Below are 60,948 nucleotides of genomic sequence, written 5' to 3'. Positions count from 1 at the left end.
AACATCTATATAAATTACAAAGCAAGCTATTTGGCAGTTAAATATGTAAGTGTGACAGACGACTTTTTAAAAATCTATCATGATAGATTCTCCTCTTGTTGTTTACCTGAAATGTATTTACTATTTCACCGGCGCTTCGGCAAAGACCAGTAAATCTTTTAACACAATTACTAGCATCATGTTGAAGTTGCTAAACACAGAACAAATAAATTTACCGATTGCAAACACTGCAAGACAGTAGGCGTTTTTTATTTCAATTAATATAATAGTATTTTGAAATGACCTCTGTCCGTAAATAATCTAAATTTCAGATCATGATACCCCGGTTGAATGCGCGACATGGTGTGTTTGAGGTCGTAGTCTTCGCCGGCGAGGACGGTGTCGTGATTGAGTGGTCGGGACGGAAACTAAGAAATGTATAGTGAAATGTATAGAAACATAGATAGGCAAACCAGTAATCTTCCTCTATGACGCGAAATATTTATGAAAGTGTAAAATAAAAATGAAGAATATATTAGAATCTTAAAATAAAACCATTAGCATTTTCATCTATCCTCTGCTGTTTAATAATCAATGCTTGTTACTATTAAGAGCTGTCTAAAATATAAGACCACTAGCAGACCCGGCCACGCATTGCTGTGTTCCTGAATAAAATAATATTGAGACAATAAATTGAGTTGAGATGTAAGCTATCCTATTTTTCAAGTTGGATCAAATTGCACACAATGTGCAAATCTAATTGGCAGTCGTTTCAGTAGTTTAGGAGTTCATCGCTGACAAACACCATGACACGTATTTTTACATATAAAGAAAGATAATAACTGATTAAAAATATGACTAGGTAATTTTCCAATGAGTGAATCGTGCTTACCGGTATAGTTTTTCTAACACGTAACTCAATCGACATAGATAATAAAGTGAAAAACAGGTTGATGTTATGATTTAGTAAATGGCGTGCAGTATAAGTAATTGTGAATTTGTTGTGTTACCGCACTTACTAGTATGTTTAAATAGCCCATTTTGTTTACTTTCGTATACTATATATAATTATGTCTTAAAAACTATATTGATTGTTCACATTATAATAATGTCTTCTTAACGTATTCCTTAACCAATATTTCAGCTATGTTGAAAAGTATATTATGTATATAAAAGTATAAAAGCAACGATGAATTCATACTCACTAATAGATAGAGGAGGGTATATGATGGATAATCATATCTTGTAAGGTCAACATTTAAAAATATGGGGAATGAACCATGGAAGGCAATATAGGCAATCTAATATATCTATTTTGAAATAAAATAATATCAAGCCGCTTGTTCAGTTATTCTTTCTCATGTGAGACATAACTCATATTAGTACCATAATAATAATAAACCAGTAGCGGGGCTAGAATTAATTATATTGGTTCTTTTAATATAAGTTGTTTTCAACATAATGTATATATTGTACATCAAGAAACGCATCCTATTTATTAATCCAAAACACTTAATTAATTAAATATGTGAAATTTTACTACATTTTTGTAGGCTATTTTTAGCACCTATGGTTTTCTTTTAAATTCAGAAGTCTTTTGATGACATAGTCTCAATATTAGATGAAGATCATAATAAGACGTGTGGTGGTATAAGAAGTATTCCGGATTTGGATATGTAAGCACCTGGACCCAACACCTGGAAAAATTAAACTGATTTAAAATTAGAACTATTTTCATAGAGTTAACGAGTTCACTCGATTATACTGGTATGTTTTCTGTGACTAGTCATCATATTTTATGTATGAGCAAAGCAACATAACATTAAATCGGGTCGAGCCGAGTCCGGTGCTGCTGTTTGTTAAGTTTACTTATACAAACATGAGTCATATAACTTAAAGAAAGTTGAATAAAACCCTTAAAGAGGACAATGATTATCTTTGTGAAAATATTCAATATATACCCTACAATTTAATTACTTAATTCAGTCATGTAGATGGCGTTATATAGATAGATTATTTATTGTTGTCGTATGATCACTACCAATAGTTGGCGATCTACAAATATAGGTAGGTAACACGTTTATGAAGTGACATGCATCACTAATGTTAAATACATATTTAAAAAATACTTATTGGGACCTCACCTCTCTACCTGTACATCTAAATATGCCAGTTGGTGCATTAGGTAAAAGTTCAAAGTTTGGCATCACATTGTTGTTAGGTAAGCAGTATCCATATTTGCGCATCTAGAATGTAAAATAAAATATTCAGGTATTAAATATAGTATGTTATGTAACTACAGTATAATGAGATAATTAGTCTTACATACTTAGTGTTATTGTGAAGGTTATTAAACACTGACCCACTTTTGTTCGTGGTATATTATGTTAATAACTGGGGGTTAATTTCAACAGACTCCTAAAAGAAGGAGGCTCTGCTACATATATTTTTATGTAATTTTAAAGGTAAACAAGTTGATTAGTCATCTGATGTTATGTGGTAACCGACGCGTATGTACATGAACAGCACTACAGACATCACGTTACATGTGATACCACTAAAGAAATTTGTGCTATTCCAGAGGAGTAAAATGTCATGCTCTTATCCTGCACTTTCACACAAACATGAAACACATTTTAGGAAGCAAGTAGCTTGTCTGCTGAAATGGACGAGACTATAGTACCCACGCAGGCGCCTTTTTATAAATTCTACCTCATTCTAAATATTTTATCATTGTGAATGTGATAATATCAATATCACATTCACAATGATAAAATATTTACTTGACTGATTTAATCATATTGTATTTTTATATTTGAGCCTAAATAAATTAGTGCTGGTTGGTAGTTTGTATTCACACGTTTCGACTTGTAAAATGTGAACTTACAAGGATCACGAGATTCTTGCTCATTCTTCTTGTGATGAGACAACTTTCCGAATGAGCGGTAAGTTTAAAAAAAGGAATTGTTATGACTATTCAAAAGTGCTTAAATTAAGTTTATTTGAATAAATGATTTTCTATTCTATTGTATTCATCACCTGACTTCCAATATTCACCACATCTCCTGATTTCCAATGTTCATGGGTAATTGATACCTCGCATTTTGTTCGATGGCTACTAGATATATGATGTTATATGATTTATGCGGGAAAAAATATAGATTCATATATATTTCACAGGATTTTTAATGTATTTCAAAGTTTTCGTTCTTTATATAAGAAACTGATAATACCGTAAAATTTTAATTGATTTTGAAGTACGAAATCTATATAAATATCATCTCTGTTAAAAGTACTTCGAAATCTATGTGTGATGACTTACATCATACGTTGTAGTGCTAGAATGATTAGTACCATTTGTATTCTGACAACAGATACATGATAGCTTTCCTCCTTCAGTATCTGATGAATTTGAGCATTTCATATCACCAGAACTTCTACAATCACCAGTAGAAGCACTAAAAATACAATAAATGGCAGTACGGATTCGATTCGTACGCAAATTTAAGTGTAACACGGCATGAACAGATTTCCTTATGGAACACATTGCTTGATTATAAAAATAGGCGTATTCAGACAATATTAGATTGGTAAATTCTAACAAGAAATTTAGTTACGTTTGTTATAAGACTATTTAAAACTTCACAGAATGTACATGTATATAAAATTATATTAATGTTACATTGTCTGATTGTTTTATTGCTGTTTAATATCTAATTTGAGATCTTTATCCTGACGTGACATGGAAAATTTATGATAAAGCAACATTGTTCTGTAATCATTGAGGCGTACGGGTATTTTTTCATCTATGGATTTAAATTCCGATCAAAAAGTAGTTTACTAAAATGCCTCATGATATGCATCATGTAATTTACTGCCTTGCTTGTTATTTTAATCGAAATTTAACTAAAACATTACAAGGATATTGGCGGCTGGAATATGTAGGATGAGGTAACCTCGTAGACTATGAATAATTTTAGAAAAGTAGCACTATTGATTTACCTAATTGGTACGTAATAACAAGATTACACATGTAATAATCCCTTAATAATACTACTTTTACATACCTAAATATTTGATATCACGATCCATCTTACACAACTTATTTGCTGTTATATCCAAAGTTGAACTGCGTGGGTATTTTAGACACTAAGTAGCTATATTTTCTTTAAGCTTGTTTGCCATTACAATTTTATATAATAAGGAAGTATTATAAAAAATTAAAGTTAGAAGCAAGCTTACAGAAAAAAATATTTTGTGAAATCGTAATTTCGAAATATTTATTATTCACAAATGAAATATAGGAAGCAAAAAAAGTTTATTAGCTTTCATATTTGCACTTTTTCTTAAAACTTTCTGAAAATCAGTTTCTTCATTCACAGAGCTTCATTACGAGTACTGGTAAGCCCGCTGCCGCTCCACCGGCGTTGGTCGCCGCTCCACCAGAAGGCGCGGAGCAACCTGTACAATATTCAGGCATCAATAACTTCATTTTCTCTAGGCTGATAGCTCATTGACTTGCTACCATAACAAAACAAACTACCATCAAAACAAAATCTACCATCTGTAAGTGGGTTACGAGCTGGTTGAACACCAGGCAGAGATTCAAAGCAGTCTGCTTTACAAGGAGCATTCCATTCAAGGTGGTGGGGGTTTGGAATGGATACAACCTGGTCTCGTGCACGTTTCTTCCTTATTAGTTATTTTGGCTATTTTACGCATTTGATCTGGTCCTCTTAAAACATGATTTAGCACCTCTTTTTTATCGAACCGATATAGGATTTCTGCAACTGTCTTTTCGTCAAATATTAAAATTGATTGATTATTAGCTGGATCTAAAGTGTTTGGACACTTCGATTGACTAGTAGTAATATTAATTGAACTCTGCTTAATATCATTAGTACAGATACACGCTTTGCCACCCGAATTAGTACCACTACCACCACTAAATTTATCAACTTGAATTGCAAGAGATCTAAGACACTTACAGCATTTTCCTCCACTTTGAGCTGCTGAAACATCTGGTATGATACCCTTCAGCTCACATACAATGAACCTTTTGCCATTTCCAGATCCTTTCACGGCGCCGCCGGTTCTACCTTCGTCTTGAGCACGCATGTGGCCTACCAGGGGTCCAGGATCAGCGAGGCCACGAGCTCGTGCTAGTTGACTGGGTGCACATAACGGATCTGGTAACACCAAGCATGCCGGTTCACCTCCGCATCCCGTCCTGCGACAGTCATGTTGTAGCCCATTACGCTTTATACAGTGACAACTGTAGTACATAATGCCTCCTCGCAACTCACGACTCTTCGTTCTTTTTAACTGATTTTCTTTTTCATCCTTTTTGTCCGTGCCACCACCCTCCTCCAGACGTGAGCTTCCGTCGGAGTATTTTCCTTTCTGTAATAAAATATAGTTTTACATTATGTTTAGTTCATTGCCCATAGCCCGCCATGTTGTCAATAAAAATTGTATTACCGAGAAACGAAATGGTTAGCGTGCTAGAGAGCAGAGGCTACCACTGAGATATCAGATCGAAGTCGCTGAACCGCGTAACGTAGGTCTTGCCAGGTGGTGGGCGACGAACACAAGGCGGACAGGGCGGAGGGCAGGGCCGAGGCCCTGAACAGCAAGAACCCGCTCGGCATAGATATCGGATTGAACCTTGCTGGAAATACTGGCAATCTTGTAATCCATTGCGCTTGAATGCAGAGCGTGGTAGGCACTGCAGCTAAAATTATTTTATCTCTTAATTAGTTAATCCTATATTTGTATAAATTATCAATAAATGATGGTATATTAAATAACTAACCGGCGGACCACAGTCTTCGTATTTGTAACATACCATAGGGCCACAAGGGCTGCACCTGAAATATTTTAGAGTATTATAATTTTTATACATATCACGAAATATATTATGTAGACGAATTTAGTTTCATGGAATTAGTTCTCCCATATATATATATAGAAGCAGATTATAAATTTGAGTCACGAAATGTAGAAAAATGTAGTGTAAATTTTTATTTTTTTTTAATTGAAAACTATGGGGAAAATTAACTATTACACAACAGGTGCATATAAGAGACATCTGGTTAAAATGACATTACAATAGTATGATTTTATGGATTTAAAGATTTAGACATTATTAAATCAAAGTATGACGAAATGTTTAATTAAAGTGGACTTCGAATAGGGGTATTAAGACTTTGTACTAAATTATAGAAGCATGTTTAAACGGTTAATTAAAGTATCGTCAGTTCCAAGCGGGGGAATAAACAGTACTATAAAAAATATACTCGTGTATCATAGCATACTTTGTATGAAAACCTGGTATACTATAACACTGAAAAACTACACTGCTTAGGGCTACATCATTTAACTTTTATCCATCCCAACACAAACTACGCCTAAATAATACTCACATTATATAAGGTTAAATTAATACCGATCCAAGCCCAAGATATAAAATGAGGAGGTGGTGGAATTTAAAATTGTGTATTTTAATAGTGTTCAAAATTTACATAAATATATGGAAATTTATTTAAAAACACTTGGATAATTTAGAATTTAGAAACATTGCAATTTTTTTATATTATTATTATTATTATTATTATTAATTATTAATAAAACCACATGTAAATAAGTCGGAATGACAAAATCTTGTGTCAATATATATTTCTTTTGTTACTTTTCATATTTATTGTCTTCTCAATTCAAAAAATTATCTATCCGGTTGGCCAGTTCCGTATATATATTTTTTTAAATCGCCAATACGAAAATCCAGTACGAACTTGGTCTTGAAATTTAATTTATAACATTTTTATTTTGATATAATTTTTAATTTGTTTTTAATATCTTCTCATGTTACAAATAGTAGATAATGGTTCTGCATAAGGATTACAACAATGCTTTTCGCATGCCACTCGAGCTGGTTCACAAAGCGGAGCAGGCAAAGCTTGACATAGAGGAGAAGTCTGGCAACCGGTCCTACGACAGTCGTATTGCAAGCCATTTCGCCTTATACAGTAACAGTCTTTGTATAAAATACCTCCTCTGAGCTCTCGACTCTTGCAAGTCCGCAGAGGATTGCAGGATACGATTTTTTTTCCCATGACCATAATGTCACAGTCTAAAATTTGATAATATTATGTGAATAGTATGTAAATGGTAAGGTACTTGTTCATTATAAAATAATGTAATAGAACTTACCAATAATATTTATTAATTTTCTTTATATTAAAAAAATCATCACTGATAATTTGGAAACATATTGAACTAAATGATGTTTGATACGTGATTTACAACTAGATTTAAAAAAAAAAATTATTAAAACAGGATGGCCGTGACCATATTAATCGTGAATATTATTCCTAACATAGTACAATACTATAAGCTCGGCTTAATATGACAATCGTAATCGTAATGGAAAAGTATCAAAGAAAGAACAAATAATTTTATTTACGTACTGTACTTTCTGTAAAACGTATTTTATTATAATGAAATATTCATAACGATAAAATACGTTTTACAGAAATAACATGTTATCTTAACTATTTATTGTCCAAATGTACTTTGAACTGAGCTGATTTTCAGTAGTATGAATTACAAACGGAACAGAAAAGACCTATTGACTGATTATTTGATTATTATTAATTAAACAAAATATAAAAATTTATATAGGCTGATATGAGAATTAATAATGGCGGTTACCAGAACGCGTAGAAGCTTCATATAATTTCCAAAATCTGCAGAAAAAATTACCTCTGATGAAAAATTGCAGTACTAAATACTGGCTGGTTATTGGTACTGAGTCTCTTTGTTACTGGCTTTATGAATCTGGATAATTAAAAAGTATAAAAAACTAAATTGAATCATCTTTCTTTATTTAAAACCAGACGAAGTTAATCTGTAGAAGTACATCTGCAACAATATTCAGTACAATCAAATCCTTTGCGTGATACACATAAAAAATCTCTAAAAAAATTAATTGAAAAAAATCTTTGAAAAATAATCTTTTCCCAAAATTATACACGGCACTTTTTGGGTTACTCTTCGGATATTACTATTTGCTCTTCGGACAACCTATTTCTTCTCTCCTTAGTACTCTTCACAAGCCTATAGCCGAAAAGAATGTAAGTACTTTTGAAATTTCACGTTCACTCTTCTAATCGGTGGGGTTGATGCAAATTATGAAGGGTAAAATAAGCTATTGGTGCAAAATAAGTCTTCCTATTCCTTTCTCGGCATCGTAACCTAATAAACTTTTTTTCCTTAGGTGTTGCGGACCGTGCGGAGGAGGTTGCTGCGGTGGTAGCTGCTGTGGTGGCTGCTGCTGCCCATGCATCACTATATACACGTGCTGTACCAAAATTTGCTAGTGCTAGTGTTAATAGCCACGAAGTCATCGCAGACTGACCATGGTATCTGCAGCGAGTTCAATGTGGGAGTACGGACTACGTAGTTTTTGCAGTCGACTGGTGTTCGTTTTTGTGGAAATAAATTATTGAATTAAGCGTACTCTTAAGTTTCATTTGATTCAAAAAGGTGTCATTCGATCTTGGGAAATGGGCGCTAGGTTATAGGGGAAAGTGTAGTTATTGCTGCGGTGGTAGCTGCTGTGGTGGCTACTGCTGCCCACGCATCACTATACATACGTGCTGTACCAAGAATTGCTAGTACTAGTATCACCGCAGACGATCGTGGTATCTGCAGCGATTTTAATGAGGGAGTACGGACTACGTAGTTGCAATCCGTAGTTGCAGTCGACTATGTTATTTTTGTGGAAATATTGAAATGTTTCATTTGATTCATAAAGGTGATCAATACGATCTAGGGAAACGGGCGCTAGGTTTATAGAAGAAACGTAACGTGTAGTTATGGCGTAAAGGATTGTTACTCTCCGATGTCACCATATACTGCGATATAGCAGTGTTGGCTACTCTAAATGAAGAGCTTAGGTAATGTGGGATCCACTTCGAATTACCACAGGTGTAGCCGCTCACGATCACTACGAAACCGAATCTCTTAAAAACTAAGCTATAGAGCAATATTAGTGCTTAATGTTCAATAGAGATGTAGTGTGCTTATTGCTGGACTAGATTTGGGCTATTGTCTAACTACAGGCGACAAAAAATATGGTTAAAGGCGAGCAGCAATTTTATATCGGTAACTTTAATCGACACCGTTAAAATTAAACTTCATGGTAGACAAATCATTGGTACTTTATTAACAAACTTCATAATTGATATCAGTCCAGGCAAAGAACTATTACGAGCACTTGTACATTTTGTTTAACATGTCTTGATACTTGTTGGACTGTGGTGACCGACTGCTATTACAGCTTTATCAAACGCTGCAATTGGGCGTGGTGGCTGCCCAACAGCGAGTACCGCGTCTGTTGAAATAATAATAAAATAGTCGATATAGACGTGATATTTTCGCGCATTCTTTTTTTTTCAATCAATAAATATACCTATATATCTAATACTATAGTCAAATGGCACAAGTTAACAAGCCGACGATAACAGGTAACCGTCGCCTATATAGACAATAAATGTCAACTTAACAGAACCTGGCATAGCTCTACTCATGTGTTTTTCTTATGATATGATATGATATGATCTTCTTTCTTATAATACTAATTATCATGTAGCACGCGCCTTCTCTAACGGTTTACGCTGTAGGAGCACCCAACACACAGTGGAGGATGATAGGATGAGTATGAGGTCAGGTCAGTTAGTCCATCGTGGTAAATTCACCATCCCAATCCCACTCATGGGTTTCTATTACATAGTACTAACATCTCATGTCTCCATACCCTGTAGTTACTATAGCGGTAACTTCGGCGTCGTAACGGAAAATGGAGCAGACTAACAGCAGTCTGCCCTACACCAAATATTGATGTGAACACTAAACAATTTCAATGAGAATCTTATTACAGAGACATTGTCTACTAAGCAATGTAATCATATGTTTCGCGGAAGCGCAGTACAGCTTCACTGGATATGTGCTACTTGACTGTAAACTGTGACGAGAGACCCAGCCCCGCAGCACGGAGGCGGACGGCAAGGTTGACAGCATTTTGGTTGGCAGCCATCACCACTGTAATTAAATTTATGTAACTTTAATTTAATGCTTAAAAACACTACTTAAATTAACCAAAAAAAAAAGATATGTTATTACAAGGGACAGTAAAAGTACGGAGTCACTGCAGTGTGGTCCTACTGAATGACAACGAATCAGAGGTACTAAGAGCGTCACATTATGACGTGATGTCCTTTTCATGTATACACAAAGAAAAAGGTTGTTATTATTACAAGTAAGAAAGAACAATGTTATCTATTTGCATTCCGTGAGGTATGCAAATAAACAACAGTGAGGAGGTATTTGAAACAGAGAAACACAAATTATTGTATTTTTTTTAATTTTATGAGTATAAAATTAGATGATTTTATCCTAATTTTACTGCTTACCGAATTGTTGACATTATGGTTTGTAATTGACCAATTACGTTCATACGGTTACACATTATATTTTTTTCTGAAAACGATAAAGAAAACTAAACCGGAATAAAAAAAAACTAATAATTTTATTTCACGACTATATTGTTAGGCTATTGTGTCGTAATTGATATCTGACTTTGGTTTTTTCTGTGTATTGACGTAATGTCACATAAATCATGCTTTAGCAAAAAGTATATTCAAAATTAATAACGTAGTAAACATTAAAGGATTTTTCTAATTTTCTATGGTAATTAATATTTATTACCATCCAAAAATATATGTCAATTTAATAATATTTAAACGTTATTAATAGAATGTAATTTAAAATATCAGCAGTATAAAATACATAGGAAATTCACAAATGCTTTCTAGTAGATGTTCATATGCATTTAAATGAAATTGTATTTTATTGCGAGTTTCTAGACACAGTGGTTTAGAATGTGCATTAATAGCTGTCTATAGATTAAAGTTAGAACTTTTACATGTTATCGGGTATAATATAACTTGTACATATATACTAGGTCTTATTTGTAAAAAAAAACAATGAGAAGCCTCTTTATAAATATTTGTGTATAATTGGGTACATATATTACAAACAAGATATTAATTGTAAGACTGCAGTATTACGAAATACAGAATCTAATAGTACATATACACCACATTCTATTGATTTACTATAAATATTTTTTCTGATAACTATACAATTTTTGCAGTATCAGTTGTAAGAAGGAGCACACGACGGATAGTGTGGTTTCACCTAAAACAACAATAAAGTAAAATATATAAGTCCTTTTTTATAAATAATCAAACTATCAAAGAATAATAAATATACAGGTTTCTCGCAGGATTACTCATCACGTTACGTACAATGTTATTTAATGTAATATTAGAGTTAATTCAAGTCAATTAATAAACAAAAAAAAATATGAGACACCAGAAGAGCATGATCAATTAAAAATAAATTCAGGTCATTTAGTTCATTGTAGCCAATTCATCATGATTATTTCTAGGTAAATCGCGTGAAGTCAACCTGGCAATGGGTTAATAGTCCTTGCCAATCCGTCCCCGCGCTTTATAGAGATTGAGATAGGTGAGACCATGAGACTCACGCAAAGGGCTTCGTACAAAGTCCATGTTGGTAAAATAATTTCATTATTTGATATTAAGCTTTCTTAGGGGCCGGCAATGCGCATGTGACATTCCTGGTGTCTCAGGCGTTCATAGGCCACGGCAACCATTTACCATCAGATGGACCATTTGGTTATTGGTCACCATCGTAGTATATAAAAAAACATACCGGCCGTTCGTAATTAATGAGTTGATAGCGGACTTTCTTGTCTTGATTATTAAGCAGCATGCCTGGCCAACTAGTAGGCCGGTAGTCGAAGGTACTGTCTCCGACTATCAAGGGCCGGAGCGTCACTGGATCTATGCCGCATGGTAAACATCCTGGACCCTAATAGTAAAAAAAATATTTTTGATTAAACTAAAATTTGAATAAGAGTTTTAGCTAGCTGTAATTGCTACCTATTTATCTATATATATATATATATATATATACTTATGTGAGATAATTAGATGATATCATAGGTAATAAAATCCAAAACACAATTTTAGGTCGTTGTCTATTTATCTATTTATTTGTCGGTTATCAGTTATCACTATCGTATCGTAATAAGTTTCTAATAAAATTTTTCTTAATTGCAACGCTAAGAATAATCTATTATTACCCCGAATATGCTGTACTTAATAAAAGGATATTATATAGACGATTTTAGCGTAATTAAATGATTAGTGAAAGAAGTGACGATATCCTTGTATTTATGGGTATTTTGATTACAAAAGTACTTAGCTTACTTAGCCGAAACTTACTTGTGTCGAATTTGTCTGGTGACTTGTTCAGACAACAAGACTATATGCACACCGAAGAAAAACTCTTTCATGCCTGCTATTGTAACACTATAACAATTCACGCAGCGCTATCTATAGTCACCAGTAAAGCAGATCTTTTGTTATGGGTAATAGACAACTAATACACATACATTTCTTTTTTTTGTAAATATATAAATAAAATATATTATTACATGACTGCGAACAGGGAAGAATGGAAAAGAAAAACATATTACGCTGACCCCAAACAAATGGTATAAGGAAGAAGCAGATGATTATATAGAAAACAAACATCCAATGTTTGTATTGTGCGAGGGATCGAAATCATGACTATTGGAAGTATACTAAAGCCCTACAACACCTTGGCCGTTAGTGTTAGTGTTAGGTACTAACATACCCATTTACGAGCTTGACATTATATCTACATATTAAATACTAGGTATAGAGATTTACCTGTACTGGATAGCAGGGTATACATTCTGGAGCTTCTTTGTAACTGGGCAAATGAAGTATTGGACTACACATTTTAATTTACTTGTAATAGAAATTGCATCCAAAAATACGTATTATAAATTTTTGTTATAATTTGACAGAATAATTTTTGACACATGTATTTATTTTTTAATTTTATATTAGGTCTATAAGGTTAAGTTTGTATAGTTCCTGCTTATTATATTGCTTGTTTTCTTCCAATAAGCACCTAATTTATTTTTTGTACATTCAACTTAAAAGTAGAGACTGTTTATTTCTTGCACCGTTTTTCCTCACCTTTTTAACTACAGAAAGAATAGTATATAATATATACCTACATAATGAATTTACACGCGCCGAAAAATTTACAGTTGCATCCACGAAAACGATAAATGAAAATCTGTTGTATTATTAAAACTATATATATATATATATTTTAATTTTAATGTTGTGAATAATTTTTGATATCTAATACGAGAACTTTAAATTTGAAAAAAGAATAATATATGAAATTTCAAACGAAATAATAAACGTGATAATTTGGGTCTTGTTCCATTTTCAAATTGAATAAACGCGCTCTAGATCACTAAACATTTTTGAAATGACAGTAACAGCTAGTTGACGTTAATAGTAATATTCACTACTAACGTCATTTTCTTCACTTCTAAAAATTGTGTCGTGGAATAAACTTATGAACTAGAAAAAAAACTATAAATAAAAAATAAAATTTATTATAAAAATACTTCGAATTTATCGTATTTCAAATCACCAGCCGATAAAAATGTAAGTACCTATATTTGCTTTTATTTATATTTTAGAAGAAGGTTTTGAAAGACATTAGATGTTTTCAAAGCAAAAAAATTACATAATAAATGGGGGATCATTTGTATGTTTATCAGCTTTTCCTGTAAAAGAACGATTTCCATTAGTCATTTATTCCCATTATTATTTTATTATTCAAATCAATTACAAGATTTTCTGTTTGATTTGCTTTCTTTTTAGAAATGTTTTGAATAATTTAGATACGTTGCAATAAAATAACTAATTTCATTAGTCATTTATTCTCAATGTTTTTTTATTCTGATCAAATCCAAGATTTTCTGTTCTTGATTTGTTTTATATTTTGAATAATATTTTGATGCAGGTGCTGCGGATGTGGTTGCCCCAAAATCACCATCTACACGTGCTGCACGAAAATATGTTAATATATACATTACTACAATCGGTCCATTTATCAAAGCATGAATCCAAACTGCGTAAAATGTTATAGTTTAACTGGTATCATTAAAACAATTTGAATTGCTATCCATTTTCATTTCAATCTACCAACAACAAACCTTCCACCAAATGGGTTGCTTTGTGAACTGTTTTGATTGTAGGGTGTAGATTACAGTGAAGTTTCTGAATAAGACTGATGACATTAGTCTACTAGAAGTGATATTACGTGGTAACCTTAATGCTGTTCATATATATGGACTACAGTTACCGCTTACCATCAGTCAAGATGGTAAAGAAACTCATCATTATGAGTTTCTTTACCATTCTAATTACGAAGAAAAGTAAATTTGTACCTGATTTGTAAAGTTTTAACTTTCCATGTAAAAATTCAATTTTTTGTGTAACTGGTATGGGAATTCAATTTTTTGTGTAACAGGACAGCCGTTGACAGCTGTCAACGGCTGTCCTGAATGCAACTGTTGCATGCCTACAGGAGCTGCTTGTGATAGATAGGTATTACTAGTAGTCGATGATGTGTATGGTGCCGTTAATGTATTTTGTATAGGCGATGGTTACCACTTACCATCAGGTCAGCCATCAACTATGCTAATAACTATATTTGAACCTGAACATATTACAAAGCAACTTACTTGGCGGTTGAAAAAGTGAAACGGTTACATATGCTGATGACTTCGTCCAAAGTAATCTCGTGTCTGTAGCCTATTCACACCTCGTTTTCAATCAAGTTTAGTTTGCAAATCTATGATTTCACAAATTTCAACATTGAATTCTGTTAAGAACCAAACATGTTTATAAACCTTCTGAAGATATCCGTAGAATGTTTAAATGTTTTTTGTCTTATTTGACTTGTTTCAATTAATGATCAATTTCAATCGCATTATTTACAATAAAACAACGTAACCCTATAGATTATACGTACCTATAAACTACCTACTAGATTATTTGTAAACATCTCGTAGGCCTATCGGTAGTTATAAATAGCCCTAAGACTGATAACAGCTCACATATCGTACATATTTCCCACGAAAAATTTATTGTCTAATTCTGGCAAAAACTTCAAAAATTTCAAGTGCATTTTAATATAATACAATAAAATGGGAGGTTGCAATGTGCCTTGTGTGCCTGCGATGTGTGCTCCAGCTGCAAATATTTGTGGAGCACAGGCACCATTTATATGCCAGAACAAAATCCCGGAAACCCAACGGTGTTACCCTGTGAATCCCTGCATTAACATCTACAGCTGTCATACGCAAATCATGTAAACGCTGCCAAGAAGATGAAAACGTGGCAAATAACAGCTATCAACATTTCAGTCTATATGTTAAGATTAATTACATGTGAGAAAATATTTCAATATATTATTTTAGTAAACCAGATACATTTCATTTCATTAAAGTTAATAAATATAAACCTTATAAATACAATAATAGATTTGTTTCAGCGAGGTCATGACATTTCCTAGGTTAATTGTTTACTTAGTTGATTATCAGAATATCTTATAGGACACAACAAATAACAACTTATGTTCAACGAGTATAACTAATCTTACTAATATTATAAACGCGAAAAAATGTGAGTTAGGTGCTATCCATCTATACTCAAAATTTCGCGTTTATAATATTTATAAAATTAGTAAGAGATATCTATATCCAAGAATCCAATTTGGATCTATGTCCAGGATGAATTCCTGGATATAGATCCAGATCGCGTTTATAATATCCAGGATGGATGTTTGTTCTTCTTATTAATCTGGACATGGATCTCTCTCAGAGCAAAAACTCTGAATATCTGTATTCTCGGATAATTGTCGTTCCTCCTTATAGATCTACTTTACTATTTATGAGTATACAACAATGTGAGCTGAATAAAACCCAGACAGTAACTTTATAATTTACTACCAACACTGACATCATTGGTCTGGACATTCACATAATCAAATTAATTGAACCACAGAACAGAGGAATAGGAATTGAACGATATATTCATTATCGTAATGGAACATCTACAGCGTATAGGCATCCAGATTGGGGTCCCTGTAAACAAGTTATAAATGGTTAGACAGTCACTCCAAGACTACTTTTACTATATTATCGGTATATTATTTGCGTTGAGACTGAGATATTAGTTACCTATTTTATTAATTATTATTAATTATTTTATTAATTATTATTACTAATAATGGCTGTAGTAGACCCTACACAGTCCAATTTACCAGAACTATAAAATAGCATTACATTGTTGAAGCTAGAACCCAATAATATTTATATGATTTTTTTATGTAAACAAGCTGATGACAAACTTGTTGGTAAATAGCAACAATCTATGACGCCTATAATATCCCTCATGCTATGCTATTCCTGAGGACAAATATATTATGCTTCCATGCCTTATTTTCTTTTTGTACATCGTCATTATTAAACCGTAACATAGCTCACAAAGCAAGCTGCTTGGCGGCTGACATAGGTGACACAGAGATATCTACGCAGACGACTAAATACATTAGTAATTTCTACATGATGTAAAGTAATAGAAATTACGTAAAACTTTTATACAATTTTATACAATTTTCCAAGAAAAGAATAAATTTAACGTATATGATGTCATAATGTGTAGGAAGAAATTGTCCAACAGTGTACGTTAAATTAATAATAATGATCAATAATATAATATGTATACCTATAAATAAATACTGACCTGTCTCACATAATTATTTACTGAATACCGCACATTAGGGTTGCTTCTTGTGAAACATTCTTCAGGCCGACCAGAGGGTCTGTTTTGGAATACACCGTCATGCACTATCAATGGCCTCCGGCGTGTGACAGGGTCTAATTCACAGTCGGGACAGCAACTGCGGGATACTGGAAGGCAAGGATATGGAGCTGGTGGTGCTCTCGAACAGATAGGTCGTTGTTTTGGAATTATAGGTGGCGGGCATTGTGGATTGCAGCAAGGCAACACCGGTTGATAACATGGAATAGGCTCTGGACATGGGCATACCTAGAACATAACTTTACATTACATGTGCAACCTATATGGATATTACTTACTACACGCTTGTTTATATGTTGTGAGTCTAGACATGAAGAACTAGATAAAGGGAGTAAGATTTAAACAGCGACATAATAATAATAATAATAATCTTTATTTGTCTCAAACAAAAACTTTTCACACAATACAACTGTGGCCCATACAATAATATAATTTAAAGTTAGTACACACAACACCTTAATCCTCAGAAATAGCTTCGTAATTAGAGTACCTAATACGTAGTACTACCGTAGTAGAGAATAATATTAAACATTGTATTATGTGATATATATACCCGTGGTTATTGTTTATTAGGAATGGTTACACTTTCCATTTATTTAAAATGTTAAATAAATAATTCTGTAAACACAGATCTGAAACAAGATTTGTGTTTATAGTCAGATTTTGAACGAGTTTATTGGTTTAAAATGAATAGAGTTCTCAAGCAACACATACAAAAATACTGTCGAATTGAGAACATAAAACTAAAGTTGGTTAAAAATAAAGTATGTTGAATGACAACATAATAAATATAACTTACTAGTGGAGGATCGCAAGGCTCGGGTGGTGGACAGCATGGTAACATAGGCGGGCAACACACAGGGAACGGTGGCGGATGCGGTGGGGGTTCAGGCGCTGGGGCACGCCGCGGTCTGCACGGAGGTAGTATTGGTACTATTGGCGGGACCAAGTCTGGGATAACGGGCGCTGGACACTGTCTGAACACTGGCTTGCAGGTACATGGTGGACACGGCGTGCAGGGGCATGGTGGTGCACAGCACGGCTGGCAACAAGGAGCCGGTGGAGGGCAAGAGTACATACATGGATTTGGGCCACATGGCAAAATTGGTGGACACGTAGGGCAAAAAGTACAGGCACACATTCTGTATATATATTATAATATTTATTACAAAAACCTCTTTTATTGTATGCTATTCTTGATTGATTTATATTTATATTTTATTATTTTTTTCAATAATTTTCTACGATACACTATGCAATTTTTATGATTTGTCAAATAGTAAATATTTTTTAACGATTAGTATTATTTCATATTTCCAGTCAGTCCCATTTTTAATATTCTGTTTCACAAAAGAAAAATATTCAGGAGACATTTCATTTGTCAAAAAAATTAACGATAAAAATATACACCTTTTTGTATTAAATGTCTATTTATTATAAAAACAGCAAAACCGATAAAATGAGTGCTCCATTTTACAGCTTCGATCCTTGCGTTTGCAGGGGGATGCCATGCGGCGCCTGCTACCCTTACAGCACTAAACCGTGCGCGGCTTCGCGAAACGACCTCAGCGTATGCTCGGTATGTCCTGGCGGAGGGTGCTCCCCTTGTCCAGCCCCAGTCAGACCGTGTCTAGCACCATGCCCACAACCACCAGTTCTACCATGTTTACCTCCGTGCCCACCTTGCGATAAGGTACTTTTTTAGTATAGAAAATTATAATTTATTTATATTACAGGTTGATACAGATCACCGTAGGGTTTTGAATCCGCATATTTAAATATATTTGTAAATAACAAATATTTAAGCAATGGTATTTAATACAATGGCAGTGTATTCTATATTCAATACCTTAATAATATTGACAAAATATTACAAAAGTATCTGCAATATAATTCCTCTTTTCATTACAAGTACATATAATAATATATCTCTAGCAAAAATTATACTGTGATATTAATCTTTTTTCATATTAATGGAGTAAAAAATAATAATGTAATCATCGTCTGTATAAATGGACACCACCATGGTCATCACATCGTCATAAGACTGCTGTTGTACTCTTCATACGTTACCATTTCGCAATGCTCTGTTTCATGCCTTGACACCCCGCAACTTCACTGCTATATACTGTATACAAAATGCTTGGCGCCAATAGATAATAGATAAGACAGAGTTATCCACGTAAAGTTAACTTGGGTTAAAATAGAAATAAGCAGTCTCTCATCTCACAAGTTACCATAAATCTAAATCAATCTAAATGTCATTTCTTTCAGCCATGCACCCCTGTACCAAGACAAGACCCGTTTCGTTATGTGATTCTATAGCAATTCCTTGCTGTCGGCCAAACCGTTGCAAGCCATGTCCATATTACTGTTGCACTGAGCCTGCTGTCTGCTCACCCAAACGTTGCAGTTACCCTGGAGTTCCTGTATGTTCTGGCTGCTGTGGACTTTGCATGCCAGTGTGGTAACCTACAAGGAGCCTCAAACTGAACTAATTAAGGCATCAACGTCGTACTTTACAAGCGAGCTGTCTTTTGTACCACAGATGTAATCACATGTCCAAAGTGGCTTAAGTTTGGTTACCTTGTTACCTACAATGAAACGCTATTAAGTCCTTTAGTACACTGTATATGTCTATGTATTGTCAGAAATAAATAAATTTATGCATTCCTAAAAGTGTGATTATTTTTTATGGATCATAATTGTATGGTGCACCCGCCTGTGCTAACGGTTTACGCTGGCGGGACACCAGCGTAAACCGTTGCTACTAATGGGGTCATGAGTCCACATTACTAACAATTCCCCTTCCCCCTATATCTGATGTTAAATTTAAAATAGCTAAATCAATCATTGACTTAATATGCATGCCATATCATATGACTATGACAAACATTCGCGAATGTCTAGGCCAAATATAACGTGACTCTAAACATCTGGTAACTTCGACACATGGCTTAAGCTTAATGCTGAAATATACAAATGAATACATTAAGACATACATATATATGGGTGTAGCTAAAATCTAACATGAGTAGGTGGTTATTAAAATGGGTTCAGAATAAAAAAAATCTATTAAACCTACTAAATAGTTAATCAAAAAAATATCGGTTATATTTCCTCAATTGGCTTGATCGAGAATAGAACTCGACGATACGAGTTACCATTGTTATCCATTTTTGGACGTCGCCGGCGCGGCGGCAAAGTTGACCACTACAGATCAATAACTGAAATCAAACTTTTTGTTATAGATAACCTATTATTATTATTATTATAACTACATAACACTCTCGTTTATAAGAAAAGGAACTGTCAGTAATTTTCTTTCGTCTAGTGTCATTTTTTATAAATATAATGTACCTAAATATTAGGTAAAAAATAATAAAATTATCAAATATATACTAAAAATTGTAAAAACCTAACCATAATTTTTACAATTAGATGTGACAATAATTCACAATTTAATAAAATAGCTTTAATTACATAAACTACAGAAGAAACACCGGCATGTCAGTTCTACCACGAGGGTTTGAATGTATACGACCGTGCCCAAGGTACGGTTGTGTCAAAGGCGAGTACAGCGTGTACCATAAGCGACCAAGGTGTGGACAACCGCGACCACAGCCTTTCCAGAGAGAATGTGCTCGGTATTGTGGTGGACCAAGTAACGTACCGATAGAACGGTAGGTTTATTAAACTGCAATAAAAACTAATATATATAATTAAAGGTAAAATAAATTTGTCTGTCTGTTGTTACATTTTCATAACTAAACAGCTTAACAGATTCGTCGTGAAAAGATAAAAGAGAGACAAAATTAATTAATGGAAATAATTAATTAATGGTTTTTGTTTAATTTCGCTATCATTAGTATACTTGAAACCACAACAAGTACGCAGTGTTGAAAGCTGAAGTAGTATTCAGCTTTCAGCAGTGCTCTCTACACGGCCTTTTTAATTTTTAATAAGAAAGTGGTTGTTCGTCTTACTAGCTCTCCGTTCTTCTTTGCCAAATTACGACTCCAAAACAACTCTTAACATTTCTATAAGGTTATTTAGGTTCTGTATGTCCTTCATTTAATAAGTTAATTTCCTTGATTTATGCACATAATTGTAGTATTATCGACGAGTTTAGGAAATCTACGACACCACAAAAACAAAAACCACAAACGCAACTACATCTAATTTTATTTTGCAAGCTGTGTTTTGCTGGAAGAGTTATATTACAGAATAAGAAACATGACTTTTAGTCCTCCGAAATTACAATGAATGAGTAGTTTCTCGGACGTAATATGATAAGTTAATGTTCGTAGTACGGGTCATATATTATAGGCGATAGAAACCATTATTTATCAGATGGACAGTTATATAAAAAAAATAAAAGTCATACACATTATTGTACTAAAAACTATACTACTGAAGCTTTCTAATACTACTGAAAATATGACAAAAGTTATATGCATATTTTAATTACAGTGACGTACCATTCAGCATCTAATTGCAATATTGCTCACACACTGAATCCCGACGATTATTTCCGTAGCATGTAGATTGTAGGTATATTAATATAGTAACCATACGGTGTAGTACTTATATGGAAAACGCGGAAATAACTGGCACGACGACAATTCACCAGGTGAATTAAACTTAATTCAATCGTTATGCGTAATTATTTATATAATATTTTTGTTTTAGACCGTGCTGCTATGACTACCCTTGTAAAGCTGACTGTTTTAACCACGGCAGCTGTACGAGGCCCAGCGGTCGGTACGCACGTACTGTTTGGTATCCTGGCGAATGCTGTCCTGTCGTTCCACCATGTCAGGCCTTCACCTGTCCCAATCCACCATACCATCCTTGTTGTTATCAAACCTGTAATAAACTTGTTTAGATCGATCATGTTAAATTCTATTATTGACTTCCCTGTTCCTAGATAGCATAATTAGTATATAAATAAATTACAAAAATCAAGCGAATACAAAAAGCTTATAATATAACAAAGTATTAAATCCAAGAGACGAAAAATATAGCAAAACATTATTAAAAATAATATATAATATAACAATAAAAATAATGAGAACCTTTAGATACGAATACTATTCGTAGATTTTAGATTTCAGAGCTATTAAATAATCATTTGCTTAAGCATCTTTTAAATTTTATATGCATGGTAGGGTGGCCTCTACCTTAATACCTATATCAAAATGTTATTATTATACCTGATACGTATGCTACTATTATACTACTGATTACTATCAACGCCTTTATATTATCACCAAAATATGGTACATATGGTATCTCACAATGATAATATTTATTTAATATATTACACCGACATAATTAGATATATTTTATTTAATATAATTTAATATAAAATATATTTAAATATGTCGGTGTAAAAACTGCTTGGAGATGTTTTTGTTTGGTGAGTACCTATATATTGAACCTTATTTCAATTTGTTATAGAGTGTTAAATACACTATACTACAATTATATACAATACAGATATAAGACTGCTAGGTCTTGCAGTTTCCTCCCACGTCCCGAGAGACTTGTGTTTGCGATTAGTAATTTTTGTGCACCTTTCAAGATCAGTTGACTGCACGTTTCATTTTTTTTTTATTAATTTAGTCATATGAATTAAATACTTTTTAGTGACAACATAGTATGTTTACTTCATTATGTATTTTATCTGTGTATTATTCATATTTAATTTAATTGGTAAGTTATTAAATGTTATTGTTAATTTATTAGTAAAAAATATATTATTCTGAATAAAAGAAAACACAATATTGATTAATATTGTGTTGGTTAAGACATAATAAAAGAAAGTAGTGGGTATGTTTGATTTTATTTATTTTTGTCTCGCAATTTTGTTTTGGTTTTTTTTAACAATTCTATTTTACTAAAATTAACTAAATATCTCTAGTGACAATTTCAGAAATATTGGTACTATCAATATATTAAGAGATTATTACTCTGATTAAATGATTATTCAACGTATAAGGGGTTCTAGATTTTAAAGTTTCGTATTTACTACAAAAGTATTACTATATATATAAATATATATTATATATGTATCATAACAGACTAACTGCATGTCACCTCTAGATATCAACTAACAAGTAGTGAAATCGCCATGGACGGATAAATGACTTGACTTTTTTCTCATCCTGTCGTCTTTCGCTAGTGCTTCGCTGACTGAAACCTACCATTTTTTTTATGTATTATAATGGAATGGTACCTCCGCCTGTGCTAACGATTTACGCCGGCGGGGTACCAGTGGAGGATGATATGATGAGCATGAGGTGAGGTCAGTTAGTCCATCGTGACAATACCAATAATTTATCAGGATGGTGGACCGCGTGGAGGTCAACCTGACATGGTACATAGCTAGCGATAAGATCATCAAACCACATTATTAACAATCCCCTTTCACCACGGAAACCTACCGTTTTTTTTTAAAGGATGATGATGGAATGGTTCACTCGCCTGCGCTAATGGTTTACGCTGGCGGGGCACCAGTGGAGGATGATAAGATGAACATGAAATCAGATCAGTTAGTCCAACGTGACAAATTCACCGGGAATGTATCACGATGGTTTCCAGAGGGAACCGAGTGGAGGTCAACCTGACATGGTACATTACTAGCAATGGTGTCGAGAGTTCACATTACTAACAATCCCCTTCCCCCCCCCCCCTACCGTTAGCGCAGGCCAAAGAAGTATGTGAACTGCATACATCAAATAAACTACAGAAGTATTTCATGACACTCCTACGGAATAAGGGGTAACCGGTTACTATGGGCAAAACGCCTTATGTTATATACATTTTCATACACTACAGTGTGCAAAAATACTGCGCAAACTTACTCTACATAAGAAATGACATCAATCTTCTTATCAGAATATATTCCGCTACCCACAAACCTACCATAACCAGTTACGTAGTTTACAACAAAAAATATATTTACATAATGTATATCTTTAATATAAATCAGGAAGTACCTACTCAGATAGATTAGTGAAGATATAAATCCTTTAAATAGGTACTTGCATTAGTGTGCCATTAACCATTCAGATTGTTTGATGGTTAATATATAGTTCTAATGTGTAGATTCTGATGTTAATAATGCATTAGTCATAATATCAATACATGTCAAAGATTACATAGAGGAACTTTTATTTATATTTTTTAGTCTAATATTTTTCTCCTACTTCCTAGAAAAAGTGTGTAATAATGACTACATATTTATCTACATTTTCTTATGCTTACATATTTTACATGCATAAGCAGTACAACTTATAATGTAAGCATAAGAAAATGTATCCGTCTTTACCTACCTTTACCTTCCTATGGACTTCTAGAAATAACTCCAACTAAAAATATGACAGAAGAAAACAGAATGGTTCGGGAAAATTCAAATGCGGAAAATGTCCTTACCGAATTATAGAATTCATTATCCTCATTGACAAATTTATAATATACCTATAATATGTAAAATGCGGAATTAAGGGACATTCAGAAGCATGTTTTTAACATCTAATGTCATATACTATATATATTGTTTCGATGAACTCTTTAACTACGAAGTATAATAGGCCATTTAGCCTATTATACTTCGTAGTTAAAAGAGTTAGCATTTATATTAAATACAATCATCATGACTAAATATGATTTGAAAAAAAATGGTGCAAATGTAAATCCTCCGATTTACATTGCGAATGTAAATCGGAAGCATTCTTTTTCACCAAACTTTCACCAAAATCGAAACCATTTTTTTTCACCAAAGCGTCTAACTAGCGCTTTGGTGAAAAAAAATGGTGCGAAAGTGGTGTTAAAGTATGTACGACACCAGACTTTATGTAATCATTATTTTAAGCTCATGATATCATTTATGTTAAATTTATAGCTCTCAATACCTCCACATGTCGTATTCAAATGTAATGTATCTATACGTAACAAGAATGTACTTAACTTATGTTTGTAATTGCTTTATAATAGATTTGGTTACACTTGTAATGATATTGATGACAATTTATAAGCATACTATGTTTAGCTAATAGGACTCGTTTGTAATATATGTTATATACATATATATGTAAATGTTTATTACATATATATGTAAATAAATTATTTAATCATGTAACCAGTTCAGTTATCCGTAGTATAACCCCGTGCTGCATTCCGGCATTAAACAATAGTACCAAGATGATTGAATTGTTCCGTCCTTTTTTTGTAAATTAGTTAGATAAATAAATTTGTAAATGGCAAATAACGTATTTTAGGTCGGACCGATAGAATAGAATAGAAAATCCTATATCCAAATAAACTTAATTTAGGCATGTGCCTAAATTAAATAGTTACAGTTCTTTTTTCTACTACTTATTCGGAAAGCAGTCTCATCACAAGATAAACGAGGAAGAAATTTGCGTGTTGCTCTTTAACTTTGTTAACCAACTATCTCGTAGAGTACTTACCATGAATTAAAAAAATTAGGATATTGGGTTTAATCTAATGGTCCTACATTGAAATATGAATAATACAAATTTATATTGATTATTATGTTCAATGTACCTAATTTATTGCTTTTTTTGTATTATTATAGGTAATCTCAGAGCTCGCCAGCCGGATATAGATATCAACAGGTTAGTCAGTGACGCAAAAAAGTTTGGCAAGAATTGCTATGACAATTCATTTCGTCGACATTACCATCATATCTTTTAATAACTAGGAAACTATTGCTACCGGGACACTAGTTATTAGACTTTAATTCAAATTTTGGAATGACTCTTCTGACTATTTTATATTTTTGCCTACTATATTTTGAAACCAATTTTTAGACAACTCTAGAATTGACAAATCAAGTATTCCCCACAGTGACTGTAATGCTAGAATACTTCTAATGACACGATCTATTGTAATGTACTTCAAGCCAAGTTCCTTACAGCGTTGGCGCAGGCATAACAGAATGTTACATATATTCTTACACGGATAATAACTACCTAACATGAATACATAATGTCTATTTGCACTTTAGATAGGTACCATATGATCTATCTGACTAAGAGAAGTTAGTCTACAAATATTCCGATAAAATATAACACATAATCATATAAAATATAGTATATGAAACGTTATTATGTTATTCTTCAAAACAAACCGTTACCTTCATGTCCAAATATCTCTCATATTGAGCGATTTCACTGAAATAGCACTCTGTGCGTCATTTCTATTCCTATATTTCAATACAAATATCAAACTGCATAACACCGCACTGTTAGGTAAACTACAAATGCTGTTTTTATGTAATAGGAATGGCAAACAACGTGATTATAGTAAAGTCACCTATAGATATACATAATAACAGCAAAGGCATCAGATTATCAAATGACGCTCATGATACTACTTATTCGTTGCTATAAGATATGATGTCTTTCACCTTTAATACCACTACCGTACTTTCAGCCTAATTTAACCTTATAATCGACACACAAGCTGTGTTTCAAAAATCAAGCTGCTTTACGGCTGAATTATTTTCACAATACAAATGCAGACAACTTTTACAACGTGTATAATACTCGATTTATTGTATGTATAATTAACTCTAATATGGACTCTTAATTGGATAAAAATGAATGCTGTATTGCTTAAAATCACTTAAATAAGCTATTTCTTCCCATAAAATGTAAAGGATAAAAAATGGTTATTGTGGTTTATCCATAAGAGATGGATATATATTAAAAAGGTCAAAAAAAATGTCCTTTTTAAGGTGTACTGTAGTACATTATTTTAATTTTTCTCGTGGGTTCAGCCAGCGTTTGCGATAGATGTAGTTTATTTACGACATCATAATAATATTAGAAACCTCTAAATTTATCAGTATTTCTCTACTATATTATGCATGTATTATACAGATAAATCTTCCAGTTGAATCACTGGATCTATTAAAAATCCGTTTCAAAATCCGTTGCGTAGTTTCATATATATAAGCATACATAGGGACGGACAGGTAGAGACAGCTGCTTTGTCTTATACTATGTAGTGAAGTGAAGATTAAATAAATGTAATCTTATGTGATGTGCATCACAACACTTCAGTATTCTTAAAAAATCAATTAATATTGCTATTATTTTGTTAATCATTTCTAAATGCTAGTGGTGGAAATTTGACTTAATTTAAATTATCTATAAGTTTGAAATATATTAAGATTATATTGTCAAAGACAATACTTCTATAGTCACAAGCACTGGCGGTCGCACAGACAAACAAAAGAGTGTATATTTCATATAAAATATAAGTAAAATCTAATAAAAGTATTCCATTTTTGTTCCAGGGTGAAACTAGTACCTAAATCGAGATCGAACATTGATTCCAAGGCCATTAATACACATAACCATCGCTCTTTGGATCTGATACAATTAAGTAGAAATCATGATTATGACGATCGTGGCCGCGGGGTCCACGAATGGCACCCGCAGATGCACCATCTCCATAGTTCGCCCTCATACAAGGAACCAAAGACGCTCAAAATACACGAGTCCCCAGAAGACCCCCGCCTCTTTTACCAATCTGATGTATATCTTAAAAAAATTAGTCAGAAAAACATAAATAATGAAGTCTCGTATATTTATCCAGGTAGAGAAGTGATACGAGCTTCTGAAAACTCAATAAAACGTACGCCTATCCGCTCACAACGTATGAAAGCGAATCTTATTACCAAAGGTAAGATAACCATCAATCAAATTCATAATATTACATAGTTAAATATTATATAGTATACTAATCTACATATTTAGACAATATAAAGAAAGTAGTGTTAGTGGACAACCATAGAGAACATGGCTGGATTACAGTCTATAACGATTTATAGCAATCAGTAGTAATAGAAAACATACTGCGCCGATCCCAAATAATGAGATAACAACATAATATACCTAAAGACAAGGACATCTATTGAGATTCTAGTTTACAACGTTCATTGTATAAATAATCTTATCTTTAAGAGTCATATAGAACAAAGTGGTTACATTTCATATGTCCATTATATATTTTCTGTTTTATAATTATAAGGTTATTGCCAAAAAATTAAAATGATAAAAACCTTAAAATAATTTATCAACGTTTTCTTTAGCAACACTTGTTACCTTTTTGCGTCATATCGGTTCGAAATTGAATCATACAATTATGTTATAACTAGGTAACTAAAATTCGATACGAAAAATCAATCAATATTATCACAGATAACATAATATTATATAATATTATTAAGTTTTTTGAGGTTAGCATAATATAATATTTAATGATACAATATAATTTTATTTTCAGATCACATATGCGTTAGATGTCCGAACGATAGAACGTTAATAGCCAGGCCGGGATCAAACCGTGTCATTCTGCAGCATCCACGTCTGCAGTCTTGTAAACCCGGAAAAAGAGTACCTAAAAATGCACAATTCGTTCGCATGTATGGCCCCGAATTCGGTTCTTTATTGACAGAAGGCAGCCACATGCTAGTTGGACGGATTACTCATTTGGAAAAAGTAAGTTATGTAGTTTTAGGTGGTCATTTAACTTTAACAGGCGAGTCGTCCCCTCCGATCAATACCCCGTCCAGTCCAATTCCAACGAGGATCAAAATTCCCACTCATAAGGCAGAAGTTGGCCTTCAGCCGATCCATAAGTCCTTCGGCGAAGGAGCTGTAATAGTTCGCTACAGCCAAGTGTTATAATAGTTCGAAAATCAAAGGCGAGTCGTTACCTTCCTCGTCATAAAAGGTTTTGGCCTGCCGGATTGAATATTGTGTGTATATAATATGATTTTATCCAAATCCATGTACCTTCATACACTTTTATGTGTAATAGGTTGTAATATACTCGTCCTTACTAGTCGACATCTATAAGATGAAACAAAGTGGTGACATATATTGTATTTTTTATCCGTCGGCACATAGTAAAGTTCAGTGCTGCCCCAAAATTTTATATAATTGGAATGACAAACATGCCGACTTATCACCTGATGGTAAGTGGTAACTGTCCCTTATATATATGAACATCTTTAGGGATATGACGTTATCATATGACACACGTGAACTACAACTCATGCTTTGCCATTCTAATGAAGTCATGCCTCATATCCCATAAATTACTTCCTAATCGCATGCTACAACCGGAACAGAGCTTTTAATAAATGAAATTGATGTTTCCACTCAGACAGCAGTACAATATACCTTTCGTAGACTAGAAATAGAATATATAAAACAAATAGTATAAGTATAATTAATTACAATTAATTTTACAGCCTCTACAAATTTGCAAAATGCAAATATATGTAGTATCCCAAAGCTGTCCTGCGCCCGAGAATTTGATACTTCATTGTGAGAAAGGGAATAAAGTCTGTAACTTTACATGTCGATATCCTGATCATCTATTATACGGTGCTAAAAGTTTAACCTGCGGTACTAATATGAAATGGAATGGAACTCTTCCTATTTGTAAAGGTAGGTATAATTTGGTATTGTAATACATTTCATTGTCATAATTAAGGTACAATTAGTAGTAGGTACCTTAATTATAGCAATGGAAAGTTTACAGACTATCTATATATGTAGAGGAATATTTATGTATTTCTACAGCACAAATTTCGTGCAACCCTCCGACACCGCCGGATCATGGTCGCATAAGCTGTAAAGGAGGTACATCTCTCAATGGGTCCCGTCTACTCGATGGATCATTATGCCGAGTTCGGTGCAGACTCGGCAGGCGATGGACACCCAAAATCACTTCTATCTGCCGCCGTGGGGTTTGGACTCGTGATCTCACTTGTCAACCGAGAAAACATTGATGCAAAATTTTGAGTGTATAGGTATGTGCGCAATACATACCTATACACTCAAAATATGCGGATGAACATCATAAAAAGTACTTATTACATAAATTATTAGTAATTTATCTAAATTAAATATCCTTAAATTATACTATACGTCAATCTTATTGTCTATCCGTCTAACATTTTAATAATAGATATTATAAATGCGAATGTTCATGAGTAGGTATAGATATATTATATAATATAAATTGGGCAAGTGTGATGCAGAAGAACTGTTAAAAGACTTTCAAGTATAGTATTATTATTCTTTTCTGTTCATAATTAAAGGAATGATTCTGGAAGCCCTTCCATATGATTCTAGATTCCAGATGTGAAATACAAGGTTGGGTAAGTAATCATGACATCACTTCCCAATGCGAATCAGATGTTATAGTCGACATCTAATTGCGCCTAGTTAGCGGGATAATATAGATTCTGTTCTGTTCATAAGAACATAAAAGAATCGGTTAATGTAATTGCATTTAGGAAAGTACATTCTGTTTAAATAACTACTCGACTACTAGTTAGGGGTCATCAATAAATTACATCACACGAATTTCAGGGGTTTTTAACCTCCTCCGGTCCTTGTCACATGAGTATAAAAAACTGTCTGTCTCATAATTCTTTAAAACTACGCAACGGATTTTGAAGCGGTTTTTTTAATAGAGAGTGATTCAAGAGGAAGGTTTACGTACGTAATACATGTAAACCCGTGCGTGTGCTTTAATAAAATCTACATTAAGTCAAATATTTAAAATGCAATGACAACTAATGACTAGTTAAAAGAATAGACACCTAATCATGCTAATTAAAAATATAAAAGTTAATCATCTTTTATCCATCGACTTTGGACCCACTCCTTCATATTATTTATTAGTGGTACCTAAATCAGGCGCTTCATTTTCGTTCTGAATGTGGACGTCAGGATCATCCTTCGTGTCAACATCGTTTTCTTCCATGCATAAAGCATCGTAATAACAGAGAATTTCTCGGGCACGTCTAGTCGCAATTCTTTGAGGACGAAAGTTAAATGTTGCTTGGGATATAATCTCATAGCGAAAGTGCAAAAGTATTAAAAAATATAATTGTATAAATTTTGCGTTTGCGCAGGCCGAGTTTTGAAATGTGAAATCAAGGCTTTTACCGCCCGTCCACCCTGGGCCTTTGTCACATAATGTCAATTTCTGATGATACGCTCCCCCTTTTAATGTGTGACGTAATTTATGGATGGCCCTTTAGGTGTCCAAGAAATGTATTTAAATATAATTATTTATAGGTAATAAATAAATTTTATTCTTTCTTTAATGTTTCATTTCAAACCACGGAGAAAAGCATGAATGTAATAGGTACCACAGGTAATAGGTAGGTACCTACTTTTACTAATAACATTAAAATTTTGGATGCAATTATCTTTCAAAAGTTTCAAATAATAAAGCGTTTATCCAATCCTAGTAGTATTATTCCAATCCACATAAATTGTCATTTCCCAAAATGGACTTACTGATATGACTTCATGCTCACCTTATCATTCTCCACTGGTGTCTCGCCAGCGTAAACCGTTAGCGGAGGATTATGTAGGTATATCATACCATTATTATTAAAAAAAATATCCCAAACCACAGAACAATTTTATTTAAATACGTAGCTAGAAACAGCATGGGTGCGTGCCAATACTACGCGATAGTACACTTGATCGGTGCGGATCAGACATGTTTTTAATACGCTTGAGCAAAGCCACAATGAATTCGTTTAAAAAATATCATATTCATTTCATAATCACAATATCATTTGGAAGTGTTGTATGAGGTTGTTATTTACTATACACTGTTAGTCTCTAGTTATTTGAGCAATATAATAATGTAATAGGTATATGACTAACTCAAAAACATCTCCATCAGTCTTCATTTTTTACTATTAAGAATAAATAAAAATGTATAGTAATTTGTATTAATTTTATAATATGGCAATGAAATATTGCTAATAATTAAAGAACGAATAACAAAATACTCTTATATACTTATTATACTATCTTTATTACACATTTAAATAATTTTATATATGTCTATATTAATAATTTCGTCAAGGGGTAAGGTAGACTCGAACAAAACCTTATGTGAATAACAAAACATAAAAAATATTGATTTCTAGTCAACAACATATGTCCGCAAAATTCGGGTTATGGAGTATTTCGTTAAATTCTAATGACACTGACAAATGGCGATTGCAGTTTGCAATCGCCATCTATTCATGTCACTATCTAGCAACCAATCAACACTACGCGTGCGTTCGCGCCAAAGATCCATCACAAAGGACTGTGACATATGACATCTGTCGTTGACGTTTCGCGAAAATATAGTTTTTGACACTTTTTTATGATAAAAGAGGTAGAAGATATCTGAAGAAGGAAAAAAGAAATTAAAATACAGAAATTATACTAAAGACAACGGCTGTATGGGCTTAGACTCTTTGCCTTTCCATTACGGATAAATAAGACAAAAAAAAAATGATAAAAGAGTATACAGTTGTGTTTTTTCTTTATATTGGCCAATTGTGAGACAAATTTGACAATATTTTTTTTTATTTCACGGCTCTGGATACAACGCCCCTTTTTAGTCCAACTTAAAGTTTTACAATACAAAAATTAAAGTCAATATAATAATATCCAATGTCAAATAATAATAAATGTCAAATGTTGTTTCTCTGTTCTGATGAACTTATTAAAAAAAACTTAAAACAATCACAATTTCTTCACATTTTATTATTACACACATAATGCCAGGTATTTGCTTTTTTAAATAAGGTTGTGGCACTATTGGAAATTAATGTTTTTTACTCATTTTTATAAGTTTTACGGAAATAATGTGTGGGTGTTTATTTAAAAAGCAATAACACAAAATTAATGAAGTATAGGTAGGTTACAACCATATATTAATAAATATATGGTTGTTGTATCAAAATAGATTTTGTTATTTTTCACTAAAATAAAGACTAACTGCCTTTTTTATAAAACAAATTACCTTTTCATAGTGTCAAATATTATTTAACTGATTGTAAGAAAAAAAATGTTGGTTTGTAGATTGATACTGTAAAAATTACTATTTGTACGGAAACGACAAAAATATATTTTTATTCTGTATAACACTACGACAGTAGTGGAAACATTACTATATGTACGTAAATTATAAAATTCTGTTATGGAAACGTCATATTAAACTTTAAAACTAATTTGTTAGAATAAAAGTTTCCGATAAAATAAATCGGTATAGGGTACTGGCACCAGTAGTCAGCCTTTTAGTGGTAAGTCTGGGTTCAAACTTATATAAGAAAATATTAGAAAGAGTAAATTGAAAGTCTTTTGTATAATTTAACTTACTCATTTATTAAACTTTGTTACAAAATTAACAAAAAATACAAATTTATCCTTTAATAAAGTGAAAAATACTTTTTAACAAAATAAGGCACTTTTCACCAGTGCTCAGCCGCCAAAAACTAGTACTCAGCCATATTGCCACCAGTGGTCAGCCTCTCTTAAGATCCATAGTTTCAAGCTTAAAGATTAAGAACATTAATAAACAATTAGTCCGGTCATAGAACCTAAAAGGACTTAACTGTGCCCTAACAATCACAACAATCAAATACCTATCTAACTTATATTTAAATCAGTTGGAAACTTTTTTAGTAACATCAGTATTTAAAAAGATTTCAAGTTCTTCTTCTTTCTAAAAGTCGCCGATAAACAATTTTTTTAGGAGCTTATCTTCCTTACAGGTTTCTGTGTCAGGAGTTTCAGGATATAGAAGTATATTACTGAGAATTTTAAGTTTATTTTGTTTTGATTTCCACTAAATCACAGCCTGTCTTTGTGCACTTTACGCTCAATTCCTTATTATAATCATAATTTTTCTTCTTTGTAGTCTCCTTCACTTTACTTTTGGTAGAATCTAGATCTGCTTTTTTTTTTCTTTTTTTGTATAAAAAACTATATAAAAAACAATTTAAATATGGACGGTTGAACTCTGGGTCTACTGTCACCAGTACTCAGCCATGTAACAAACTCTAACTATTTAAGTGGCCGACTATTAGGTTTTTGACAAACAGCGTTAAAACCAGTAGTCAGCCAGGGGTGGTTGAGTACTAGATAATGTATATAAAAATGGGACCCTGTAGTCGGCCACTTCATTATTCAATAATTCTTAAGAAAAACATGATACTTTTCATTGATTACAATGCCAAAAGTCTTAATTAATGTAAATTTTAATACAAAGTGGCCTAAAATTAACAAAATAATGAAATAAATTACCATTTCTGTGAACGCTTCTCACTAATAAAAAAATGGCGCGCACGCCGCATGTCGCCTCGTCAGCCGATGACGTCGAAATAGATTCATATTTAATGTACTTCGCAGCCACGTAGCTATTATGTTTGAATTTAATTCTAGCAAAGAGAAGTCATAGAAGCTATTTAAAATAATTTGATTATGTATTTTCTGTTATAGCGCTATTCCTATTGGTTTTAAACCGAAAAAGGCTGAATACTGGTGCGGGGCCGACTACTAGTGCCAGTACCCTAGCTACTCCGCTACAGGTGGTAACATTATTTGAAAATTTGACATTTAAACGTGTCAATTTAGTCTCCCAGATTAAAAAACAAACTATAACCGACTATGGCACTTACAAATTAATTACTAAGCTAGGTAGTTGGTGTCCCTGTAGCCCCGAGCCCTGCATGTTTATGGGGGCTCGACCCCAGAGTGGGAGCATAGCAAATGGCTAACGCGGGGCGAGAGGGAAGGTTGGAAGGAAGAGGAAATGGATAGAAAAAGAGGAAGAAGGAGAAAAGGACGGTGGTGGACCACGTCGCGCCGCCATCGCGAAAGAGCGACAAAACTAGGAACTCGGCAATCCCGGAGAGTCGCGCGGACTAAATAAAAAAAAAAGAATGAAAATATTTGATATTTATTTATTCAGTAACAATTTATATTGTGTTTGAAATTATACAATTTTTGCTGCTAAGAAATTCATTAACACTGTAAAATGATTGCTCCAACAGAAAACAATGCAACCTCCTCCTAAAAAGCTTCCAATTATGTATTTTCTTTAAACTATTGGGCAAAGAGTTGTAAAGCCTTACTGCTTGGAAACCCTCACCATGCTTCACAATATTAAGGGTTGGTTTTATAATGTTAGGGTAATCCATTCTGCGAGTACTTTCCCTTATGTCTCGATTCTCCCTGGTCTCACTACCAACAATACTTTTTACAAAATCTGTTAATAGCACCAATATGTATAAGCATGGTACAGTCAAAATTCTGTATTCTTTAAAATATGGCTTACAGGATTGCACTTGTGGTATACGGACAATAGTCCTAATAGCTCTTTTTTGTAATATAAACGCCTTATTTATATTGTATTTATAACTATTGCCCCAGAACTTTATACTATATCTAAGTTTTGATTCCACTAGAGCATAATAAACAGTCTTCAACTGATCAACAGTAAGGTCATCTCTGAGACTTCTAAGTGCATATCATGCAGAACTGATACTATTTTCCATTGAGTTAAGTTCACGTTTCCAGTTCAAATATTCATCCAATTCAACTCCCAAAAATCTGACCGATTCAGCCAGATCAATTCTTCTACCATTTACAACAATATCTATAGTGTCCTTAACTTTCGCTGTACTTTTGAATAATAATGCATGTGTTTTGTCTATGTTAAGTATTAAATTATTCGCAGGAAACCAAGTATCGAAAATGGAAAGTAAGTGATTCGTCTTCTCAGTCAGTTCATGTAAACTTTCAGCAGAAACGATAGCATTTGTGTCATCTGCGAACATAACTACACTAGCATCATTAGTAGAATGTGTGATGAAATCTGCTAAGTCATTAATAAATAAAACAAATAAAATAGGTCCCAGAATTGAACCTTGTGGCACGCCTCGTTTTACTGTTGTCATTTTAGATGAATAAGTAACTTCACAATTATTTTCAACATTCTTAATTTCTACGTATTGTCGTCGATTTTGCAGATAAGACTTAAATAATTTTAACTCTTGTCCTCTTATGCCATAAAATTCTAATTTTCTTAACAGGAGATCATGATCGACAGTATCAAAGGCCGAAGTTAGATCCAGAAAGAGACCTACGACTTTTTTCTTTACATTTAATTTACTTAATATGTCGTCTATCATTATACTAATTGCATTAAAAAGAAGAAAATGACGATCAAGAAGGGGAAAGATATTTGGATGAAGCAATTGGTTTTAAATATCTGGCATAGTAGTGAGTGCTTAAAACAAAGAGGTTAACAGAGAATAAACCTTAAAAGATATATGTTTTGTTAATTTATTTTGAATGTTGATTTAAAATAAAAATTATTTGTATTTATACTAACTTTATACAACTTTTGCACTTATTATTTACTATAGCATTTATTAAACACAATGAACGAAGCTTTACGAATTTATGCTTTGCTTACCTTTAATATTCTTTGAGAACTGATGACTACAGAAATATCTACCCGAGCGAAGCCGGGTTTTCATCTAGTATATTAATAACGACATACAGTAATGTCAATAAAATAAAAATTATCCGGAAAACTAAACGTTTATCGATAACCGTATTTTCTAAACATACGAATAACAAATATAAAATTATTTTTATTGGTTTGGTTTCGTACCCAATTCATTACATTTGTTAAGGTGTGTTGTAAAAGAGAATAAGAGGAGTATGTATGCAGGTTGTGGTACTTTATATCTACTTCGGTGTTTTGTGTCCTTAAGCATAATAGTATAATTACAATAATGATTGGTTGTATTTGAAATAATAGCAAATAGTCAAGACTTGAGCACTGAGCGTATTTTAAACCCTTCTCTACGTGCACCTAATAAAATTCATTTCAAAAATTATTTAACCTAACCAAAGCCGCTTATTTTGCTGTAGCTTAATTTGTGCTTAAAAGTTCTTATTAAAAAATTAATATAACTATTCATACAGAATAGATCTGAGCAAGAACTTAATTTCTATAATATCTCCATATTGTTTGTGTTTATAATTTAATATTAGAACTCGTCGCAATTGACAAAAAACTCGAACTCATAAGGCTGGCAATACTACATCTAAAAATTATTTTGATAGAGTATGCAATTATTATTACAGATAACCCTTAGCTTCGTTTAAGAGGTAATTAATATAAAATTTGCTAAATTCTGGAAACTTAATGTATTAAAATCCAATGAATTTTTATACAAATTATTTTCTAGACCTATACTTTTTAAAAAAGCATAAAATTCATTAGGATAAACAGTCAGTCTTTGGTATGGTATCCCTAAAATATTTTTTTATTTTTGAAAAAGGAATGACAGTTTTGACCGTTACGTAAATAAATTTATTATTTTTTTTCATTAACATTGATTCAAAGTTCATTTAATTTTACTTATTTTCCCAAGTTTACTATTTTTTTACTTATGTTTAATATGTTCTGTTAATAATACTCTTAAGCCGTCGTTTTCTGAATCAAGTAAAAATCATGGGAAGTAATACTAGTAAACCTAGTAACGATACAAGTATTTGTTCGAAGAAAAACGACGACTTTAGTGATAATTCTGCGGATCCCCGGTCACCAACGCCAGAAATAATACGGACACCATTGCAGGTAGTTCTGTGAATCAATTTCAAACCATAATTTCCATTGAATTCTTTCATTTTTTCACTGACCATTTACTAGTGCATTGGCGGTTCCATCCGTTAATTTTCTACAAGATGTATTTTACAAAACATGTCGCATTTTGTACAATAAATAATTATAGAATTGATTATGTTGATTATCTTCGTTTTACAGTATTTGAAGTGGTCATAGTATTTTTTCTCTTACTGATTAGTAAGAGAAAAATCTATCTATCATAATTGACATTATATACATGAATGCAAAATACAGCAATTATTATATATGTTTAATAAATTAAAATAATATTACTATGTTTACTTAATAATATCTTTTTGTATATAGATATGTATAAGCAATTTAGTACAATAATAATAATTCATATACATTAACTCATTTAGTATAATATATTATTATTTTCTCAAATAGGTGGAATATGAACTGTTCATAATACTTAATTATTGAGACAATTATAAAGTTGGTAAACTTTTTTTATAGTTGTGTACATTATCAGATTATCATTATTATGAACAGAATATGTTACATACATATTCTGTTCCTGGGTCAATCTGGGCCCAGAATGTTTATAACAGCATTAAAATATTGAATTCCCTTAATAATTATTACCAATGGTAATAATTATTATTCTGTTATATAATATCTACAATTCGAATACAAATCTAGTTGGTCTGATTTTGTTTACTACTACTCATAGTGTATTCATCTTTAAGCTTCACCTTATTTTTAGACAGGAGGAAATGGGTGGTACAGCATACCAGTACAAAATTTGTGCTACCTTTGTTGCTGTGTGATTTCCCATATAGTTATAGTGAAGTACAACTCTATATTACCTTAGTATTGGTACTAAAGAGGCTAAATCTTTTTCTGTTCTTTACGCTACCAAACCCACTTTGTACTTATTTTAACAACAAAAATTTTCAAAGTCTCTGAGAACTGTAAATACTTGCCAGTATTAGTTTCAACATTATAGTCTTCTTTTTAAACAAAAAATTAATTGGAATATATTTTCTTATCTATAGGGCAAGCCTAATGGAAAGCATAACATAACAAAAAATGTGGACTTGAGAAAAACATTTGAAAATGCTAAAACTGAAGAAAAGTTGATTCATAACAACCCTATTCTTTCTGCCGTTATAAAGAATCACTTGCAATCCTATGATCCTCGTTCCCCAACACAAGACTTTGAAAGAACTCCTATTATAATTACTTCTAAAATAGACAAGCTTCAAAGTAATATACAAGAAGAAACTGGTAACAACTGTGGAAGTCCATGTCTGAGGACTGATTATGAGGAAATCAATGAAAGTTTAGAGGAAGCAGCAATCATTGTCCCTGATACACTAATACCTAAAAACTTATGTGATGGATTTTATGACATCACTCTTAATGATACACTAAAAGAACCTGATGAACCACTTGGATCATCTACAGCATCAAATGAAGCAATAGAGGCAAATATATCAGACACAGAACCAACCAAATTGCTAGAAACAAATTTCGAATATGTAGAAGGAGAAAATAATAAGACTGATGAAAATGTTTTTAGCGGTGATGATATAGATTTCTTTAAATTTGACATAAAACAAATTCCTGTATTTAAAATTCTTGATGAAGATCCTCGTTCACCATCTGTTGGTATAGAGAGAACTCCTATAGTGGTTGCAAAAAAAACAGAAAATATTTCTAATGAAAATGTGGAACATATGTCAGATGATAGTTTAATTAAAGTTCTACAGAATACAAATGCTGAACTTCGTCAAAATGTAGTAAAACCCCAGGAAAAGAATTCAGATGGTCTGTTAATTTATGAAGATGAATCTGATAATATTAATGATACACCCAAGAAGTCCAAATCAGCAAGTAATAGTGGCTCAAGAACACCTCTTTCTTGTATGAAAAATAAGTCTGACACTGGACATTCGAGATCAAAATCTGCAAATACTTTATATGACCCAAAAAATCCTGCTATTGGTCTGTCGAAAGTTTCTAGAAAAGCATCGCATATACCTAGATTGAAATCATTATCAAAACAAGTTAAAACTATTTCAACAGGAAGTACTATATCCTTAAAAACTATAGGAAAAACTGCTACATTAGGAGGAGACTGTGAAAATACACCACCACACTCACACCGCGATAAATGGGACAAGAATAGCAGTATTGTACTTTGAAAAGTATTTTACGAGGATAAATATGTATTCTTTTCTAACTTAATCATTTAGTAAGTTTCTATAATGTAATTCTAATTTCTCTTTACTGTATCTGCTGTAATGCAAATATTGATTGACTTGGCTTTAATTTCAATTTACACTCATGATTGTTAAAGCCTAATAAATGTAATCTACAGTATTTATAAGGTTTGACAATAAAAATAATATTTGTATACTTTGTAAATGTGTGATTATTTCTTTAAAAATCGAATTATGGAATAGTTAGGATTTTAAATTATACTAATCCCCACCTCATAAATGATATTGATCTATGTCAAACAACATAAAATTCTAAAAAATATTTGTTTACTCGTTTCTTTGTCTATATATGGTTTTATTAGCCACAATATTTTTTTAGTAAGATACATGATTTTGATTTCCTGGTGATGGTCTCAAAGACAAATAATTTTAAGTACAGATGAGACTAACATGTTATAACAGAAATTAAAATTTTACTAGTGAATGAATAAAATAAAAAAGATTGTAATTTCAATATATTTATTTCAACATTTATATTTCATACAGGAAATACTACTACTTGACTGAAATACAGAACGTTTATTTATGCTGGTGACAAATTACAATTTGTTAAAGAAAAAATAAATCTTAGCGTAGTTAAAAAAATTGCATCAAAATTACTCTTCACTGGAATGATTATACAACACTGAAATGGTCAGTTAATTTATGAAGTTTAAAGTTTAAGCAGTTTGACGACTTATTTTTTTCTTCTTACAGCCCTCGAAATTCTATAAAAAGAAATGTATATCATAAATTTATTTATATTTTGTAGGCCTCAATTTTATAATTAATCTAAGCAAAATTAACAGTCAACCAAATATCTGTTATAAAATACAAAAGATTATTTTACTGTTGTGATTGTGGCAGTACGTTTGCAAATCCTTTATAATGGCTTTAGTAGTAAAAGTATGAAATCAGATGTATAATGTTCATAGTGTTTTCCAGGATTCAATTTCTTTGTCCCATTATTTGAATAAGCTTATGGATACACAACACAAACAATTGTATCAATAGACTGAGATATATATATGACCCATCAGATAGTTTACTTATTTGTACTTGTTTTTTATGCTATTTGAATTGACTACATAAAGAGGGAACAATATAACACAGGCCAATTGATTAATGTACAATTTCAATTTTATAATATGGATACTGAATAAGCATGACAGTGCCATAATTAGATTTTATAATCAAATATTAACTATAGAGAGACAATTTACCAAAAAAATTAGGGGTGCTTGGATTGATCATAGCGGGTTATAATGCAGCAAAACTATAAGCCATTTGGAAATGGTTGTTGAGCTGACTGGTGTCAACTAACCATAGAGCAACAATCTAAGATCAAACCTGAACAAGCAAAAAAATTCTAAACTCAAGTTTTAATTAATCACCTTATCCGGAAAGCTACACTTTATGACGTGCGAAACAAATCACAAATCTCAATAATCTTCCAGCGACCTATTGTCTTGCCGCATACCAAGCCAACCTGGATCTACACCATCGTTTTAAATATTATGAACCATAACAGACTAACATATAGGTACCTAGATTTGATATATTTGATCCTCGTCGAGACAGCCACATTTTTAAATTAATATGATTAAACGTAATAAAATAAACTTACATTTAGTGAGTACAATTAAAAAAATAATGTCCGTACAAAATTTTCTGCCAACATTTGAATGTTTCTTTGTTACAGAATTGTAATAGCTCTAACTCTATCGTAAGAAATATATATAATTGTAAACTAGCGGAGGTACTATGAACCGTATGTATAAACATGAATAACATCAGAAATTGGACTGTGACCGCATGGCAAATAAAGAATGCACTACTTGTTCCTGTCTGTAAATTAGTAACATTATTACATATAACCAATAAATATAAAATTCATAAAGTTCACAATTATTACTGGTTTTTATTTTGTGTCTTAAACGCTGCATTTTTTTATAAATGACTACATCGCATGTCTCATACAAGTTTATAATTTTAATAGGAAACAGACAAACCTAAGTTTTAAAGAACTAACTTGATAAATGCCATAATATAATTTTTAGTCGACTGCCTTAAAATTCGCGCTATTAAGATAAACCCAGCGCATAAATTTAACTATTAAGTAGACAAGACCAAATAACGCGATTTCAATATTCGTCTATGCATATTATTAAACAGTGGACCTACTATGAAAGATTGTTATATTATGCGTTACAATTATTAATTAATTTGGCACTAAATTATATGCCTATTGAACATCATGTCCAATAATATATGTAATAACTAAATAAAGGAATGCTTTTGAAAAACAATAATAACGGTATAGTATCCTGTCAACTCTGATTTAAAATTGCATATTCTATCACATTTAAAGCATTACAAGCGAACACCAATTCATCAAAGATTTTAAAATTGTTACATCATGATATTACTCAATATAATCTTTAAAAAATACTCTTAAGAAGCAAGAATCGGAATTAGTATACAAATTTATTGATGAAAATATTGCACATCGTAATACATAAAAACAATTGAATAAGGATTCTTTTTTAAAGTTGGTTAAAGACATAATGAGATCACATTACAAGAAATCGAGTTAATATCACTTTTATGGGTGTCTTATATTATTTCTTTAAATACAGGGATAATGGCTACAACGATTTTAAATAATGAATACTACTGACAATAACACCTACCCAAGAACTAATGATATAGTTTTTAATTTTTTTTATCTGAGATCTGTAGTGATATTATAATTGTTTACTTTACCTTAACCCATACTGACATTTAAAGAGATTGTAATAAATATATTCTATATAATACTAACTTCTACTACATGTAATATTTTCTAATAAATATTTTAATAAATTTATTCATTTTAGTTTACTGGAAATTTTCTTCAAAACAAAAATTTCAAATGTAGATAATTTTAAATGAATATGTAACATAATTAATATATAAAATTAAAGTTATTTACAAATTGCACATGTATGGTCAAACAGATCTACACTCAACATTTATGGTAGCTTACTACAAACTTTAAATGTTGTAACACATACTGATTTAAGTATTTATCTCTTAATTACATTAGATCAAAAACACATAAGTACCAAAATATACAAATCATAAGCCTCAAAGCTTTCAACAAAAACTATTACTTTAATAATTTTCTACCATTTCTGGTTAAAATACTGACTACTACATATATCATTTGGAGGTAGTTTGCTTTATTATGTATTTAAAATATTTATTTATTTACTTATATTACTTTGGGGCAACATCTAAACTAGTTTTACTAACACCAAACATTCATTACAGTGTAACATTGAAAACAACAGATGTTATTGTTGTTCTGAAAAATCTTTAGGTGGCAAGGTCATGCTTCACTCCATGCAAGTTTTTCACTTTCCGTTTGATTCGTTCTCATCAGCCACAGAGTCTGTCAAAATTTTTTAGTAATTTGTTAGAAATTTGTCACACACAACAAAACACAAAATTAAGTTTTTAAAAATTTGTACAGTGTAAAACAGTTGCTAGTTTCTGTTAATTACAATATTATTAAATTCTGCAGTGCAATCTGCTTTTTAGATATAGAATTGAGTAAAGATAAATCAGTCAACATTATTAAGAATTACCTTTTATAAAGAAAGGGAATATTCAATAATATATTAATCAATTTATTCAACATGCTACATGCAGTGTATAATCCAATACTGTAAATGTTAAAAAGAACCATATTTCATGAATATCCCTGCATATATAGTTGGGAGACATGTGGGTTTTGTTTGAAAATATTGGCAAAAAGAAAAGTTCTCACCTTGATCATTATCTTCTACATTCTGAGTAATAAATTCGCGTAGTTCTGCATATGCTTTATCCAGGTTGTCATTAAGTATGACGATATGGAAATTGCCAGGTTGTTGACCTGAAAACATTTACCGATGAAGGGGTGAAAATAAATATTATAATTTTGGGGAAGTGTATTTTTAGCTTTGTGGACCAGTAACCCCATAACTATCAATGTACCATGTCAGATTGACCTCAACATGGTACCCCCTAGAAACCATCAAGATAAATCCTGGTGAGTTTACCATGATGGGCTTACTGACCTGACCTCTTGCTCAGGTGTCATGCCACCGTATACTGTTACCGCACCATTACATTAGTATACATCATTATATAGTATAAAATAAAGTCGCTATCGCTGTCTATGCATGCTTAAATCGTTAAGACTACTAAATTTTAACATGCAATAAATAATTAAAATAACATTATATATTGTCACTAAATGACACTAGATTTTTTTTCAATCTAAATTTATTTTGGGCTTTTTTTTTTAACATGTCAACTCCATTATATTACAAACTATGTAATTGTAACAATTCTTAAAATTAATATACTCAATATTAAATTAATATACTTAATATTAGTAAAATTATTTAATAAAAGCAATTTAATAAATAGATATATTTATTAAATTGCTTTTATTAGTGCACACAAACACAGCTGAATCTAAGTAGTAGGGGCAAGTAGTATGCTCGGAATAGTGGCCACATTAAATTTATAGATTTTAAAAGTTTGACATTAGATGGACAACCCTATTTTGGCCTATAAAAATATATATACCAATTCTAACAAAATTAAATGTCAAAAATAAGATCATATTCCACATCAATAAAGGAGATAAATTAAAGTACATTCTTATTTAACTATATTTTTTGCTTACCAAATTCAATTTCTCTTATGGCTGTCTCCAATCTCTTTTTCAAAGCATCTTCATGTTCAGTGTTGCGCGCTCGTAAGCGCCTTTCTAATTCTTGAATTGAAGGTGGCATCACAAAGACCAGTAGGGGATTCAAATCTGTAGTCTTGACTTGCTTAACACCTTCAATTTCAATATCCAAGACACAAATCTTTCCAGTTCGACGAACATCAGCAACAGCTTGTTTACTGGAATATAATTATAATAAATTATTGTTACTAGTAGGTTATGATAGGGTTAAATATAGTAAATTTCATTTTAGTAATTGATTAATGAGAATAATTTTCAGTAATATTTTATTTAATTATTATACTAATTAATAAGTGACGAAATGTTGAAGACCTTACATAATACCTTGCCCTTTTTTTTACTAAAAATTCAACCCACATACTACAGACTACAGGGTTGCATTTTTAGTGAATAAATCACACATGTCTTGACAATATAAATCTGGGCTTCAAGATGTTAAGATAAAGTTAAAATAATATTTGTTATTCATTATATTGAAACATAAGTCAAATAAATATTCATTACAAAAATAATTATAAAGAATATAATAATTATAAAGACATAGTAGTATGCATGTAATCAATCAAAAGCCTCAATGAAATATTTTTTGATAACCTTACTTTGCAAATTAACATCCTTCAATATTCTTTCATTTCTTTCAAGCTTAATGACAATATGTCTGTTACTTTTTTCCATCTATTCTAATGTTGTTCGCCATAATTAGCCTTTATGCCATCAACAGATGAAAAAAAGGGGCAAGTACAGTCATTTTAAGGGATCAATCCCTTAAACGACTAAAATTGTTGCCAGACAGAAACAACTTCAATCTAAGGGCACCACTAGAACTTCAAATCTTGGCTAAGTATTTTGATCCACGCTTTAATGGATCAATCTGAGGAGTGGTGTAAAGACAATTAATTATGTTGGTGTGTTGGTGATAATGGTAGCTTAAGTATTCTTATGATGTTAAATCTTTTTTTAAACTTCTCTGGTCTGTGATTTAATACCAAAATTCCAAGTATCACTATTCCAGAAGAAATGCAATACAAAATATATTGATAATTATGTTTATGAATATAATACATCAATATTTACCAATACTATAATTACTGAATTGTATATTAGACATATAACCATGATATATAAAGGTGAAGGATACAACAGAAAGTAAACAATGAAAAGTACTTACTATCTTCAATACTCAATAATTGGCACATTGCCCAAAATCTCAAAACAACAAGCACATGGTCATATTTATATGGACAACATATTCAATCAATTTACCTGGTGCCATACATATTTCCACTGAATGTAGCGTTTTCTATGAATTCTCCTCTCTCTATGGCAGCTGTCATTTCAGGTTTAGTTGTGAAATGGTAATGGACACCGTTTTTCTCGCCAGATCGAGGTCCTCTGGTCGTATGTGATACACTAAATCCAAACTTATCTGGAAATTCTTTAAGGAGGCGCTTGAGTAACGTACTTTTTCCAGATCCTGAAGGTCCACATAATACTAAAGGACGGGGTCCCTTCTGCACCATTGTCGCAAACACTAAAGCACAATAAATAAGTAATAAAATTATTATTAACAAGTATGGTACATAGGGTATGTACTAGAAAATTTAAATTATATTAAAAATATCTCACATCTTAACAAATTCGTGATTACTGGTATGGTAACACAACAACGACGACTAACCTATATTATAGCACTGCTAGATCAGACACTAGAAAATAAATAACAGTGTGCTATAATTTAATTAGTAATAAATCAAATTAATACTCGAAAGCCGCAACCGGCGACTACCTGAGAGAGAGAAGGTTAAGTAATTGGATTGATAGAAGTTAAGGGCAATGTCAATTAATGAACTTAGCAAGAGTCACCAGCAGAAAAGAAAGAATTAATTAAACAAGAACAGATGATAAATGTAATGCACAGAGTATATTCTAATACAGAAAAGAAATCATTTTTTTTTTTTAATAATGCTTTATTCATGACCATGGATACAAGTCCTTCAGTCGAACACATTTTTATAATGAATTTAATACAAAACATAAGAAATAAACTATTATATAAGCTTAGACAATACAATTTTAGTAATAATTCATTAATATTAAATTTTTTCCACAGTATGTACAATGTAGTTATATAGTGGAATAAAATATGCAAAGTGAGATAGCAAATCTTGAACGCGGCGGGGAATACTTTGTGAGTGTTCCTTTGCGATGTCACTAATGTCACTGACAAGAATCAACCGTTGTATGTTGAAAACTTGGCATTCAAATATAATATGGTTTATGTCAGCGTTTATCTTGAAACAGTGGTTGCATCTGTTGTCATTTGTGATTTTAATTCTGTTGAGATGGGATGGAACTAAACAATGGCCGAAACGTAGACGATTGATGATAGTGATAAATTTTCTATTGTAATATTTGAATTTGCTGTACCAAGGTGTCACTGGTAAGTCTGGCTGTAATTCTGCATACCATTTTCCTTTATTTTCTGTGCTTATGTTCCAGTACTCTTTCCACACTCTTCGTAAGTTACTTTTAAAATATTGGTAGTAGTCGGTAAATGGTACTTTCAAAATGTCTGTCTGATCTTCATCATATTGTTGACGAGTTGTCAAGTCAACGACCTCATTTCCAGGTATGCCACTGTGTGAGGGTACCCATACAAATTCTACATTCTTATTTTTAATTAAAGTTATTAACCTATTTTTTATTTCATATATAATATAATTTTGTTTATATGTACAATTGCCACTGGATAAAGTCTCCAATACACTCTTGAATCAGTAACTATTAGTATATTTACATTATTTACAAGGTTATTAACATATAACAAAGCACTTAATATAGCATAACTTTCGGCTGTAAAGATGCTGCAATTACTTTTGAGTTTAATACATTTAGTATATTTCTTTTGTGGATCATAATAAGCTGCTTTAACATCATTTAAATTTTTAGAACCATCGGTATAAATAACATAAAATTCTGATTTCTTATTTAAAAATTCTGCAAAGTCATATTTGTTATATATTAAATCTAAATGAAATGTAGTGTCAAGGAAACAGATTAGTGAATCATATGGACATTTGTATACTGGCCATTTGTCATTTATATATATTCCACCTGTAGCATTTTTAACATGTGTCATTATTATTGAAATTTCAGGTAATGATCCTGAAATAATAACAGATGCTGATATGGGGGAACCTACAACTAACTCAGAAAGCTGTGCAGGATATAAAATATTTTTAAGCACAATACTATTACTGGAAGATAATTCCTTTATACAAAATCTTTCTGCCAGTTGCAAACGTCTTAGAGACAATGGAGGTATACAATTTTCAACTTCCATACTATTTATAGGCGTGGAACGCATAGCTCCACTAATGATTCTCAACCCTATATTTTGTATAACATCTAATTTCCTCAACAACGTGGTACTAGCAGTCATATAGGCTAAACTACTATAATCAAAATGACTTCTGACTATGCTTTTATACAGTATATTGAGTGTTTTGGGATCAGAGCCCCAGTAAGTTCCTGCTAAACATCTCAAAATATTTATGCTCCTCATTGCATTTTGACAAATGTAATCTATATGTTTATCAAATTTTAATTTATTGTCCAAAACTATACCTAAAAATTTGTGTTGATGAACAATGGGTATTATTTTGTTATTATACATAATTTTAAGATTAGTTTGTGTGAATGTATCTCTACTAAATACTAACACAGAGCTTTTTTCTGAACTGATTTCTAGTTTTAGAATATTTGAATAATACTTTTGTAATTGATTTAGTGCAGTATTTATATTATTTATAGCCAAAGGCAAACTTTGACTCTCAGTGTATAAAAGCAAATCATCTGCAAACTGTAGTATGTTAACTTTTGTAGTATCCACATAATTGAGGATTTCAGATGTATACAAGCCATACAATAGAGGGGACAGGGTTGCTCCCTGCATTGTTCCCCTGTTAACATATTTAGGTCCATGTAGGATATTATTATACTTAACATAAACAGTTCTGTTTTTTAAAAAATTAAAAATCCAGTTTAATATTTTGCAGGGGAAATTTAAATTATGTAGCACATGAATTAAGGATTCTATATTTACATTATCGAAAGCACCTTTAACATCTAAAAATACACACACAACATTGGAATGACTTAATTTTGCTTTTTTTAATAGGGATATAAGAGTTACAAAGCTTTCAGAACAACTTTTGCCTTTTCTGAATCCAAACTGAATATCTGGCAACTTATTCTGTGTTTCAGTAAAGTAGTCCAAACGTAATTTTAACATGTTTTCAAATAGTTTGCCTAGACACGATGACAAGGAAATGGGCCTATAAGATGATGCACAGTTAATATCCTTATTAGGTTTCAAAATTGGAATAACACACTGGGTTTTCCAGGATTCCGGTATTATTAAATTCTCCCAAAGTTTATTGTATATATCTAATAGTATTTTAATTGCATTTGGATGTAGCTGTTTTATTAATTTATATGTAATATTGTCCAAACCTGGTGTTGTATCTTTCCTACTCTTAAGCGAAATATGAAGCTCGGCCAGTGTAAAGGGTCTGTTGAGAAAGGAGTCACTGTCATTTTTATCAGATTGATTCAATATATCAACTAAATTTGCATCATTGCATTGTGATGGAGCTGTCAACATATCTAAGAAACTTTGTACCCAGTCATCATTAAAATTTTTGTTGGAAGATGTACCTATCCTTTTAAACTTTTTAATGGAACTCCATATTTTTGAAATAGGTGTCATTCTATTGAAGCTACTACACAACTCTTGCCAGGAATCTATGCGTTGTTCCTTTAGAATTCTTTTTTTTTTTTTAGCATCAACTTTTTTATAATTTATGAAGTTAACAATTGTTGGGGTAACTCTATATTGTAAAAGGGCTCTCTTAGACTGTTGAACAGCATCATCACATGTTTTGTTCCACCAAGGCACTGGTTTTCTTAAAGTGTGTATAGTTTGTTTAAACTTTGATTTTGGTACTGTCTTGTCTCTGATGTCATATAAAATATTAACAAAATTATTATAAAATTGTAATGGTGTGTCATTATTTACATTATTATGTACATTTAAGTGGGAAAAAATACTTTCTGATAAAGAAAAATATTTCGACCAGTCTGCTTTATTATATAAAAATTTTTCTTCTACAGGTCGGACCTCATACACTGATGGCCCCACATTTACACTTACCTGAGTTGGATAGTGATAGCTGCCCATCGGGTCATCATGGACTTTCCACTCACAGAGAGGAGCTATTCGGGGACTAACTAATGTTATATCTATTGCTGATGCCTGCCTGTTTGGTGATTGAATGGTGGTTGGACTACCATCATTTAACACACATAAGTCAAGTTCATCTATGAGATTGTATATGTTATTACCTCTACTATTGTTTGTATGACAACCAAACAAAATATGATGTGCATTAAAATCACCCATAATGAGACATGGCTTAGGAGCACTAAGTAGAACTTTTTTCAGTTTGTTGGTATCAAATCTTCCATTAGGAGGACAATACACACATAGTATGTTTAATTTGCCTATGGATGTTTCTATTGCAATACATATATTCTGAACTGATTCATAAAAAGTAGTAGTTATGATATTATATTTAAAATTTTCTTTTATTAAAATACCCACTCCATTGTGTGTATTTACTGAGTTTTTGAATATGAAATTATAGGATGTAAATTTAGGAATTTTACTGTTACTTTTAAGCCATGTCTCATTAATGAGACGACAGATATCAATATTTTGTTCATTCATGTATTTTTGCAACAGAGCTTTTTTACTCTGTAAGCTTTGTATATTAAACTGGGCTATATTTAAGTATGTATTCATTAAATTAAATTTGACAACAATATTTCTTTTATTGTCTTATTAGTTATTGACATTTTCTCTTTGTTGTTACCGAGAGCAACAAGAGATTTAACTAATGCATTAATTATAATTTCATTATTTACAATTTGATCTGCATTGAATGCAGTATTATTATTATTTACATTTTGTTTAAATTGTGAATTATATACATTTAAAGATTTCTCTAAAGTGGGATATACTTTTGGGGTTGTACTACTTGAGGGCATACTCACAACAGCGGCATAGGAGTGATTGACATATTTACTTCTTTTTTCTTCAATTTTCTTCTTTTTAATGGGACAATCTCTCGAAATTGCTAAGTGGTTACCACTACAATTGATACAAACGATTTCTTCTACATCACATTCTTTGTATGAGTGTTGACCAGCACATGATGAGCACATCTGTGAGCTACGGCATACTTTAGCTGAATGGTTAAACTTCAGACATTTGTAACATTGGACTAATGGTGGAATATAAGTGTGTACAGGATATCTAAATAATTGTATGTAGGCATATTGTGGTAAAGTGGTAGCTGCAAATGTGACGGCTACAGTGCCCAATGGAGATAGTTTTCCCTCTACTTTTTTCATAAAACGTTTGATGGATATCACTTCGGTATCACAACTAATACTTTTATAAATATCTTCGTTGGACATGTCTGTCGGTACGTATCTTATGATACCAGTTTTTTCTGTGATATATGCTGGTACAAAAGCCTTGAATTTATACTTGTTTAAAAAATTGTCCATTTTTAAAAAATTATTGGCTGGTGCGGGCTTTCGAAAGGTCACACCTATTTTATAGGCGTTTACTCTGTGTACACCTGCAATGCCTTTCACATTTTCGGTGAATAACTTTGTTAAAGTAATGGGGTTTTTATTCCCTACTTTTTCATTTTCTGTAGATTCTACATAGACAACACAATCTACACTATGATTTTCAGGAAACTGTCTTTTGTAATTGGGTTTTGTATACATTTTATAGTCCTCGGATATAATTAAATGATTCGGCGACATCTTCCGTTTTTTGCCGCGTTGACTTTTTCCACGGTCGACGGGGTTTCCCCCGTCGCTACTATCACTCATTTTCTTTGCTTGATTTATTATTTAGGTATTTACAATAAGATATACAATATTTACAATAAAATTACAATTAAAATAAAAAAATCAAAAAGGAGAAAATTTAAAACACCCGCTCAATTTGACTTCCCGCCAAAAAGTCCGAAAAGAAATCAATTTTTAATAATGCTTTATTCATGACCATGGATACAAGTCCTTCAGTCGAATACATTTTTATAATGAATTTAATACAAAACATAAGAAATAAACTATTATACAAGCTTAGACAGTACAATTTTAGTAATTATTCATTAATATTAAATTTTTTCCACAGTATGTACAATGTAGTTATATATTGGAATAAAATATGCAAAGTGAGATAGCAAATCTTGAACGCGGCGGGGAATACTTTGTGAGTGTTCCTTTGCGATGTCACTAATGTCACTGACAAGAATCAACCGTTGTATGTTGAAAACTTGGCATTCAAATATAATATGGTTTATGTCAGCATTTATCTTGAAACAGTGGTTGCATTTGTTGTCATTTGTGATTTTAATTCTGTTGAGATGGGATGGAACTAAACAATGGCCGAAACGTAGACGATTGATGATAGTGATAAATTTTCTATTGTAATATTTGAATTTGCTGTACCAAGGTGTCACTGGTAAGTCTGGCTGTAATTCTGCATACCATTTTCCTTTATTTTCTGTGGTTATGTTCCAGTACTCTTTCCACACTCTTCGTAATTTACTTTTAAAATATTGGTAGTAGTCGGTAAATGGCACTTTCAAAATGTCTGTCTGATCTTCATCATATTGTTGACGAGTTGCCAAGTCTACGACCTCATTTCCAGGTATGCCACTGTGTGAGGGTACCCATACAAATTCTACATTCTTATTTTTACTTAAAGTTATTAACCTATTTTTTATTTCATATATAATATAATTTTGTTTATATGTACAATTGCCACTGGATAAAGTCTCCAATACACTCTTTGAATCAGTAACTATTAGTATATTTACATTATTTACAAGGTTATTAACATATAACAAAGCACTTAATATAGCATAACTTTCGGCTGTAAAGATGCTGCAATTACTTTTGAGTTTAATACATTTAGTATATTTCTTTTGTGGATCATAATAAGCTGCTTTAACATCATTTAAATTTTTAGAACCATCGGTATAAATAACATAAAATTCTGATTTCTTATTTAAAAATTCTGCAAAGTCATATTTGTTATATATTAAATCTAAATGAAATGTAGTGTCAAGGAAACAGATTAGTGAATCATATGGACATTTGTATACTGGCCATTTGTCATTTATATATATTCCACCTGTAGCATTTTTAACATGTGTCATTATTATTGAAATTTCAGGTAATGATCCTGAAATAATAACAGATGCTGATATGGGGGAACCTACAACTAACTCAGAAAGCTGTGCAGGATATAAAATATTTTTAAGCACAATACTATTACTGGAAGATAATTCCTTTATACAAAATCTTTCTGCCAGTTGCAAACGTCTTAGAGACAATGGAGGTATACAATTTTCAACTTCCATACTATTTATAGGCGTGGAACGCATAGCTCCACTAATGATTCTCAACCCTATATTTTGTATAACATCTAATTTCCTCAACAACGTGGTACTAGCAGTCATATAGGCTAAACTACTATAATCAAAATGACTTCTGACTATGCTTTTATACAGTATATTGAGTGTTTTGGGATCAGAGCCCCAGTAAGTTCCTGCTAAACATCTCAAAATATTTATGCTCCTCATTGCATTTTGACAAATGTAATCTATATGTTTATCAAATTTTAATTTATTGTCCAAAACTATACCTAAAAATTTGTGTTGATGAACAATGGGTATTATTTTGTTATTATACATAATTTTAAGATTAGTTTGTGTGAATGTATCTCTACTAAATACTAACACAGAGCTTTTTTCTGAACTGATTTCTAGTTTTAGAATATTTGAATAATACTTTTGTAATTGATTTAGTGCAGTATTTATATTATTTATAGCCAAAGGCAAACTTTGACTCTCAGTGTATAAAAGCAAATCATCTGCAAACTGTAGTATGTTAACTTTTGTAGTATCCACATAATTGAGGATTTCAGATGTATACAAGCCATACAATAGAGGGGACAGGGTTGCTCCCTGCATTGTTCCCCTGTTAACATATTTAGGTCCATGTAGGATATTATTATACTTAACATAAACAGTTCTGTTTTTTAAAAAATTAAAAATCCAGTTTAATATTTTACAGGGGAAATTTAAATTATGTAGAACATGAATTAAGGATTCTATATTTACATTATCGAAAGCACCTTTAACATCTAAAAATACACACACAACATTGGAATGACTTAATTTTGCTTTTTTTAATAGGGATATAAGAGTTACAAAGCTTTCAGAACAACTTTTGCCTTTTCTGAATCCAAACTGAATATCTGGCAACTTATTCTGTGTTTCAGTAAAGTAGTCCAAACGTAATTTTAACATGTTTTCAAATAGTTTGCCTAGACACGATGACAAGGAAATGGGCCTATATGATGATGCACAGTTAATATCCTTATTTGGTTTCAAAATTGGAATAACACACTGGGTTTTCCAGGATTCCGGTATTATTAAATTCTCCCAAAGTTTATTGTATATATCTAATAGTATTTTAATTGCATTTGGATGTAGCTGTTTTATTAATTTATATGTAATATTGTCCAAGCCTGGTGTTGTATCTTTCCTACTCTTAAGCGAAATATGAAGCTCGGCCAGTGTAAAGGGTCTGTTGAGAAAGGAGTCACTATCATTTTTATCAGATTGATTCAATATATCAACTAAATTTGCATCATTGCATTGTGATGGAGCTGTCAACATATCTAAGAAACTTTGTACCCAGTCATCATTAAAATTTTTGTTGGAAGATGTACCTATCCTTTTAAACTTTTTAATGGAACTCCATATTTTTGAAATAGGTGTCATTCTATTGAAGCTACTACACAACTCTTGCCAGGAATCTATGCGTTGTTCCTTTAGAATTCTTTTTTTTTTTTTTTAGCATCAACTTTTTTATAATTTATGAAGTTAACAATTGTTGGGGTAACTCTATATTGTAAAAGGGCTCTCTTAGACTGTTGAACAGCATCATCACATGTTTTGTTCCACCAAGGCACTGGTTTTCTTAAAGTGTGTATAGTTTGTTTAAACTTTGATTTTGGTACTGTCTTGTCTCTGATGTCATATAAAATATTAACAAAATTATTATAAAATTGTAATGGTGTGTCATTATTTACATTATTATGTACATTTAAGTGGGAAAAAATACTTTCTGATAAAGAAAAATATTTCGACCAGTCTGCTTTATTATATAAAAATTTTTCTTCTACAGGTCGGACCTCATACACTGATGGCCTCACATTTACACTTACCTGAGTTGGATAGTGATAGCTGCCCATCGGGTCATCATGGACTTTCCACTCACAGAGAGGAGCTATTCGGGGACTAACTAATGTTATATCTATTGCTGATGCCTGCCTGTTTGGTGATTGAATGGTGGTTGGACTACCATCATTTAACACACATAAGTCAAGTTCATCTATGAGATTGTATATGTTATTACCTCTACTATTGTTTGTATGACAACCAAACAAAATATGATGTGCATTAAAATCACCCATAATGAGACATGGCTTAGGAGCACTAAGTAGAACTTTTTTCAGTTTGTTGGTATCAAATCTTCCATTAGGAGGACAATACACACATAGTATGTTTAATTTGCCTATGGATGTTTCTATTGCAATACATATATTCTGAACTGATTCATAAAAAGTAGTAGTTATGATATTATATTTAAAATTTTCTTTTATTAAAATACCCACTCCATTGTGTGTATTTACTGAGTTTTTGAATATGAAATTATAGGATGTAAATTTAGGAATTTTACTGTTACTTTTAAGCCATGTCTCATTAATGAGACAGATATCAATATTTTGTTCATTCATGTATTTTTGCAACAGAGCTTTTTTACTCTGTAAGCTTTGTATATTAAACTGGGCTATATTTAAGTATGTATTCATTAAATTAAATTTGACAACAATATTTCTTTTATTGTCTTATTAGTTATTGACATTTTCTCTTTGTTGTTACCGAGAGCAACAAGAGATTTAACTAATGCATTAATTATAATTTCATTATTTACAATTTGATCTGCATTGAATGCAGTATTATTATTATTTACATTTTGTTTAAATTGTGAATTATATACATTTAAAGATTTCTCTAAAGTGGGATATGGGCCTTTCTCTACTAACTGGAAACTTGTCTATTGAAATTTGTCCCAACCTATTTTTCAACAAAATTGAAAATATTATATGTTAAATCGATAGATAGTTATAATATAAATGCATATGAACAAGAAACCATTGTAATTTTCCCTTATTTTTCGAATTATAGGCAACTTTGTAAAAAAATGCGGCAGAGGACTGTTTTGCCACCCAGAGTACTGTTTTTTCCACCCCTAGGACAGTTTATATCAATGTTTATTTGAAGAAAAACACAGTATTAATTATTAATTGCAATTAAATAAATTTTCTTCTTTATTTAATACTGTATCGCATATAGAAATTTTCATTTTCATCGCCTCTGAATGTGTGTCCTTTAGCATCACAAATTTTTAAGAAGGTTACTGTTAGTTCGCCTTCTTCCGTGTCTATGTATCAGCATATTCAGTGTTTCTTACTAGAAATTTAACCACGATGTAATCACCAACCATGCAATCAAGATGTGATAGTGTAATTCTGTTGGTTGATTGAACTAGGTCCAGCCAGTACAACGTCGTTGTGGGTCTCCATTGTGGAATCCTGTGAGTTGTCCATGTTTTCACTTTCAGAGTCTGTGTAAATATCATCTACGTTATGTTTTGTCTTGTTTTTGTACTCTAACACTCCTAAATTGAAATGCCGGCACTCGTCTTCACAAGTGCAACTTAAACTTTTCATTATGAGTTTCGCGGTACTTGGAGCTAATTCCAGAGGACTTCTTAATATTTCAGCCTTAACTTGATGTATTTTTATAGAGCCATTAAAGTTTTTTAAATTAACTGTTTCATTTTTAATGTCGTCTGTCAATTCTTGGATGGCTTTATCGTCGATCGTGAACAAGTTAATTGCGGAACATCTTCGTTGAATAGCCTCTATACAAATGTCTCAATATCACCTCCTGTAGTGACGACGACATCAGCGGTTCTCTTGCTCCAATGCCAAGTTTTTGACTACTTCTATGCGAGCTTCTGGCGAATCACGCATTTGGGTAAGTTTAGTGTTAGGTGTGTCCACATTTTCCTTTGTCTTAGCTTTTTCTAAACGTTCTAATCTCTTCCTATATTTCTCGGATTTTTTTCTGTAATACTCTAACTTTTTGTCTTTATCCTTTACAATTTTGTCACGTTTCTTTCTAGCATTACGCTTTCTCGCATTACTTGCATCACTTCGTGGAGTGGTCATATGGTATTTTCTCGTACAAAATTGTTTGTAATTTCTTTCAAAGCTTTTTTTTTGCTTGCGCGATAGATAGCACAGTGCTTTCTCTATTCTTTAGTCACAGCTTTGTGTTTACGTCGACTCATATCATAAACTGACTTTCTTGTACCTTTTTCCCTCTTTCATAGGTAGTTTCGACGTACTTTTTCCTTCAATGGCTCTCTTTTTACTGGGTCATTTTTTAGCTGTTGATGTCTTAATCTTCCTGCAATTCCTTTCTGCTCTTCTATTTCTTCTTTGGTTTTAGGTTTCTTCTTTGGTGACATTGCAGTAATTCTTAAACAATAAAACATACTTTCAATATATAAAAAAACCGTAATGGTTTAGTTACTAGGTACGTATTTTATTTTATATTCTAAAATCCATAATAATAGAAAAAACAGACCTGAATTAGCGGAACAGGCCAATGTAAGTAAGGAAAACCCTATTGGCAAGCAGTAGGTTAGTGCAGACTATAAAGACTATTAATAAAGTACACGGACGTCAAATAAAACAGTCCTCTGTCCCATTGAACAGTCCTCTGTATTATAAATTTCCAGAGGACTGTTGTACAGAGGACTGTTATTTTTACGTAAAAATGTCATACCACGTATCAGTTTTAATATTACTTCACAACATAGAAACAGGTCTAAATTATCACACTGAGCAATTTTTTTGTTAAATAAATATAATTATAACACATAAAACACTGTAAAATAGACTTACCAGAGGAATGTTCACTCAACATTACAGAGACGTGGCTCCCACACAGACGCGAAGTTGTCACTGCGCAAAATCTTGGAGACTTGTTCAGCATGACGACCGAGTAAACTTCACACTGTTAACGTTCCATTTCACGCGAAATATACCCATAATAGTGTTTAATATTTTTGTGGCGCGATATTCAAATTGTGACAGTGGATTGTTCACAAATGTATCGGACAAAATTCGAACACTAGCTTTTAGTAAAAAAAAAATCTCTAAAATTATAATTGTTTTATGTTCACATGCATTCAATATTCTTTATGTTCATAGACTTATAAGATTTTACATTTTTAAATACAACTAATAAAAACCGAACCGAATCATACTCGATCCGGAATTAGGACATAACAGAGGACTGTTTTTAGTGACTTTCAGACCAATTTTATAAAATAATTATGATTTTAAATATTGATTAAGCTTGGCTCCTTAAATAACAGGTTATATATTATGTGTTTTAATAAATAAAACTATGCATTAATGAAGGCAAAGTAAAAAAAAATGCTTGGACCATGATTTTCCTGTTAGTGGAGAAAGGCCCATATACTTTTGGGGTTGTACTACTTGAGGGCATACTCACAACAGCGGCATAGGAGTGATTGACATATTTACTTCTTTTTTCTTCAATTTTCTTCTTTTTAATGGGACAATCTCTCGAAATTGCTAAGTGGTTACCACTACAATTGATACAAACGATTTCTTCTACATCACATTCTTTGTATGAGTGTTGACCAGCACATGATGAGCACATCTGTGAGCTACGGCATACTTTAGCTGAATGGTTAAACTTCAGACATTTGTAACATTGGACTAATGGTGGAATATAAGTGTGTACAGGATATCTAAATAATTGTATGTAGGCATATTGTGGTAAAGTGGTAGCTGCAAATGTGACGGCTACAGTGCCCAATGGAGATAGTTTTCCCTCTACTTTTTTCATAAAACGTTTGATGGATATCACTTCGGTATCACAACTAATACTTTTATAAATATCTTCGTTGGACATGTCTGTCGGTACGTATCTTATGATACCAGTTTTTTCTGTGATATATGCTGGTACAAAAGCCTTGAATTTATACTTGTTTAAAAAATTGTCCATTTTTAAAAAATTATTGGCTGGTGCGGGCTTTCGAAAGGTCACACCTATTTTATAGGCGTTTACTCTGTGTACACCTGCAATGCCTTTCACATTTTCGGTGAATAACTTTGTTAAAGTAATGGGGTTTTTATTCCCTACTTTTTCATTTTCTGTAGATTCTACATAGACAACACAATCTACACTATGATTTTCAGGAAACTGTCTTTTGTAATTGGGTTTTGTATACATTTTATAGTCCTCGGATATAATTAAATGATTCGGCGACATCTTCCGTTTTTTGCCGCGTTGACTTTTTCCACGGTCGACGGGGTTTCCCCCGTCGCTACTATCACTCATTTTCTTTGCTTGATTTATTATTTAGGTATTTACAATAAGATATACAATATTTACAATAAAATTACAATTAAAATAAAAAAATCAAAAAGGAGAAAATTTAAAACACCCGCTCAATTTGACTTCCCGCCAAAAAGTCCGAAAAGAAATCAAATACTATGGGGTTGCCAACCTTAAAAGTATTTTAAAATTCTAACGAATTCACGATGCGAGTGAAATATAATCGACGATAATATCCCCACGCTGTTATTTCGATGAAGTAGCGACTACGTGGTATTGTTACTATTTGACGTAATCGAAGTTTCATGCATATATGCAGAAATATTTCAAATATATTGAAATAAATAATTTAAAAAATATTACTAACAGTATTGTCGAATAATAAGTAATTTGACGTAAATTTAACAACAACATAACAAATTGCTATATACCAAAAATGGGATTAGTTTTATTAATTTGCATTATACATGATGAACAAATATAGGTCTGACATAAGAAAGAAATTCTTTCACGTTTTATATAGTCAATATAAAATTTCTTTTGAAAATTTATTTTCCTGATAGACGGCCTCATTGTGTTACGTTTATAAGCTTTGTCTATGATTTAAGGTATAGGAGCAAGATATTATGAAATGAAACTATGAATTCCGTAGTCCTATTTTTTTGTATTATTTTATTTCATTAGTCATTATGAAATTATAACACTATCCCATCTTTCATACCTTAGAAAAGATGAGTATATATTAGTTTTTAGTTATTAACAGTATGTACTTGTAGAACCAAAAATATCTACATAATTATATATGTTACAAAGCCACGCAAGTATCCAGGACCATAAAAAAAAAAAACAAGGAACATATGATTTCGAAATAATCCGTTATTTAAAATTGAACGCTTGTTACCAATCGCGCTTTGAAGAAACGAAATTTACGACTCGTATTTTACATGGACGACTAAGTCTGTGATTATTGACACCAAGAGTTTCAATCTTTACGTGTCGGTAATTGAATGTTACAAAGCTTAATTTTTCATCAGATTTTAATATATATTTGCAAGCAACTATGGATATTCACGTGCGACGGCTGAAATCGGTATGTTATGCTTTTTTAAATTTGTACTGCCATGTCGTGTATTTATTCAATATATATTGTATTGTATTTAATCACATTATAGGCGCTGATTGTTGACCAGGAAAATGGGTATGTTAATAAAGGTAAAGTCGCTATGGCTTTACCAAGCAGACGTCAGGATGTTGGTGGGCGGGGTGTTTTGGGAGAACTCGACCATAATATACAAGCTCAGCGTGAGAACAATAAAGGAAAAGTTGCTGTCACTGCTGCTGAATTTGAGAAAAAAGCTGTTGTAAATCGAGGCCAGACTCGGTAAGTATTGAATTTTTTTGGCTACCCTATGACTTGATATTCTGTTCATGTAATTATTACTAAAATTACCATACTGCAAGGTTTTACCTATATTGTCCTTAATTGCTTTCCTAACTATTAAAAACAAACTGTTTCAAAAATCGAAAAGTTTTAACATTTTTTTTATTGAATACATATTTTGTCATGTTTTGTAATTATTAATAAATTACCACACAGTTTTTACTGATATTCAGCAAGTGTAAGATTTGTGGGTAGAACAAATATCACATTATCATGTATTATATATGTAATTTTTTTCTTTACAATTACCCTCGGAATATGTTGCAATAAGCACTTTTGCTATGTAATATTAGGTAGCTTTGCTACTACTCTATACCTGATAATACACTGGTCTACTTTAGGATGCGTTTTGGAAAAAATAGTATTGTTACTATTTTTAATAAAATTTGTTAAACTTTCTACACTGGTCTTGATATTT

At 31.9% G+C, this 60,948-nt stretch overlaps 10 protein-coding genes and 1 long non-coding RNA gene across 14 annotated transcripts in view; 6 read left to right on the top strand and 5 right to left on the bottom strand.

The window, feature by feature from the left end:
• Nucleotides 1-1,539: 1,539 nt before the first annotated feature.
• LOC131855183 (uncharacterized) lies at nucleotides 1,540-3,083 on the bottom strand. Its single transcript, XM_059206455.1, has 3 exons — nucleotides 3,019-3,083; nucleotides 2,124-2,225; nucleotides 1,540-1,663 (listed from the first exon to the last, which is right to left on the bottom strand). The coding sequence occupies exons 2-3, from the start codon at nucleotides 2,223-2,225 to the stop codon at nucleotides 1,547-1,549; spliced, it is 219 nt and encodes a 72-aa protein (XP_059062438.1). The 5' UTR covers nucleotides 3,019-3,083; the 3' UTR covers nucleotides 1,540-1,546.
• Nucleotides 3,084-4,248: 1,165 nt separating this feature from the next.
• Nucleotides 4,249-6,580, bottom strand: LOC131842556 (uncharacterized). The gene is made up of 4 exons (XM_059191165.1): nucleotides 6,405-6,580; nucleotides 5,795-5,849; nucleotides 4,968-5,382; nucleotides 4,249-4,440 (listed from the first exon to the last, which is right to left on the bottom strand). Coding segments are annotated over exons 1-4 (561 nt in total). The 5' UTR covers nucleotides 6,407-6,580; the 3' UTR covers nucleotides 4,249-4,351.
• Nucleotides 6,581-7,393: 813 nt separating this feature from the next.
• Nucleotides 7,394-8,499, top strand: LOC131843209 (uncharacterized). Its single transcript, XR_009357533.1, has 2 exons — nucleotides 7,394-8,114; nucleotides 8,258-8,499. It is a non-coding gene; the product is annotated as an uncharacterized LOC131843209 (long non-coding RNA).
• A 7,471-nt stretch (nucleotides 8,500-15,970) lies between these two features.
• LOC131842182 (uncharacterized) lies at nucleotides 15,971-18,163 on the bottom strand. Its single transcript, XM_059190744.1, has 3 exons — nucleotides 17,656-18,163; nucleotides 16,779-17,084; nucleotides 15,971-16,117 (listed from the first exon to the last, which is right to left on the bottom strand). The coding sequence occupies exons 1-3, from the start codon at nucleotides 17,995-17,997 to the stop codon at nucleotides 16,070-16,072; spliced, it is 696 nt and encodes a 231-aa protein (XP_059046727.1). The 5' UTR covers nucleotides 17,998-18,163; the 3' UTR covers nucleotides 15,971-16,069.
• Nucleotides 18,164-18,203: 40 nt separating this feature from the next.
• LOC131842757 (sperm mitochondrial-associated cysteine-rich protein-like) lies at nucleotides 18,204-19,526 on the top strand. The gene is given in 3 exon segments (XM_059191358.1): nucleotides 18,204-18,549; nucleotides 19,131-19,151; nucleotides 19,154-19,526. Coding segments are annotated over 3 exon segments (465 nt in total). The 5' UTR covers nucleotides 18,204-18,279; the 3' UTR covers nucleotides 19,328-19,526.
• A 711-nt stretch (nucleotides 19,527-20,237) lies between these two features.
• Nucleotides 20,238-22,048, top strand: LOC131842847 (uncharacterized). Its single transcript, XM_059191445.1, has 2 exons — nucleotides 20,238-20,539; nucleotides 21,549-22,048. The coding sequence occupies exons 1-2, from the start codon at nucleotides 20,364-20,366 to the stop codon at nucleotides 21,742-21,744; spliced, it is 372 nt and encodes a 123-aa protein (XP_059047428.1). The 5' UTR covers nucleotides 20,238-20,363; the 3' UTR covers nucleotides 21,745-22,048.
• Nucleotides 22,049-22,502: 454 nt separating this feature from the next.
• On the top strand, nucleotides 22,503-30,010 carry LOC131841694 (uncharacterized). The gene is made up of 6 exons (XM_059190034.1): nucleotides 22,503-22,574; nucleotides 25,462-25,501; nucleotides 27,190-27,578; nucleotides 28,182-28,396; nucleotides 29,155-29,353; nucleotides 29,489-30,010. The coding sequence occupies exons 1-6, from the start codon at nucleotides 22,535-22,537 to the stop codon at nucleotides 29,695-29,697; spliced, it is 1,092 nt and encodes a 363-aa protein (XP_059046017.1). The 5' UTR covers nucleotides 22,503-22,534; the 3' UTR covers nucleotides 29,698-30,010.
• A 7,066-nt stretch (nucleotides 30,011-37,076) lies between these two features.
• Nucleotides 37,077-39,779, top strand: LOC131841589 (uncharacterized). Its single transcript, XM_059189948.1, has 2 exons — nucleotides 37,077-37,373; nucleotides 38,423-39,779. Exons 1-2 carry the CDS (start codon nucleotides 37,248-37,250, stop codon nucleotides 39,572-39,574), a joined length of 1,278 nt encoding a protein of 425 aa, XP_059045931.1. The 5' UTR covers nucleotides 37,077-37,247; the 3' UTR covers nucleotides 39,575-39,779.
• A 329-nt stretch (nucleotides 39,780-40,108) lies between these two features.
• On the bottom strand, nucleotides 40,109-46,310 carry LOC131842279 (guanylate kinase). Of its 4 annotated transcripts, none has more exons than XM_059190920.1 (5): nucleotides 46,099-46,310; nucleotides 45,684-45,951; nucleotides 44,355-44,578; nucleotides 43,446-43,553; nucleotides 40,109-43,067 (listed from the first exon to the last, which is right to left on the bottom strand). In XM_059190920.1, exons 2-5 carry the CDS (start codon nucleotides 45,938-45,940, stop codon nucleotides 43,030-43,032), a joined length of 627 nt encoding a protein of 208 aa, XP_059046903.1. In that variant the 5' UTR covers nucleotides 45,941-45,951; nucleotides 46,099-46,310; the 3' UTR covers nucleotides 40,109-43,029. The 4 variants fall into 4 exon arrangements, with proteins under 4 accessions (XP_059046903.1, XP_059046835.1, XP_059046960.1 ...); XM_059190852.1 differs by having other exon boundaries at nucleotides 46,047-46,309; XM_059190977.1 differs by having other exon boundaries at nucleotides 46,207-46,305.
• A 7,803-nt stretch (nucleotides 46,311-54,113) lies between these two features.
• LOC131848587 (uncharacterized) lies at nucleotides 54,114-58,866 on the bottom strand. Its single transcript, XM_059198850.1, has 2 exons — nucleotides 58,238-58,866; nucleotides 54,114-54,164 (listed from the first exon to the last, which is right to left on the bottom strand). Exons 1-2 carry the CDS (start codon nucleotides 58,754-58,756, stop codon nucleotides 54,129-54,131), a joined length of 555 nt encoding a protein of 184 aa, XP_059054833.1. The 5' UTR covers nucleotides 58,757-58,866; the 3' UTR covers nucleotides 54,114-54,128.
• A 1,102-nt stretch (nucleotides 58,867-59,968) lies between these two features.
• The window catches only part of LOC131843611 (G2/mitotic-specific cyclin-B2), a 5,622-nt gene continuing 4,642 nt past the window's right edge, over nucleotides 59,969-60,948 (top strand). Inside the window, exons 1-2 of the mRNA XM_059192656.1 lie at nucleotides 59,969-60,179; nucleotides 60,262-60,470. Of these exons, the coding sequence (XP_059048639.1) occupies nucleotides 60,150-60,179; nucleotides 60,262-60,470 (239 nt within the window). The 5' untranslated portion in view covers nucleotides 59,969-60,149. The remainder of the gene's footprint in view (nucleotides 60,180-60,261; nucleotides 60,471-60,948) is intronic.

Source organism: Achroia grisella, unplaced genomic scaffold, assembly GCF_030625045.1.
Source record: "Achroia grisella isolate CSIRO2021 unplaced genomic scaffold, CSIRO_AGI_Agris_v1 utg1023, whole genome shotgun sequence".
Lineage (NCBI taxonomy): Eukaryota > Metazoa > Arthropoda > Insecta > Lepidoptera > Pyralidae > Achroia > Achroia grisella.
Note: the sequence above shows the minus strand (reverse complement) of the source record. Positions and strands in the feature narration are given on the sequence as shown.

What these genes read in the sequence shown, in the direction of transcription:
- LOC131848587 (XM_059198850.1), bottom strand. Translation starts at nt 58,756, where the DNA reads ATGGACAATTTTTTAAACAAGTATAAATTCAAGGCTTTTGTACCAGCA. An exon ending in ATCACTCCTATGCCGCTGTT is followed by an intron (nt 54,165 to 58,237) that starts GTGAGTATGCCC and finishes CTTTCTCAACAG; the next exon opens with ACCCTTTACACTGGCCGAGC.
- LOC131855183 (XM_059206455.1), bottom strand. Translation starts at nt 2,225, where the DNA reads ATGCGCAAATATGGATACTGCTTACCTAACAACAATGTGATGCCAAAC. An exon ending in TTAGATGTACAGGTAGAGAG is followed by an intron (nt 1,664 to 2,123) that starts GTGAGGTCCCAA and finishes TGTTGGGTCCAG; the next exon opens with GTGCTTACATATCCAAATCC.
- LOC131841589 (XM_059189948.1), top strand. Translation starts at nt 37,248, where the DNA reads ATGGGAAGTAATACTAGTAAACCTAGTAACGATACAAGTATTTGTTCG. An exon ending in TAATACGGACACCATTGCAG is followed by an intron (nt 37,374 to 38,422) that starts GTAGTTCTGTGA and finishes TCTTATCTATAG; the next exon opens with GGCAAGCCTAATGGAAAGCA.
- LOC131841694 (XM_059190034.1), top strand. Translation starts at nt 22,535, where the DNA reads ATGTATTTTATCTGTGTATTATTCATATTTAATTTAATTG. An exon ending in CCGGATATAGATATCAACAG is followed by an intron (nt 25,502 to 27,189) that starts GTTAGTCAGTGA and finishes TTTTTGTTCCAG; the next exon opens with GGTGAAACTAGTACCTAAAT. An exon ending in AGCGAATCTTATTACCAAAG is followed by an intron (nt 27,579 to 28,181) that starts GTAAGATAACCA and finishes TTTTATTTTCAG; the next exon opens with ATCACATATGCGTTAGATGT.
- LOC131842182 (XM_059190744.1), bottom strand. Translation starts at nt 17,997, where the DNA reads ATGTGTGCCTGTACTTTTTGCCCTACGTGTCCACCAATTTTGCCATGT. An exon ending in AGCCTTGCGATCCTCCACTA is followed by an intron (nt 17,085 to 17,655) that starts GTAAGTTATATT and finishes GTTATGTTCTAG; the next exon opens with GTATGCCCATGTCCAGAGCC. An exon ending in TAAATAATTATGTGAGACAG is followed by an intron (nt 16,118 to 16,778) that starts GTCAGTATTTAT and finishes ACTTGTTTACAG; the next exon opens with GGACCCCAATCTGGATGCCT.
- LOC131842847 (XM_059191445.1), top strand. Translation starts at nt 20,364, where the DNA reads ATGTCAGTTCTACCACGAGGGTTTGAATGTATACGACCGTGCCCAAGG. An exon ending in AGTAACGTACCGATAGAACG is followed by an intron (nt 20,540 to 21,548) that starts GTAGGTTTATTA and finishes TTTTTGTTTTAG; the next exon opens with ACCGTGCTGCTATGACTACC.
- LOC131842556 (XM_059191165.1), bottom strand. An exon ending in ACGAAGACTGTGGTCCGCCG is followed by an intron (nt 5,383 to 5,794) that starts GTTAGTTATTTA and finishes ATTTTATTACAG; the next exon opens with AAAGGAAAATACTCCGACGG. An exon ending in TCAAAGTGGAGGAAAATGCT is followed by an intron (nt 4,441 to 4,967) that starts GTAAGTGTCTTA and finishes AATATTGTACAG; the next exon opens with GTTGCTCCGCGCCTTCTGGT.
- LOC131842279 (XM_059190920.1), bottom strand. Translation starts at nt 45,940, where the DNA reads ATGGTGCAGAAGGGACCCCGTCCTTTAGTATTATGTGGACCTTCAGGA. An exon ending in GGAAATATGTATGGCACCAG is followed by an intron (nt 44,579 to 45,683) that starts GTAAATTGATTG and finishes ATTATATTCCAG; the next exon opens with TAAACAAGCTGTTGCTGATG. An exon ending in CATAAGAGAAATTGAATTTG is followed by an intron (nt 43,554 to 44,354) that starts GTAAGCAAAAAA and finishes AAATGTTTTCAG; the next exon opens with GTCAACAACCTGGCAATTTC.